Source organism: Pelophylax lessonae (genome assembly GCF_965119305.1).
Source record: "Pelophylax lessonae genome assembly, chromosome: 1".
NCBI classification, from domain to species: domain Eukaryota; kingdom Metazoa; phylum Chordata; class Amphibia; order Anura; family Ranidae; genus Pelophylax; species Pelophylax lessonae.
The window spans coordinates 541,546,459-541,618,547 of NC_138768.1; the positions used below are offsets into that span (position 1 = coordinate 541,546,459).

General features: G+C 45.4%; 2 protein-coding genes across 2 annotated transcripts in view; both read left to right on the forward strand.

The window, feature by feature from the left end:
* Positions 1 to 3,734: 3,734 nt before the first annotated feature.
* FNTA (farnesyltransferase, CAAX box, subunit alpha) lies at positions 3,735 to 38,650 on the forward strand. The gene is made up of 9 exons (XM_082262047.1): positions 3,735 to 3,930; positions 7,653 to 7,738; positions 21,799 to 21,913; positions 22,510 to 22,614; positions 25,771 to 25,897; positions 28,121 to 28,269; positions 32,454 to 32,516; positions 35,445 to 35,616; positions 38,433 to 38,650. Exons 1-9 carry the CDS (start codon positions 3,773 to 3,775, stop codon positions 38,571 to 38,573), a joined length of 1,116 nt encoding a protein of 371 aa, XP_082118173.1. The 5' UTR covers positions 3,735 to 3,772; the 3' UTR covers positions 38,574 to 38,650.
* A 27,338-nt stretch (positions 38,651 to 65,988) lies between these two features.
* The window catches only part of POMK (protein O-mannose kinase), a 9,857-nt gene continuing 3,756 nt past the window's right edge, over positions 65,989 to 72,089 (forward strand). Inside the window, exon 1 of the mRNA XM_082252968.1 lies at positions 65,989 to 66,302. Within this exon, the coding sequence (XP_082109094.1) occupies positions 66,015 to 66,302 (288 nt within the window). The 5' untranslated portion in view covers positions 65,989 to 66,014. The remainder of the gene's footprint in view (positions 66,303 to 72,089) is intronic.

Below are 72,089 nucleotides of genomic sequence, written 5' to 3' on the forward strand. Positions count from 1 at the left end.
CAGTAAAATCCCACCATATTGTAAGATATGGTAGAGGGGGTGTGTATGACACATCTGCATTGTAAATGTATTGGTCCAATGGGAGATTTTATGTCTGATCCATTTTGAAGTATTACGAAAATGTCAGTTTGTAGTCAATGGATTGATATTTGGGTGTCTGTATCTTTAAATTTCCATAGTAAAATCCCCCCATATAGTAAGATATGGTAGAGGGGGATGTGTATGACACATCTGCATTGTAAACGTATTGGTCCAATGGGAGATTTTATTTTTCTCCCATTTAACATTTTTGAAAAAAATGTCAATTTGTAGCCTAAGGGTTGATATTTGGGGCTCTGTATCTTTAAATTTCCATAGTAAAATCCCACCGTATTGTAAGATATGGTAGAGGGGGGTGTGTATGACACATTTGTGTAATAATTATTTTGTAGGTTACAATCTGCTGTGCATTGTGTCAAATAATGTTTCCGTCTACAATTTCCAACACAAAAAAAACTTGTCTGATAGCATGACCACTAATTTGGAACTGTCTGATGGCTTGACTGCAGTCCATATACAGACACCTCCCCCATATACAGACACCTCCCCCCATATACAGACACCTCCCCCCATATACAGACACCTCCCCCATATACAGACATCCCCCCCATATACAGACATCTCCCCCCATATACAGACATCTCCCCCATATAAAGACACCTCCCCCATATAAAGACACCCCCCCCATATACAGACATCTCCCCATATACAGACACCTCCCCCCATATACAGACATCCCCCTCCTTGGCAGAGATTGCAGAGAAAAACCCGGGAACAGACCTTCCCTGTAGAGCAGACACATTGGATGTGATGAGCTATCCACTTCCTGTACTTCTCTGTACCATGTGACCAAACAGTCACATGGTCTGTGACATCACCGTAATAAGAGATGTAAGCAAGTTTTACAGCTCTTACTATTGCATTGGTACGCTAGTGCTGTGGTTAGCTAACTGGGCTCCGATGGCTCAATGGGCTTGCTTCTGGGGGCGCTCCGGGTTCGAATCCTGGCCAATGCAACCCAAAAAATTTTTTTTTTTATCAAGTTCCAGATAGCAGTTTGTAAAATGAAGCTTTAATTGCTATAATGTGCATTTATGAAAAGCGATCTTCATAAATGCGCATTATAGCAATTAAAGCTTCATTTTACAAAGTGCTTCACATCTATGGGGAGATGTCTGTATATGGGGGAGGTGTCTGTATATGGGGGGGAGATGTCTGTATATGGGGGAGGTGTCTGTATATGGGGGGGAGATGTCTGTATATGGGGGGAGGTGTCTGTATATGGGGGAGATGTCTGTATATGGGGGGAGATGTCTGTATATGGGGGGAGGTGTCTGTATATGGGGGGAGATGTCTGTATATGGGGGGAGATGTCTGTATATGGGGGAGATGTCTGTATATGGGGAGATGTCTGTATATGGGGGAGATGTCTGTATATGGGGGAGATGTCTGTATATGGGGGGAGATGTCTGTATATGGGGGAGGTGTCTGTATATGGGGGGAGGTGTCTGTATATGGGGGAGGTGTCTGTATATGGGGTGGGTGTCTGTATATGGGGGGAGGTGTCTGTATATGGGGGGGAGATGTCTGTATATGGGGGGAGATGTCTGTATATGGGGGGATGTCTGTATATGGGGGAGATGTCTGTATATGGGGGAGGTGTCTGTATATGGGGGGAGGTGTCTGTATATGGGGGGAGGTGTCTGTATATGGGGAGATGTCTGTATATGGGGGGAGATGTCTGTATATGGGGGGGGTGTCTGTATATGGGGGAGGTGTCTTTATATGGGGGAGATGTCTGTATAGGGGGGGGAGATGTCTGTATATGGGGGGAGATGTCTGTATATGGGGGAGATGTCTGTATATGGGGGAGATGTCTGTATATGGGGGAGGTGTCTGTATATGGGGGGAGGTGTCTGTATATGGGGGAGGTGTCTGTATATGGGGGGGGTGTCTGTATATGGGGGGAGGTTTCTGTATATGGGGGGAGATGTCTGTATATGGGGGGGAGATGTCTGTATATGGGGGGAGATGTCTGTATATGGGGGGGAGATGTCTGTATATGGGGGGAGATGTCTGTATATGGGGGGGATGTCTGTATATGGGGGAGGTGTCTGTATATGGGGGGAGGTGTCTGTATATGGGGGGAGGTGTCTGTATATGGGGGAGGTGTCTGTATATGGACTGCAGTCAAGCCATCAGACAGTTCCAAATTAGTGGTCATGCTATCAGACAAGTTTTTTTTGTGTTGGAAATTGTAGACGGAAACATTATTTGACACAATGCACAGCAGATTGTAACCTACAAAATAATTATTACACAAATGTGTCATACACACCCCCCTCTACCATATCTTACAATACGGTGGGATTTTACTATGGAAATTTAAAGATACAGAGCCCCAAATATCAACCCTTAGGCTACAAATTGACATTTTTTTCAAAAATGTTAAATGGGAGAAAAATAAAATCTCCCATTGGACCAATACGTTTACAATGCAGATGTGTCATACACATCCCCCTCTACCATATCTTACTATATGGGGGGATTTTACTATGGAAATTTAAAGATACAGACACCCAAATATCAATCCATTGACTACAAACTGACATTTTCGTAATACTTCAAAATGGATCAGACATAAAATCTCCCATTGGACCAATACATTTACAATGCAGATGTGTCATACACACCCCCTCTACCATATCTTACAATATGGTGGGATTTTACTGTGGAAATTTAAAGACACAGAGCCCCAAATATTACCCCTTAGGCTACAAATTGACATTTTCGCAATACTTCAAAATGGATCAGACATGAAATCTTGGGGCTCTGTATCTTTAAATTTCCACAGTAAAATCCCATCATATTGTAAGATATGGTAGAGGGGGGCGTGTATGACACATCTGCATTGTAAACGTATTGGTACAATGGGAGATTTTATTTTTCTCCCATTTAACATTTTTGAAAAAAATTCAATTTGTAGCCTAATGGGTGATATTTGGGTGTCTGTATCTTTAAATTTCCACAGTAAAATCCCACCGTATTGTAAGATATGGTAGAGGGGGGTGTGTATGACACATCTGCATTGTAAACGTATTGGTCCAATGGGAGATTTCATGTCTGATCCATTTTGAAGTATTGCGAAAATGACCATTTGTAGACTAAGGGGTGATATTTGGGGCTCTGTATCTTTAAATTTCCATAGTAAAATCCCACCGTATTGTAAGATATGGTAGAGGGGGGTGTGTATGACACATTTGTGTAATAATTATTTTGTAGGTTACAATCTGCTGTGCATTGTGTCAAATAATGTTTCCGTCTACAATTTCCAACACAAAAAAAACTTGTCTGATAGCATGACCACTAATTTGGAACTGTCTGATGGCTTGACTGCAGTCAGAGACAGACAGTTCCCCCCTCCCCATATACAGAGAGAGACAGATCCCCCCTGCTTATATACAGAGACAGACAGGTCCCCCAGAGACAGTCCGACTCCTTGGCAGAGATTCAAGAAGTTCAAGCAGAAACAAAACCGAGCACACGCCTGTATTGCACAGCAGCCACATTGGTTGTGCCCAGTTCCTATCCACTTCCTGTACTTCTCTGTACCATGTGACCAAACAGTCAGTCACATGGTCTGCTGACATCACTAAGGTCCTTCTACTGGGTAAGAACTAGCCGCTACCCTTCCTCTTCCTGTGTAACTTTCACTCTCTACCCGGCGAAGAGGATGCAGTGCCAGGCGGAGGAGGATGGGGATTTCGCTGGTCAGAATACTGGAGTGGACTCCGTACTGGAGGACCTGGAGTATAAAAACTGTGAGATGGAGGGGATAGGGGACTCCGAGATGGACTATGACAACCTATCTGATCGCTATATTCCTTACAGGTAATGCTGCACTGGAATGAACGATCACATTGTATTGGAGGACATTCAGATTGAATATATACACAGTTCTTAGAAGATGTAAAATCCCGGATGCAAATATTTGCAGAAACATGGGAGGATTAAAGTTCACGATGTATAGAGACATGGAATGGGTGTAGTGTATAGTGTGGGTGTAGATTGCATCTGTTAGTGTGGGTAGCAGGTGCAGGGGGTGTGAGAAGGCCCCATCATTGAGGGCGTTTGGTGTGAGATAAAACCATCATTGGTGGCAGTGGGTGGGAGATGGACCCGTTGTGGGTGGGAGAAGGACCCGTTGTTGGTGGCAGTGGGTGGGAGAAGGACCCGTTGTTGGTGGCAGTGGGTGGGAGATGGACCCCGTTGTGGGTGGGAGAAGGACCCGTTGTTGGTGGCAGTGGGTGGGAGAAGGACCCGTTGTTGGCGGCAGTGGGTGGGAGATGGACCCGTTGTTGGCGGCAGTGGGTGGGAGAAGGAACCGTTGTTGGTGGCAGTGGGTGGGAGAAGGACCCGTTGTTGGCGGCAGTGGGTGGGAGATGGACCCGTTGTTGGCGGCAGTGGGTGGGAGATGGACCCGTTGTTGGCGGCAGTGGGTGGGAGAAGGACCCGTTGTTGGTGGCAGTGGGTGGGAGAAGGACCCGTTGTTGGCGGCAGTGGGTGGGAGAAGGACCCGTTGTTGGCGGCAGTGGGTGGGAGAAGGACCCGTTGTTGGTGGTAGTGGGTGGGAGAAGGACCCGTTGTTGGTGGTAGTGGGTGGGAGAAGGACCCGTTGTTGGCGGCAGTGGGTGGGAGAAGGACCCGTTGTTGGCGGCAGTGGGTGGGAGAAGGACCCGTTGTTGGCGGCAGTGGGTGGGAGAAGGACCCGTTGTTGGTGGCAGTGGGTGGGAGAAGGACCCGTTGTTGGCGGCAGTGGGTGGGAGAAGGACCCGTTGTTGGTGGTAGTGGGTGGGAGAAGGACCCGTTGTTGGCGGCAGTGGGTGGGAGAAGGACCCGTTGTTGGCGGCAGTGGGTGGGAGAAGGACCCGTTGTTGGTGGTAGTGGGTGGGAGAAGGACCCGTTGTTGGCGGCAGTGGGTGGGAGAAGGACCCGTTGTTGGCGGCAGTGGGTGGGAGAAGGACCCGTTGTTGGCGGCAGTGGGTGGGAGAAGGACCCGTTGTTGGCGGCAGTGGGTGGGAGAAGGACCCGTTGTTGGTGGCAGTGGGTGGGAGATGGACCCGTTGTGGGTGGGAGAAGGACCCGTTGTTGGTGGTAGTGGGTGGGAGAAGGACCCGTTGTTGGCGGCAGTGGGTGGGAGATGGACCCGTTGTTGGCGGCAGTGGGTGGGAGATGGACCCGTTGTTGGCGGCAGTGGGTGGGAGAAGGACCCGTTGTTGGTGGTAGTGGGTGGGAGAAGGACCCGTTGTTGGCGGCAGTGGGTGGGAGAAGGACCCGTTGTTGGCGGCAGTGGGTGGGAGAAGGACCCGTTGTTGGTGGCAGTGGGTGGGAGATGGACCCGTTGTTGGCGGCAGTGGGTGGGAGAAGGACCCGTTGTTGGCGGCAGTGGGTGGGAGAAGGACCCGTTGTTGGCGGTAGTGGGTGGGAGAAGGACCCGTTGTTGGAGGCAGTGGGTGGGAGAAGGACCCGTTGTTGGCGGCAGTGGGTGGGAGATGGACCCGTTGTTGGCGGCAGGGGGTGGGAGAAGGACCCGTTGTTGGCGGTAGTGGGTGGGAGAAGGACCCGTTGTTGGCGGCAGTGGGTGGGAGAAGGACCCGTTGTTGGCGGTAGTGGGTGGGAGAAGGACGCGTTGTTGGCGGCAGTGGGTGGGAGAAGGACCCGTTGTTGGCGGCAGTGGGTGGGAGATGGACCCGTTGTTGGGGGTAGTGTGTGGGAGAAGGACCGTTGTTGGTGGCAGTGGGTGGGAGAAGGACCCGTTGTTGGGGGCAGTGGGTGGGAGAAGGACCCGTTGTTGGGGGCAGTGGGTGGGAGAAGGACCCGTTGTTGGCGGCAGTGGGTGGGAGAAGGACCCGTTGTTGGTGGTAGTGGGTGGGAGAAGGACCCGTTGTTGGTGGTAGTGGGTGGGAGATGGACCCGTTGTTGGCGGCAGTGGGTGGGAGAAGGACCCGTTGTTGGCGGCAGTGGGTGGGAGATGGACCCGTTGTTGGCGGCAGTGGGTGGGAGATGGACCCGTTGTTGGCGGCAGTGGGTGGGAGATGGACCCGTTGTTGGCGGCAGTGGGTGGGAGATGGACCCGTTGTTGGCGGCAGTGGGTGGGAGAAGGACCCATTGTTGGCGGCAGTGGGTGGGAGAAGGACCCATTAGTGACGGTAGTGGGTGGGAGAAGGACCTGTTGAGCACATTGGATGCCTGAAGAGCCCGTCTGTTAGGGTTTGTGTATAGTGTAGCTGTATGTATGGAAGATAAAGTTCCAGGAGGAAATCCATCAATCCCCATTGTGACCAATGGCGTCTACATTTAGTCACATGTTTTCTGACATAGAATGTTCCACTCCCATGTCAAATTTTCCTGTACATGTTTGTTCATATTGCAGATACATGTGTTAACAGTGGAGGATACTGAGACCTCCATAGACTGTGAAATTGGAGATTTACTTCAAACATTTGTTAACCACTTCCATATCGGGCCATTTCTGGCATTCCGCTCTTGCATGTAAAAATCTGAATTTTTTGCTAGAAAATTACCCAAAACCCCAAACATTATTATATATATTTTTTAACAGAGACCCTAGGGAATAAAATGGCGGTCATTGCAACTTTACATGTCACACGGTATTTGCACATAAATTTTTCAAACGCAATTTTTTTGGGACAAAAAAACAATTTTATGAATTAAAAAAAAGAAAACACTAAAGTTAGCCCAATTTTTTGTATAATGTGAATGAAGATGTAACGCCGAGTAAATAGATACCTAACATGTCACGCTTTAATATTGCGCACACTCGTGGAATGACGCCAATTTTCGGCACTTAAAAAATCTCCATAGGCAACGCTTTACAGGTTACCAGTTTAGAGTTACAGAGGAGGTCTTGGGCAAGAATTGTTGCTCTCGCTCTAACGTTCGTGGTGATACCTCACATGTATGGATTGAATGCCGTTTACATATGTGGCCGTGAAGTACGCATGCATTCGCTTCTGTGTGCGAGCACACGGGGACGTGGGCACTTTAACATTTTTTTTTTTATTTATTTATTTTTACTTTTACACTTACCCTTTTACGTTTTTTTTTTTTTTTTTTTTATCACTTTTATTCCTATTACAAGGAATGTAAACATCCCTTGTAATAGGAATAGTGAATGACAGGTCCTCTTTATGGAGAGATCTGGGGTCAATAAGACCTTCGATCTCTCCTACAGGCTGGAAAGCTTGAAATAAAAAAACATCTCGGCTATAGAGCTGAGATCTCGGCAGTATTGACAACTGCCAGGTGATGATGTCACACCTGGGCCTCCAAGAGTCATAGAGACTGCCGGGGACCATCTGGTCCTTGGCAGACTCTATGGTGTACTATTCCTTCTCCAGCTCACCGATCGCACTTGTAAGAACGATCAAGCGGCTTAACAGCCTGCAGCTGCAGGCATCATTCAGATATCCCCACTTAAAGCCCTGGATGTCATATGACGTCCAAGCGGTAAGGAAGTGGTTAAATATATTTTATAAATACATTTGTTTATATTGCTCAGATTATGTATGTGTGTTCTTTTGTATTTACAGAGAGAGGAAAGAATGGGCAGATGTGATTCCTGTCCCTCAAGATGATGGGCCAAACCCAATTGTTCAGATTGTTTATAGCGAGAAATGTAAGTAGATACTTTGGTATGTCTGGGTTTAAAATACAGCTTTATTTTATATATAGAAAAGGGAGACCTTGCAGCTTAGTTACAAAAAATGCCTGATCAGAAAGTGCCTGGTGTACAAAGCCCCCATTTAAATTCTAATGTACTTTCAATCATGGAAATAGCTGGATGAGTTAGAAAATAAAAGATTGCAGAGAGAGAAATTTGGGTTTTTTAGAGCAGCTTAAAGTGGAAGTGAACAAGCATGTAGCAGTCGTGTGAAACGCGTCTGCTGTCCTACCCTGCTTTACTTTGTACTACGTATAATAAAATAACTTGTCTTCATTGGATTCCATGGTGGTGTGCGACTATTTTCTTCATTTATGCTTCTCCTGGTGGTGAGCCGAGGTTCAGCACCCACCTTGAATCGTGGACTTTGACTAGCCTGAGCAGTGTTATCTCTCTTCATTGTAAAGCGGAACTTTACCCATAACAACTTCATGCTGGAGGCTGCCATTTTGCTAAAGCTCAGAGCCCCAAAAACAGCAGTAAATCATAAAGCGGAACCAAACACATTGATTTAATGTTTTAAAAAAAAAAAAACGTTAAATTCCTGGAATACCGGGATTTCTAATTGTCACATTTGCTTGTGTCCTCAACCAAACTGTTAATCAAATGACTGGTGTCATAACTGGTCACGTGCAGCACCATGGCAGTTGCTGATTAAACAGAAGCAGCACCCTTGGCTGTAAAGCATAGGAGGGTTATATTTTGCTTTAAGGCTAACTTGGCAGTGCCTAAAAATGCCTAAAATAGGAGAGCAACTGAGCATGTGCAGAGCAGGGTGAGGCTGTGTATTACTGTATACAGTATCTCACAAAAGTGAGTACACATTTTTTGTAAATATTTTTATCTTTTCATGTGACAACACTGAAGAAATGACACTTTGCTACAATGTAAAGGAGTGATTGCAAAGCTTGTATAACAGTGTAAAGTGAGTACACCTCTAAAAGATGATGTCCAAAATGGGCCCAAAGTGTCTTTATTTTGTTTGGCCACCATTATTTTCCAGCACTGCCTTAACCCTCTTGGGCATGGAGTTCACCAGAGCTTCACAGGTTGTCACTGGAGTCCTCTTCCACTCCTCCATGACAACATCACGGTACTGGTGGATGTTGGAGACCTTGCGCTCCTCCACTATCCATTTGAGGATGCCCCACAGATGCTCAATAGGGTTTAGGTCTGGAGAAATGCTTGGCCAGTCCATCACCTTTACCCTCAGCTTCTTTAGCAAGGCAGTGGTTGTCTTGGAAGTGTGTTTGGGGTTGTTATGTTGGAATACTGCCCTGAGGCCTAATCTCTGAAGGGAGGAGACCATGCTCTGCTTCAGTATGTCACAGTACATGTTGGCATTCATGGTTCCCTCAATAAACTGTAGCTCTCCAGTGCCTGCAGCACTCATGCAGCCCCAGACCATGACGCTCCCACACCATGCTTAACTATAGGCAAGACACACTTGTCTTTGTACTCCTCACCTGGTTGCTGCCACACACGCTTGACACCATCTGAACCAAATAGGTTTATCTTTATCTCATCAGACCACAGGACATGGTTCCAGTAATCTATGTCCTTAGTCTGCTTGTCTTCAGCAAACTGCAGGCTTTCTTGTGCATCAGCTTTAGAAGAAGCTTCCTTCTTTCCTTCTGTGACAACAGCCATTCAGACCAATTTGATGCAGTGTGTGATGTATGGTCTGAGCACTGACAGACTGACCCTCTTCTTGGGTCGACCATGGCGAGGCCTGTTCTGAGTGGAACCTGTCCTGTTAAACCACTGTATGGTCTTGGCCACTGTGCTGCAGCTCAGTTTCAGGGCCTTGGCAATCTTCTTATAGCCTAGGCCATCTTTATGTAGAGCAACAATTCTTTTTTTCAGATCCTCAGAGAGTTCTTTTCCATGAGGTGCCATGTTGAACTTCAAGTGACCAGTATGAGAGAGTTATTACACAAAACGACTTATGTACCTCTATGTAAACAAGGCAGACCGCCAATCTGTCACAGATAAACAGAGATCCTGTGTTCCTGCTATTCAGGAACACCGATCTGTGTTCATCTAGTGAGTCTATCCCCCACACAGTTAGAAAACATCCTCATGGCACTCATTTAACCCTTTGATTGCCCCTGGTGTGAACCCGTTCCTTGCCAGTGTCAGTATAGTAACAGGGCTATTTTACTGTAGTAATGTCACTGGTTCCCTCAAGTGTCAACAGTGTCAGTTAGGTGTCCGATTTGTCTGCCGCTATGTCGCAGTCCTGCTAAAAATCGCTGATCGCCGCCATTACTAGTAAAAAAATAAATAAAAAGGACAAATCTTTCCCCTAGTTTGTAGATGCGATAACTTTTGCACAAAACAATATCAATATACATGTAAGGGTAATCCCAAAACTCACGGGTTTCAATAACATTTTGACTGTTGAAGCCAGATTGAAAATTATATTTATTTAGACAAACATGTAGATAGGAAGCCATTTTATTTATCATACACTTATTGGGATTTTTTTTTTTTTACCAAAAATATGAGGCATATTGACCTAAAATGATGAAAGAATTTGATTTTTTTTAAAGTTGTTTTTTTTTTTTTTTCTATTGGCTGTGTTTTATGGCAGAAAGTAAAAAATATTGTTTTTTTTCAGAATTGTCACTTTTTTTGTTTATAGTGCAAAAAATGAAATACCACCAAAAGAAAGCTCTATTTGTGGGGAAAAAAGGACATCAATTTTATAATTTTATTTGGGTACAGCGTCGCACGACCGCGCACTTGTCAGTTAAATAAGGCAGTGCCGTATTGCAAAAAATGGCCTTGTCATTAAGGGGGTAAAATCTTCCGGTCCAGAAGAGGTTAAACTCTAAAAATGTATTCTGTTGCCCCCTTACCATGTGATCAGCTGCTGGATTGCCAAAATCTTCTTTTATTTCAGGCTTTCCAGCCTGTAGAAGAGATCTGGGGTCAATAAGAGATAAAGAGAACCTGTCATGCGCTATTCCTATTACAAGGGATGTTTACATATATATAATGTTCTGGGGATTCTAGAAAACAATACTTATTTCAACTTGTAAGCAACAAGTGTCAGAAAAAGGCTTAGGCATGAAGAGGTTAAATAAGAGTTTACATCCGCTTTACCCATGTATGTTTGGGACCACCTTAGAGATGAGGCTGCAGGGGACCAGTCGTACCTGCTGGAGCGAGGAATAATGTCTTCTCTCTTTATTCCTCCACCCCTAGGCAAAAACCAGCATTTAACCACTTTAGCCCCAGCCCTATTTCGGACACTTTTTGTTCACAAGTTAAAACCAGTATTTTTTCCTAGAAAACTTCTTAGAACCCCCAAACATTATATATATTTTTTTAGCAAAGACTCTGGAGAATAAAATGTCGGTCATTGCAAAATTTTTTGTCACGCGGTATTTGCGCAGCGGTCTTTAAAACGCCATTTTTTTGGAAAAAATTTGAAAAATCACATTTCACTGCATTTAAAAAATACTAAACAGTAAAGTTAGCCCATTTTTTTTGTATATTGTGAAAGATGATGTCACGCCGAGTAAATAGATACCAAACATGTTACGGTTTAAAATTGCGCCCCCCCGTGGGATGGCGACAAACTACGGTCAATAGAGATCTCAATCTGCGACGCTTTAAATTTATTTAACGGTTACCAGTTTAGAGTTAGAGTGTAGCTCTTTTTTTTTAATTATTGCCCACGCTCTGGCGATCGCGGCGATACCTCACATGTGTGGTTTGAACAGCGATTTCATTTGCGGCTCGACTTGCGTATACGTTTTTTTTTGTGCGCGAGCTAACGGTGACGGGGACGGCTAAATTTTTTTTTTTTTTTTTTTCCTATTTATTTTTTCTTTTAAACTTTATTACAGGTTTTTAAAAAAAAAAAAAATCTGATCACTTTTATTGCTGTCACAAGCAATGTAAACATCCCTGGTGACAGCAATATGTCGTGACAGGTACACTTTATGGAGGGATCGAGGGTCTAAAAGACCCTAGACCCCTCCACTACACTTCCCTGTATGCAAAACGCCGAAAACGGCATTTTTGCATACAGCCGTTTTTCAAATCTGCCGCCTTTTGCAGCACAGTAACCCGGACGTGACGTCATGGACGCCGCCTCCGGGTTACGTCATCGGAGACCCGATCGATGCCGTTTCCGGCATTCATCGGGACTCCATCCAGCCGGCGGACGTGCCGGCTGGGTGCTCGGGGCTCCCGGTGGGACGGTAGCCCCGAGCAAAGCCGCGGAAGGCGGCGGGAGGGGGGGGACGTCCCCTCCCGCCCCCCCGGGTAACGATCGAGCGGCTCCCGAGCCGCATCGATCGTTACCGACGGAAAGCCGACCGTCGGCTTCAAACAACGGTACCGGGATGATGCCTCTAGCTAGAGGCATCATCCCGGTATAACCACTCAAAGTCAGCCGACGTAGAGGTTACGTGACTGGTAGTAAAGTGGTTAAGAATTTAACCCTTGCAGTTTCAGGAGTGGACATAGGGGTGAGAACGTAGCAGGTAACAATGTGGGAGAAAGACTGAGCCAAGTCCTACCCACTTGTTAGGCGAACTTTGCTCAGTATTTCTCGTGCAATGCCAGCTGTCAGTACAGCCATATTAGCTGCTACATTCTCATGCAGTATTGGCTTTATCTAAATGTCGCTTGGGATTTCAGCGCCTGTGTCCACACCTGCAATAGCCCTAAATCAGTGGAGGGACAAGGTGCGCTTGCCTTAAATTATTCTTTATTCTTATAAATTATAATTTGGTGCTACAAAAACAAACATGAATTCCATTCAGTAAAAGCGAAAAAATAGCTAAGATAGGAGGAGTTAAAAAAAAAACAAAAATAAGCGTTTAAAAAAAAATTATTACACATTTGTCAAGGCAGTAGAATCGTGTTTCTGGTACAAAGCACTTTATTTATTAGCTGTTACAAACATAGCCAAACACATATTTACCGTATACATATAAATGATTAACAAAAGGGCAAAAAAAAAACAAAGTATTAAGGAAATAAAGGGTTAATAAAAACTAGGTTTCTCTAAAGGTTAATAATCACTACACAGGTTCTCTCTGCACACCAGGGGCCCCTCCATCACTAAATAGGGACCCTCTCTGCACCAGGGGCCCCTCCATCACTAAATAGGGACCCTCTCTGCACCAGGGGCCCCTCCATCACTAAATAGGGACCCTCTCTGCACCAGGGGCCCCTCCATCACTACATAGGACCCTCTCTGCACCAGGGGCCCCTCCATCACTACATAGGACCCTCTCTGCACCAGGGGCCCCTCCATCACTAAATAGGGACCCTCTCTGCACCAGGGGCCCCTCCATCACTAAATAGGGACCCTCTCTGCACCAGGGGCCCCTCCATCACTAAATAGGGACCCTCTCTGCACCAGGGGCCCCTCCATCACTACATAGGACCCTCTCTGCACCAGGGGCCCCTCCATCACTAAATAGGGACCCTCTCTGCACCAGGGGCCCCTCCATCACTAAATAGGGACCCTCTCTGCACCAGGGGCCCCTCCATCACTAAATAGGGACCCTCTCTGCACCAGGGGCCCCTCCATCACTACATAGGATCCTCTCTGCACCAGGGGCCCCTCCATCACTACATAGGATCCTCTCTGCACCAGGGGCCCCTCCATCACTACATAGGATCCTCTCTGCACCAGGGGCCCCTCCATCACTACATAGGATCCTCTCTGCACCAGGGGCCCCTCCATCACTACATAGGATCCTCTCTGCACCAGGGGCCCCTCCATCACTACATAGGATCCTCTCTGCACCAGGGGCCCCTCCATCACTACTTAGGACCCTCTCTGCACCAGGGGCCCCTCCATTACTACATAGGATCCTCTCTGCACCAGGGGCCCCTCCATCACTACATAGGATCCTCTCTGCACCAGGGGCCCCTCCATCACTACATAGGACCCTCTCTGCACCAGGGGCCCCTCCATCACTACATAGGACCCTCTCTGCACCAGGGGCCCCTCCATCACTACATAGGATCCTCTCTGCACCAGGGGCCCCTCCATCACTAAATAGGGACCCTCTCTGCACCAGGGGACCCCCTACATCACTACATAGGACCCTCTCTGCACCAGGGGCCCCTCCATCACTACATAGGACCCTCTCTGCACCAGGGGCTCCTCCATCACTGCATAGGATCCTCTCTGCACCAGGGGCCCCTCCATCACTAAATAGGGACCATCTCTGCACCAGGGGCCCCTCCATCACTACATAGGACCCTCTCTGCACCAGGGGCCCCTCCATCACTACATAGGATCCTCTCTGCACCAGGGGCCCCTCCATCACTAAATAGGGACCCTCTCTGCACCAGGGGACCCCCTACATCACTACATAGGACCCTCTCTGCACCAGGGGCCCCTCCATCACTACATAGGACTCTCTCTGCACCAGGGGCTCCTCCATCACTGCATAGGATCCTCTCTGCACCAGGGGCCCCTCCATCACTAAATAGGGACCATCTCTGCACCAGGGGCCCCTCCATCACTACATAGGACCCTCTCTGCACCAGGGGCCCCTCCATCACTACATAGGATCCTCTCTGCACCAGGGGCCCCTCCATCACTAAATAGGGACCCTCTCTGCACCAGGGGACCCCCTACATCACTACATAGGACCCTCTCTGCACCAGGGGCCCCTCCATCACTACATAGGACCCTCTCTGCACCAGGGGCCCCTCCATCACTACATAGGACCCTCTCTGCACCAGGGGCCCCTCCATCACTACACAGGACCCTCTCTGCACCAGGGGCCCCTCCATCACTAAATAGGATCCTCTCTGCACCAGGGGCCCCTCCATCACTAAATAGGGACCCTCTCTGCACCAGGGGACCCCCTACATCACTACATAGAATCCTCTCTGTACCAGGGGCCCCCCTACATCACTACATAGGACCCTCTCTGCACCAGGGGCCCCTCCATCACTACATAGGACCCTCTCTGCACCAGGGGCCCCTCCATCACTACATAGGACCCTCTCTGCACCAGGGGCCCCTCCATCACTACATAGAATCCTCTCTGCACCAGGGGCCCCTCCATCACTAAATAGGGACCCTCTCTGCACCAGGGGCCCCTCCATCACTACATAGGACCCTCTCTGCACCAGGGGCCCCTCCATCACTACATAGGATCCTCTCTGCACCAGGGGCCCCTCCATCACTACATAGGATCCTCTCTGCACCAGGGGCCCCTCCATCACTACATAGGACCCTCTCTGCACCAGGGGCCCCTCCATCACTACATAGGATCCTCTGCACCAGGGGCCCCTCCATCACTACATAGGACCCTCTCTGCACCAGGGGCCCCTCCATCACTACATAGGACCCTCTCTGCACCAGGGGCCCCTCCATCACTACATAGGATCCTCTCTGCACCAGGGGCCCCTCCATCACTAAATAGGGACCCTCTCTGCACCAGGGGACCCCCTACATCACTACATAGGACCCTCTCTGCACCAGGGGCCCCTCCATCACTACATAGGACCCTCTCTGCACCAGGGGCTCCTCCATCACTGCATAGGACCCTCTCTGCACCAGGGGCCCCTCCATCACTACATAGGATCCTCTCTGCACCAGGGGCCCCTCCATCACTACATAGGATCCTCTCTGCACCAGGGGCCCCTCCATCACTACATAGGACCCTCTCTGCACCAGGGGCCCCGCCATCACTACATAGGATCCTCTCTGCACCAGGGGCCCCTCCATCACTACATAGGACCCTCTCTGCACCAGGGGCCCCTCCATCACTACATAGGACCCTCTCTGCACCAGGGGCCCCTCCATCACTACATAGGACCCTCTCTGCACCAGGGGCCCCTCCATCACTACATAGGACCCTCTCTGCACCAGGGGCCCCTCCATCACTACATATGATCCTCTCTGCACCAGGGGCCCCTCCATCACTAAATGGGAACCCTCTCTGCACCAGGGGCTCCCTTACATCACTACATAGGACCCTCTCTGCACCAGGGGCCCCTCCATCACTACATAGGACCCTCTCTGCACCAGGGGCTCCTCCATCACTGCATAGGATCCTCTCTGCACCAGGGGCCCCTCCATCACTACATAGGACCCTCTCTGCACCAGGGGCCCCTCCATCACTACATAGGATCCTCTCTGCACCAGGGGCCCCTCCATCACTAAATAGGGACCCTCTCTGCACCAGGGGACCCCCTACATCACTACATAGGACCCTCTCTGCACCAGGGGCCCCTCCATCACTACATAGGATCCTCTCTGCACCAGGGGCCCCTCCATCACTACATAGGACCCTCTCTGCACCAGGGGCCCCTCCATCACTACACAGGACCCTCTCTGCACCAGGGGCCCCTCCATCATTACATAGGATCCTCTCTGCACCAGGGGCCCCTCCATCACTACATAGGATCCTCTCTGCACCAGGGGCCCCTCCATCACTAAATAGGGACCCTCTCTGCACCAGGGGCCCCCCTACATCACTACATAGGACCCTCTCTGCACCAGGGGCCCCTCCATCACTACATAGGACCCTCTCTGCACCAGGGGCCCCTCCATCACTACATAGGACCCTCTCTGCACCAGGGGCCCCTCCATCACTACATAGGACCCTCTCTGCACCAGGGGCCCCTCCATCACTACATAGGACCCTCTCTGCACCAGGGGCCCCTCCATCACTACATAGTACCCTCTCTGCACCAGGGGCCCCTCCATCACTACATAGGATCCTATCTGCACCAGGGGCCCCTCCATCACTACATAGGATCCTCTCTGCACCAGGGGCCCCCCTACATCACTACATAGGACCCTCTCTGCACCAGGGGCCCCTCCATCACTACATAGAACCCTCTCTGCACCAGGGACCCCTCCATCACTACATAGGACCCTCTCTGTCCCAGGGGCCCCTCCATCACAACAAGGAACTCCTCTGCATATCAAGAGCCCCTGTGTTATCAGTTAAAAAGTCACTTTTGACTTCTTCATCCCTGTACAGGACCCTTCTGCATACAAGCAGTGAACATTTATGACCCATCTGAATACCAGCAGCCCCTCTGTTACCACACATGTCCTCCCTGCACACCAGAGATCACCCCATCACCAAGTAGGACATCCAAACCCCCCCCCCCCCCTCCTAATTTTATGGGATGCAAATTGTGATATTTAAGATTGGGCTCCCTGGGGGCCATTTGATCATACAACCTACAGGAGGAGCCCAGTGTGATGCTGGTATGAGCAAATAAAATGTGGTTCCTCAGGCTTCCTCCCTCCGCACACAACAGGGGGTGACTGGACAGGATTCTGAGGTATAAGGTTAGGTACCTCTGGGACCCCTCAATCAGCCAGCATACAGGTAACCTACAGTAGTAGTTTTCATTCATAAATTAATGTGAAGCAGGAACTGAGCTGTCATACTGATAGCTCATTCCTGCAGATTACACAGGGATAATGTGGCTCTTTCTGTGTAATCATTGGAGCTCCATGATAGCTGGACAATGTTCTTTTTATACAGAGCATGCTGGTGCCATGTTGACAGCGGAGTTCTGGTTACATGGAGAGAAGTGCACTTTCCAGGACTGCTCAGTCAACAACTTAGTCCCATACGGTGCAGGACATAACTGGGTGATGCATTGGCAAGAGAGGCTCCCACCTCAGCTTCCCCCCACAGTATTGTTTTTTCCATGTTTACTGCCTCTGCCCGGCCCTGCTCTAAATGACCCAGTCAACAGAATATTTTTTATAGTCCCCATGGCTACAGAAAATTGTCCATCCCTGGGTTTATGTACCAGTCTAGCACTTGTTTAAAGCTCTCAGCATCTCAGAGGTAAGACATTTTCTAAATGATCAGCTTTTTTTGCTTGAATTTGGGAATTCTAGTGTGCATTTTCAGTAATGGGGCAGACAAGAGGTAAGAAGTATGCCTGACATAATCCTTATCTGTACCAAAGTAAAACTAGCATTACATTATAATATATGACATTTATACATGTAGTTGATGTACATTTAAAGCCAGCCGCAATTTTTCACAAAAGGTTTTTGTAAATGGTAGGGGAAAGGTTGTCATTGTGACGCTTGTACAAGAAATGAGGGTTTAGTTGTCACTAGGACAGGAAATTACAGAGAGCAGTAAAAACATTGAGGTTGATCTTCTTCTGAAGGCTACTAATATACTACTAATATACTGATTATATTAGACTATATTAGGCTACTAATATACTGTGCACTTGCTCTAGAGCATGGGTGTCCAACCTTTTGGCTTCTCTGGGCCACATTGAGTGTGGAGAAATTTTCTCGGGCCGCATATAAAATATATACTATAGTTAAGGTATATAAGTAATAAAATGCAGCCGCAACCCCCGCACTAATTTAACACAACTAGAGGATGATGAAATTAAATGGAATCAGTATACAGAGGTGTACTTCTTCAGAGAGATAATAAAGGAACACTCTATAACCACCATGACCACTTCAGTGACTTGAAGTGGTAATGGTGGTAGGAGTCAGAAACACTGCACATGCTCGCCTCCCCCCCCTCCAAGGCAGCCTTTGCCTACAGTTGGAAGCTGCTGGGGCCGTGTCCCCGACCCAACTTCCTTCCTCCTCAGCATAAAAAAAAATTGTCAGGGGGCAGTGGGCCGCATTGCCTGCGGTTCTGGGCCGTATTGTAAGAATACCCAATCACATGCGAGGAAAATTTAAAAAACAAAAAAAAACAGCATTTTTGCTTGCACATGATTGGATGATAGAAATCAGGAGAGCTTTCCCTCAGATCTAGAGCAACTGCATTTGCAGTGCACAATATATTTGCCTTTAGTAAATGAACCTCCATCTAAAGTTCTAACACCTCCACACACTGCTGTATATGTGTTTTTGTTTTATACTAGTTTCCCCGTCGGGGAGATTTCCCACCACATCCTGCCCAGAGAGAAAAAGGAAATCTCCCCAACAGAGACACAGACAACAATAAAAAACCTTACAATAATTCTAAACCTTCACAGTTCTATCCAAAACAAAATAAACATTTTGGCTAGAGTTGAGCTTTAGCCCCGGTTCACACTTATGCGATGTGGAAAGGCTGCAAATTCGCAGCCTGTTCCCGCATCGCAAACGCACCCCCGGCAGTTCACACTGCCATATGCGATACGCTGGGGATGTCAATGTAATCTTAACGACACCCCCAGTTTGATCGCATATCGCAGTGTGATCTTGTCTTTGCTGCGGGTGCGGTGCGAATTTAGCCATACAAAGTGTATGGCTAAACTCGCACCGCACAGCCAAACGCATGTAATGAAGGAGCAGTGCGCTCCGACATTACATGCGATCGCCGCAGCCGCATCAGTGTGAACCGGCACTTAAAGCTAAAATTCAACCTAACTGATAAAAAAGACACTTGAAATAATATATAGTTTTACTTAAACTAATCAAATGGCGCTAAATCAATAAATCCTGATCTAAAATCCACAAAAATGAATGTGCATGAAACTAAAATACTCAACTCATAAAGTGAAAGTAGTTACAAATTCATAATTCATATGTAATCTCCAGCATAGTGAAATCATATAATCTCATATCTAATGTAAATAAATAACCATATCATTAAAATTGATATGAAACGCAATAAATAGAAATGAAAAGTGTATAAATCTAGAAAAGTTCTTGTCCAAATATAAATATCATGGGAAGCTCGCTAGGTATAAACAATCCAAAAGAAGGCGCATCCGGTGCTGATCACCACCGTGATATCACTCCATGCAAAAAAAATTGTAGATTGGCTTCTTACCAAACCATAGGGACAACATTAAAATAATCAGTATATCCTGTCACCTGATATCCCTTTGCTACAAGCTCATCCAGCAGCGGAATGTAAATCAAAGAAACAACATCTCATAGTGCAATATGTTTAAAAAAAATTATTATTTTTTTAATAACAAAAGTGCACTTACATAATCTCCATGATAAAATCGCATCAATAGGAATAAAGAGGGAAAAAAGAAAAACTGCGCTATACTAAATATTCAAAAAGCGGCAACTCAAATGTGAGAGAAACGCAAATTAGACCATATATAAAAGTGAAGTTACATATGGGATGAGGTTGAAAAAAGACATCAGTCCATCCAGTTCAACCCATAATATGTGTGTGTGTGTGTGTGTTCGCTGTTAACCGACCATTGTATACCCCTGAATGTTGCGGTCTTTAAGGTGCCCATCTAATATGCTCCTTGCTGATACCACTGCTTGTGGAAGAGAATCCCACATCCTTAACCGCTCTGACAGCAACGAACCCCTTACGCAGTTTAAGGTTAAACCGTTTTTCTTCTAGTTTGTGAGTGCCCCCATGTTTTATTGTATTCCCTTTCTCTGAAAAGTTTGTTCCCTATGCTATGGTCACAAGTACGGTATTTGTACATTGATATCAAATCCCCTCTCAAGTGTCTCTTCTCCAGAGAGAATAAGGTTCAATGCTTGCAGTCTTTCCTCATAGCCGATGTGCTCCATTCCCCTAATTATCTTTGTTGAATTTCTCTGGACTCTCTCCAATTCCAGCACATCCTTCCTGAGTACCGGTGCGGTAAGATGTGGCCGGACCAGAGTCTTGTAGAGTGGGTGGCCGGACCAGAGTCTTGTAGAGTGGGTGGCCGGACCAGAGTCTTGTAGAGTGGGTGGCCGGACCAGAGTCTTGTAGAATGGGTGGCCGGACCAGAGTCTTGTAGAGTGGGTGGCCGGACCAGAGTCTTGTAGAGTGGGTGGCCGGACCAGAGTCTTGTAGAGTGGGTGGCCGGGCCAGAGTCTTGTAGAGTGGGTGGCCGGGCCAGAGTCTTGTAGAGTGGGTGGCCGGACCAGAGTCTTGTAGGGTGGCTGGCCGGACCAGAGTCTTGTAGGGTGGCTGGCCGGACCAGAGTCTTGTAGGGTGGCTGGCCGGACCAGAGTCTTGTAGGGTGGCTGGCCGGACCAGAGTCTTGTAGGGTGGCTGGCCGGACCAGAGTCTTGTAGGGTGGCTGGCCGGACCAGAGTCTTGTAGGGTGGCTGGCCGGACCAGAGTCTTGTAGGGTGGCTGGCCGGACCAGAGTCTTGTAGAGTGGGTGGCCGGACCAGAGTCTTGTAGAGTGGGTGGCCGGACCAGAGTCTTGTAGAGTGGGTGGCCGGACCAGAGTCTTGTAGAGTTGTAGAATTGCGCTGTGCGTATACATTAAATCACATAGACTTACCATGTGTAATATTAACATTGACCAATATAGAAAATCTCAAAACAAAAGGAAATTTGTAATATTATAAAAGTCCCGAAATGAAGTCCATTCACACCGATAATTCAACACCAGTGCAAAAACAGATAAGAATAAATAAAATAGTGTCCAACACAATATTCAAAATAAATCCTCTCTGTGACGGTAAATTCTTCCACCACCAAGTGTGATATCCTCCACCAAAACTGAGAGGTTTTGAAGTTGCTGGATATTTGCAAAGGAGATCCAACCAGTCTGTTATCCCCTCTGTAGACACAAGGCCCTGGCTGGGTTTAAGCCATATACCAGGGGTCTTCAAACTATAGCCCTCCAGTTGTTCAGGAACTACAATTCCCATCATGCCTAGTCATGTCTGTGAATGTCAGAGTTTTACAATGCCTCATGGGATGTGTAGTTCCACAACAGCTGGAGGGCCGTATTTTCTGGATCACTGCCATAAGCTCTGCTGACTTGTGTCAATCCTGCTGGTAAGCAGGCATACAGAGCGTTTTTCAAAGCAGGCGGTCTCCCAACACCAATGTTTCGGCAAGCCGATAGCATAATGGTGTCCTGTGCAGGCAATGTACGATATCAGCTAGCGGCACACTGATTGGTTTATGTATAAATTCGGTATTACAGATTTGGGTGTAGGCTGCTTTCTTGTGCTATCATTTTTCCCCAGTGCAGAATTCTTTTCGTTTATAAAGTTTTACCTGCCAAAGACTTTTTCTGCAATCTGCTTTGAAAGTATTCAGTGGTGAGAGTTAGTACATTGCTAATTCTAATGTACAATTGCTTTTCAGTTCGGGATGTTTACGATTATTTCCGTGCTGTACTTCAGCAGGATGAGAGAAGTGAAAGAGCTTTTAAGCTGACGGGAGATGCCATTGAGCTGAATGCTGCAAATTACACTGTTTGGTGAGTAACACATCAAAGCATTATTTGGCCAGCTTTTCAGTGTCCCTATCCTATATAGAATAATATTATACGAGACTGGGACTGTGTTCTATAATAGTTGAATAAATATTCCCATTTTTTTATATCGGCAAATTTGTTCTGTCATAACATAATTCAGAAGACCTAATGGGAGAAATCCTCTGCACCTATGAGAAACCGTGTTATAAGCTGCTGTACACCTCCTATTTCCTCTAGTGGAAAATAGTAAATCAGTCCAAAAAAAGCTAAAAATTGATGCAGCGCTATAAACCGAGAACATAAATGAAATAAAAGTAAGCAAAAATAAATTGAATATCGGTGCATGCTTAATTTGATTTCATTTATGTTCTCGGTTTAGAGCGCTGCTTAATTTGATTTAATTTATGTTCTCGGTTTAGAGCGCTGCTTAATTTGATTTAATTTATGTTCTCGGTTTAGAGCGCTGCGCCAGTTTTTAGTTTTTTTTTTTAAATAATTGAGATGTCAATGCAAAACTTTACATGAACTAATAAAAACACATCACATGTGATGTCTGGTTTGCCTATCCTGTATTCTAAACAGTCTTACGTCTGTTTTAGGCATTACAGAAGAGTTCTATTACAGTCTTTGAAGAAGGACCTACGTGAGGAAATGAACTATATATCAGCAATTATTGAAGACCAGCCAAAAAATTACCAAGTCTGGTAAGAATAAAAGCTTATAGCTATGGCCTTCTTCAGTGTGCAGTACACAGATGGTTTTAAAAACCTTGATGACCACGTATAAAAAACCTATTCGGTACATCTGTAAGAAATTTGCACGTTTTACCCTGTGTGCTCCTAACTTTCTGTTTGAGTTGATGACAACGTGACAAGTAGCTCTTGCTGGACTGAAAACTCAGGTAATGTTGTCAGCCCTGCTTGGTTTCTTTCTTAATGCAAAAAGTAGTCACTGCCTCCACCTATAACTGGTCTTAATGGTAAGGAGATTGGTGAGATTGGTTTCCTCCTGCTGGACTTTAGAACACCTTCTTCCCTTTCCATATGATAGGGGAACGAAGAAAGGTGAGTGTGTTCTGTAGTCCAGCACGGGAGAACTAAGGCAGGGTTGAAAACTGTGCTTGAAACTTTAGGGCAGCAGAGGCATTGTGGTTGATTTACTAAAACTGGAGAGTGCAAAATCTGGCGCGGCTCTGCATAGAAAACCAATCCGCTTACATGTTTTATTGTCAAAGCTTAATTTAATAAGATGAATTAAAAGCTGATTGTCTACTTTGCACAGCTGCACCAGATTTTTCACTCTCCAGTTTTAGTAAATCAACCTCATTGTGTTATCAGCTTAAGGCCTCATGCACTTGGGACGTTATCAGGACGTCAGTAGAAAGCTGTAGCTGTAGAAGGAGTTTTTCAGCTTTTTTGCAGTAGCGTTTTTCAGCTGTAGCGTTTTTTAGTTTTTTGTTTTTTTTTTAAACAGAAGTTTATGGCTCAAAAACGCATAGCCGCGTCTTCTGGAGATTATCAAAGTTTTTAAGCTTTTATCAGAGTTAGAGCGTTTTTACAGCTGAAAGACTCCTCCCAAAACCCACTAGTTCTGGGTTTTTCCAGCCTGAAAACGCCCCTGCTAAAAACTGCTGATAACAGCCTATGTGTGCATGGACACATAGGATAACATGCTGGGGAGATTATTGGCTGCAGAAAAAAACATCTGATGCCAAAAACAGCCGCTGTAAAAACGTCCAGTGTGCATGAGGCCTAAACAACAAGTTAGAAACTCACTGGATTTCTGGCCAATCAATAAGTATTTTTCTGTGCTTGCAGTGTTTTTGAAGAGACAAAGCATGGGAAGATAGGAATGTATTGCAGGGGTGTTTAGATTACAGGACTGCCAAACAAAAATGCAAATCAGTTCGCAGTTAAAGTGATTGTGTGTGTGTATATGAGGATGGCGAGTAAGGGCTGTGCTGTATGGGGAATGTAGTGCCTACCGCCGCCGCCGTTCACAGCGCTGCCTGCATTGTAGTGAGTGCATTGTTCTTCAGAAAAGGGTGGACCCGGGGATAGAATAGAATGCATGAAGGTAAAAATTCTTCAGCCTTTGAAACCACTTTAAGACCGTGAATATATTTCAACGATGTTTTTAGCGGTTTGCTTGGAATTTAGCCTAAAGATGTTTAAATATTCGTATCATTTTTATTTTTTTGGATAGTGTAGGGAAGTGTTAGAGCTCCTGTTGGGTTTTTATTGTGGTCTGTTTGCCCTGAGATTTTTCCCTACACTTCCTGTCCAGACAGGTACATGATTTCAATAGAAACCTATTTAAAAATGAGGGGAAATGCCACCATTTGGTAGCTGCTGTCACTGAAAGATTCCCCCATTACTTTCTGTTCCAATGACAACTGTAAAATCTTCCTCTCATTTTCTCTCCTGGTGACAAAGGTCCTCATGACATATACTGCAATTGGATCTCTCTTTTGGAGACGCAGACCACTAAAATCTGACATTGTATTTTTCCACAGTTACATAGTTTGGCTGCATTCACACATGGGCATTTTGAATCGCGGGCAGAATAGCGGTGATTCTGCCCACTATTTCAAAGCACCCAGGTGTGAATGACAAATCACACATTTCAAATGCCATTCATGTTGCCCAAAAGAAACTCCTGAACTTTTTTTGGGTGACCAGCTTCACACGATGCCATTTGATTACAGTGCAATTTATCACGGCAGAACAGCACCTCAATTTTAGATGCCATTCAAATGAATGGCATCTGAAATGTGCGTTGTGCGATTTGTCAATCACACCTGGGCATTTTGAAATCGCAGGCAGAATCACGGCTATTCTGTGTGAATGCAGCTTTACGTTTAGTACATAGGCCGAATGTTGGGCGACCTCAGTCGGTTCCATAAAAACCTTTTTGCCGCGTGTATGGCTGCCTGCAGTTTAGCTGGCTTCTGTCGGATGAGCATGCTAGAAAAGCAGTAGCTGACCGGCTCCCAATCAGAGCTCTCAAACAATGGCTGAGAGTGCTGACCGGAGTGTTCTGGCAGGGTGGGCCGCCCCCTGTCATAACACAATAGAACAGCAGGGGAGATCACTGAACTAAACTAACATGGGATTATTAGTACAGCAACTCCGACTGGAGTTTTTTGTTTTTGTTTTTTCGTTCAACCTGGAAAAAAAAATTGTGTTGTGTACTAGACTTCAGTCTGGCTGAAAAAAAAACACAAGTTCCTCTAGATCAGGGGTGTCCAAACTATGGCCCTCCAGCTGTTCAGGAACTACAATTCCCATCATGCCTGTGACTGTCAGAGATTTACAATGTCTCATGGGACGTGTAGTTCCACAACAGCTGGAGGATCGTAGTTTAAACACCCCTGCTCTAGATCATGGGTGCTCAACCTGTGGCCCTCCAGCTGTTGCAGAACTACAAGTCCCATTATGCTTGTAACTCTCAGCGGCTTGCAATGCTTCTTGGGACTTGTAGTTCTTCAAAAGCTGGAGGGCCACAGGTTGAGCAACCATGATCTAGTCTAGATCAACCAATAGAAAAAAAAACCCACACACACATAGAAAATCTCCATTTATACAATCCTATACCCACAGTTGATCCACGGGGAAGGCAAGTCTCTCCAGAACTTCCAGGTTTGGATTGGATTTCTGCTTTTTAGTAATAACTGGTATCATTTTGACTTAATTTTTTGTGCTTGATGACACAGGTCAAAGAAAACAAACCTCAGTGAACCATTGCAATGAAATGGATTTTGTTTTTCTCAGGGACCTCTGTTCACTGTGGTTACTGCACATCACAACTTTGCACTGTGTTGCCATAGGAACTCTAATGCTAAATATTTTACTCGTTAGGCACCACAGGAGAGTACTGGTTGAGTTGCTCAAGGATCCATCAGAAGAGCTTGAGTTTATTGCAGACATCTTAAACCAAGATGCTAAAAACTACCATGCATGGCAGCACAGGCAATGGGTTATTCAGGTATTTCCATTCTTATGAGTACAACTCTTTACTTGTAGAGCTCTGTGTAAAGTTTTTTTTTAAAGCTATAGCAAAGATATGTAAACCGATAAATTAAAGTGATTATGTATAGGTTTACCTATTCATTTCTTGAACTTTATGGTGAAAGTGCTATATAAAATAGAATACACTTTATGCTTGGGTGTTATGTGAGCTGTTCAGGAATGAATTAATGATCGATAATCTAGGAATTACTAGTCCTTGTGGCAAACTTTCTTTGCTATAGCTTTACAGTGCCTTGAAAAAGTATTCATACCCCTTAAAATTTTCCACATTTTGTCACAAAACAGAAATGTATTTTATTGGGATTTTATGTGATAGACCAACACAAAGTGGCACATAATTGTGAAGTGGAAGGAAAATGATTAAGGCCCCTTTTCACACTTGTGCGACTTCAAAGTCTCGCCATTTTACCGCAATTTTGACGTGACTTTTTGCTGCGTTATGATGCGAGTTTGACTGGGCTTAGAATGTCTTTTACTCAAAACGCATCAAAATCATGCCAAAAGTAGTGCAGGGACTACTTTGAAGTCGGTGCAACTTCAGGTCGCAGAGATATGAATGGGGCTTATTGGAAATAATGGAGAACGACTTGTCATGCGATTTTGCAGTCCCAAATCGCATTACAAGTCGCACGAGTATGAAAGGGCCTAATGTTTCAAACTTGTTTACAAATAAATATCTGAAAAGTGTGGCGTGCATTTGTATTCACCCCAGATTTAAAACTTTGAAGAACCACCTTTCACTGCAATTACAGCTGCAAGTCTTTTTGGGGATGTCTCTATCAGCTTTGCACATATAGAGAGTAACCTTTTTGCCCATTCTTCTTTGCAAAATAGCTCAAGCTCTGTCAGATTGGATGGAGAGCGTCTGTGAACAGCAATTTTCAAGTCTTGCCACAGATTCTCAATTGGATTTAGGTCTGGACTTTTACTGGGCCATTCTAACACCTGAATATGCTTTGATCTATTCCTTTCCATTGTAGCCCTGGCTGTATATTTAGGATTGCTGTCCTGCTGGCAGGTGAATGTCCACCCCAATCTCAAGTCTTTTGCAGACTCTTAACAGGTTTTCTTCTAATGCCTCGTACACATGATCAGATAATCGCACGAAAAAAGTCGCTTTCTAATTGATCGCACGATAATCTGATAATTAGTACGCAGCTTTCGACAGCCTATCACGACATTTCGTCCAACAAAATCCAAAGTGACAAACACGAAAACTTTTGTCGTACGATAGCCTAGCGAACGACAATCGTTTAATCAGTACAGTATGCGTTCGCTAAAAATCGATAGACAAAGACCACGCATGATCAGAAACACAAAAATAACCTGGAAAAAGCCTGGCTGCCATTGTTTTTGTTTTGCACTATTCGATACGTAGCTATGCAACCAGGAAGCTTTTCCAGAATCGTACGGAAAAAAAAAAATCATATGTTTAGTACACGTTGTATTCGATAATAGTATCATGCAACAAAATGCGAACGATAAGTCGTCTGATTATCTGATAGTGTGTATGAGGCATAAGATTGCCCTGCTTTTGGCTCCATCCATCTTCCCATCAACTCTGACCAGCTTTTCTGTCCCTAATGTATACACAGGTGGACTCTATTTAGGTGACTTCTGAAGGCAATTGGTTCCACTAGATTTTAGTTAGGGGTATCAGAGTAAAGGGGACTGAATACAAATGCATGCCACACTTTTCAGATATTTATTTGTAAAAAAAATGTGAAAACCATTTTATCATTTGTCCTTCCACTTCACAATTATGTGCCACTTTGTGTTGGTCTATCACATGAAATCCCAATAAAATACATTTTAGTTTTCAGTTTTTTTTTTAATAAATTATTTTCATCAAATGTTAAACATATTACAAATATGCCACTTACAAGTGACTGTAATTCTGTTTAATAAAGGCAAAGAGCAGTGTACTGTAACCCAAGATAACACAAATCATCTGTTTACTGATTGTAGGTATTTGCTGAAATCTTTGGTTTCTGTGTGTAAAAAAATATACATTGAGTTTATGTGTTTCTTCATTAACTGTTGGTCGTATACTGTATATACATATGCATACAGATCTGACCTTTTTGTGCTGTTTTATGATTGGTTTCATTGTAAAAAACATTATAATTTACATTTTTGCTTTATCTTGTTTGGTTTACTCATGTTAATATCTTTCCAGGAGTTTAATTTGTGGGATGGCGAGTTACAGTATGTTGATCTGCTGTTGGCAAGAGACTTGCGAAACAATTCTGCTTGGAACCAAAGATACTTTATTATTTCTAACACATCAGGATACAGCAATCCCCAAATTCTAGAGAGGGAGGTCCAGTAAGTGTCGCTTGCGTAATTGCACCTTGCGTTATGTTATTAATTAACAATAATTCTTATCCTAATACTTGGTGCGATAATAAAAAATAATAGCAACCCAGTTATACAGCTTAGTAGGGATTTATTTAAAATTTATATAAACCCAAACATTTCGTTTTCAGGATGTTTGGCACCATGCCACGCTGTATATATTTTTCGTAAAGTATAACTATAGGCAAACGTTGTGTTTTTTTTCTTTTTCTTTTTCTTTTTCTTTCCCCATTTTGGATAGATTAGGGGAGGGTTATAACACCTGTCAGATTTTTTTTTTTTTTTTGCCATTTGTGTCCCAAATTGGGGTTTGTCTTTGCTTCCTTCCCATAGCCAAAACCAGAAATGAGAGGAAAGCCCTGCAAATGTAAGTGATAGTTTTTTTTTTTTTTTGTTAAAGCGGTAGTATACCGCTTTTTGCGACTTTTAACTACAGGTAAGCCTATAATAAGGCTTGCCTGTAGGTACAATTAACATCTCCTAAACCGGCACGGTTTAGGAGATATTTGCACTGCATGCAGCCGCTCACGCGAGCGGCGCATGCGCTCTGAAGGTCCGGCGGACCTTCATCGTTCCTTGCCGGGAACGTGCTGAAAAATGACGCGGGAGTGACGTCATCGTGGCTCCGGCCAATCACAGCGCCGGAGCCGCCGAACCCGGAAGAGACGCCGAGGGATCATGTCGGCTCCCACAGCGGTGTCCGGGGGTCCGTGTCGGGGCTACGTTCTAAGGTAAGTATTTCATAATGAGCTAGTATGCGATGCATACTAGCTCATTATGCCTTTGTCTTGCAGGGTTTTTTTTTATTTATTTATTTTTTTAAGTATACAACCGCTTTAAAAAATAACAACAAATGTTCTACTTCTTACCTGCTCTGTGCAGTGGTTTTTGCACAGATCCTCCTCTTCTCGGGTCCCTCACCGGAAATCCTGGCCCCTCCCTCCTGCCATGTGCCCCACAGCCAGCAGCTTGCTATGGGGGCACTCGAGCCGAGCCGCTACTCTGTGTGTCCATTCAGACACAGAGCCGTGGTTAAGACCCGCCCCCTCTCTCTCTCTCATTGGCTAACTGACTTTGACAGCAGCTTTAGCAAATGGCGCCCGCAGCTGTGTCTCAGTCAATTAGGAGGGAGACAGCCGGGGCTCTTGTGCAACATTGCTGGACCGAGATGATGGGGGCTTCTGCACACAGAAGTTTGTTTATCCTAATGCGTAGAATGCATTAAGATAAAAACCTCCTCCCTTTTAGAACCACTTTAAGGGAATAGATTTGGGTCCCCAGGTCACCAGAACAAGTGGCCCCATCAGGAGAAAAAAAACAGGTGTTCTAATCCCTCTCCACTCTGTTCAAAACTTAAAAAAGACAAAAGTTTTGCTTTTAGTTATTTACCCAAATCATTTTTGTGAATCTATTGCAAAGTTTCTTTCAGGGGATCCTGCCAGTAAATGCACTTCTGTTATAGGCTGACAAAGCTAAGCCACTGCCTCAGTTAGCAGTAGCATTATCAGCCTGTTGTGTGCACTTCTTTAGTTGGCCTAAATGTCCTCTGCTTACCTGGGCAGTTCTGAACAGGCAAAGCTCCAACACTTTTGGGTTGTGTCAGAACTTTACACTAAGCTCTCTCCCCATGCATTCCTGTGGGCTCATCACTATGATGGTCTATTTCACCAGCCAAAAGGAATGCCTGGAAAATGGAGGTTGGTGGGCAAGTTTCAGCACTATGGGATCATGCTGAAGCTTTGCCTGATGGCACTGCATTCTGGCAAAGCAGAGGATGCTGAAGGCTGTTGCAGGTATGTGCAGGCAACTACATTTCATACCTTTTTAAGCTGCTTTCATTATTATTATTTTTCATTTTATTAAAAATGAACACAATCTTGTTAAATCACCTTTGTAAAATGGTAGTGTTGAACACGGTTTTCAATCCAAAAGGTTTCTTATTAGTATTAAAATGGGCATAAAGTAACAGCATCCATGCTGACAAAGGCATGCACCTATGTTGTACATCAGGGTTGTCCAACCTTTTGACCTTCCTGTGCCACATTGGAAGAAGAGGAATAGTATTGAGCCACACATGAAATCCACGATCAATAAAGAGAGCTGATGAGCAGAAAACGTCAGGCAGATCACAAGTTACCGATCACGGATATAGACAATGTACCTATCTGAGTAATAAAACTTCATTTTTGTTATTTTTTTTTAAAAAAAATCTAAACGTAACGAAAACGTAAAAGAGAGCAACATAAAACGAGTGTGATATTTGACACGGTTTTTGATATACACATCAATATCTGGTTCCATGGATGTAGTAGCAATTCTCAATCAATTCTCAGGGTGCTCATCAGATATTTTGATTCTTAAGTTTGCCATTTGTGTGCTTCATGCTCACAAATATAGGTGCTGTCAAAAACTGATGATGTGAAAAAAGAGTGATTGTGAAGAGTGGGGTAATTTATAGATGAAACTTCTAAAGATCCAGTAAAGAGACACACTCAAAATATTTCCTTTGGCCGCATGTGTTCGCTAAGTGTAAACACGTTTCCAAAAATTAAGAAAAATAAACATTTTTAAAGTAGGTTTACAGTTTTGCGTTGGGCCACATTCATAGTCCTTTTGGGTCGTCTGCAACCCATGGGCCACAGGTCGGATATCCCTGGTCTAGGGAAAAGTGTCGAACTATTAAAATGTGTCATTATTAAAAAAATGAAGCAAATATCCAAATTAGCAATGTTGTTGGAGGACGAGGTGTAAAAGGTGGTTGCATGTATTTGCGTAGTGGAAATTCGCATTACTGCTCGCAGTATTTTCCTTTGTTTTTTTTTTTTTTCGTGCAATTTTCACCAATTTCTGCTGGTCAAATATAAGGCAGCCTATTCACTTGCATAGGCTGCCCTAAAATAAGCCTCAGAACCTTTGCAGGCATGGAGTCACGCATTTTTTCAGCGCATGTTTTATAATACAGCAAAATCACACCACATTTGGGGTGCCTTTAAGGAATAGTGGTAGTGCAAACGCGTTGTGCATTTTGCGTTTTCAGAGCAGATCAAGTGTGAATGAGGTCTTACAGGTCCTCCCAGTTGGTTTTGAGTGATCTAGGTTTACAAAGACCTTGACGTTTCTAAATTGAATCTAAAGCCCCGTACACACGAGTAGAAATTCGGCCGGGAAATTTCGTCCGTTGACCTATCTGCCGATTTTCGGCTTGCTAGTATGGTGCTTCCGACAACCGACTCCAGGATTTTTTCAGCCGAAAAGTCGGTGTGCAGGCTATATAATTTTTGTCGACCGTCAAAACATGTCTGATTTTCGTCTCATTAGTACAGATTTCGATATGAGCAAGACTAGGCATGCTCCGAGATGAAAGAACACATACAAAGCAATCCAGCACATGACATCACTTCTAAAGTAGAATTCTGTCGTACGGGAAAATTCGTGTGCAGTCTAGAGCACATTCCAACCAACAGACACCACTCTGGACAAAAGACGGATGACCAGTCGGCGGAAATTCGTTGCGTGTGTACGAGGCTTAAATCTCACCCCTGCTAGAAGCATTGTGGCCAATTTATGCTCTGCCACTAAGCTACTGAATACGGGGGGTGGAGAAACATAGCTCTAAATCACAGAACTGAGGCTGGGTTCACATGTGCTGCGGCCGCGACTCACAGCAGTGGTCCAGTGCATCCCTGTTCACTGAATCGGGTCTGAATTTCTGCCTGAATTCGCACCTGATTCTGAGCCAAAGATGCACATGACCCTTTCTAAATGTGGACTGCAGCCGCCCCAGGGGTGTGTGAACAGACTCCATTGAGAGCTTTTCATACTCTCCTTTCATGCCAATTGGATGCTGGGCCACCCACATCCAGTTTGCATAAGTGTGAACACAGCCTGAGACTTGGGTACACAGTGTATTGGGGATCCATGAGACTCAACAGTTTGAAGGTGTTTGCAGACATTAATAGTTTGAACAATTATTTGTTACAGATAGACTAACTTTTTAATGTGAAATTAATAGATAAACTCTAACTTGTCAATACATGTTTGTAACTCATTTAGTTTGTTTTTTGTATTATAGCTATTTTTTGATTTCGTTAATCCTGTTGTAAAGCATGCCTTATGCTACAACTTCCCAGTCACATTTTTTTTTTTTTTTTCAGATATGCTATAGAGATGATCAAGGTTGCTCCACACAATGAAAGTGCATGGAACTATCTTCGAGGGTAAGATCAATTCATTTTTAAATATAAAACTAGTAAAGCTGCGCTAAGTGATAAATGTGATAAACACATATAAAAAGACACTGATGACTCCTGACCAAGTTTTCCCAAATACTTTTCTACTGCTTTGACAAAATCTGATATACTCTATAATGAAGTGTGGAGTACAGATTGCCTCAACAGTATAAGGCAGAAGGGCCGAAAACCACAATAGTCTTAGTGGAGAGGATTCTTTTCCAGTGATAGTTTGCACATAGCCACTGTGATCATGGTGTTTCTAAAGTACCTCAGGTGAGGACCCTTTGAGGCTAAAGCAGGCAAGTGTCTATAACCAGGATCTTCAGGAGATTATTTGAGGCCGCGGCTGTGTGTTTTCTTTTGAATCCTGCCGTTAAGCGCTGTTTTAACATACACATGTGAGTTTTCTACCTTTTTAATAAATTGTTTACCTATACGTACTTCACGATGGTGGTTATCCTTCCTTTATGATCATTGCTGGACCGTGGAATGTCCGGATTTTCGGGGTCTATTATCTGGCTGATCTGAGCGGAACCTCCTTGTCAGTCTAAGGCTCCATGTACACGGGACGTTGTTAAAAGTCCCTTTGAATGCTGGAATTTTTAGGACGTTTGAAACGTCCGTTCGGTCGCGTTTGTACCCGCGTTTAGCTGCGTTTGCGGGCGTTTGCGTTTAGAAGCGTTCCTAGAGGTCAAAAAAATTATTCCTCTTTAAAATGGAAAAACGCGAACACTAAACGCAGGTCATCGCGTTTGGACGCGTTCGGACGCGTTCAGACGCGTTCGGACGCGTTTGTGCGTTTGAAACGCTGGGAAACACACGTTCGAACGCAAATAATTGCGTTCTAAAAACAGTCCCTGAACGCAACTGCCTGCAAATGACTGTAAACGACCTGGTGTACATGGACAGATAAGATAAAATGTAGATGGGTTCAGGGGCTTCTGAAAAAAACGCCCAACTGCTCCTAAACGGCCATTTCCAGCGTCCCATGTACATGGAGCCTAAGTGGAGTTGTCTAGGTCCTGGTTGAGCTGGTTGATTCACCCTCTGAGTTCTATATGCCTAAATTTATGGCGTTCTGGTAAGCGCAATAGCGTGATTCACTTCAGCACGGTGATAGCATTACTGAACGGTGGAGGCTTGCTTTTGAGCACTGTTACACTCATCTTTGGACTTTATTTTCTCAATTCATTGGACACTGTGATTCATGTTTTTGTTACTATTGGATGTCACTTTATTTAATTGCAAGAGCACATAATTATTTGATATCACATTGTATCATCATTTACATTTACATTTATTTTTATTTGGATATCTTTAGGGATATCCTCTTTTTATATGTGTTTATCACATTTATCACTTAGCGCAGCTTTACTTGTTTATATATTATTTTTGGTGTGTCCCACTGCAGCTGCAGCTTTGTTTTATTCAACTCCTCACAGATTGAATTTTTTGTGTTTTAGCGCGGTTATTTACTTTATTAAATATAAAACTACCTATATATCAGCTGAGTTTTTTGATCTGCTTTTTCTGCTTTGTGCAGTGACAAAAAAAAAAAAAAACGGTTTACAGCAGTTGTAAAAGCAAGACATTTTCCCCACATATTAAGGTAAAAAATGTCCCAGTATTTGTATGGACCCCCCCCCAAAAAAAAATACCCGAGTCCTCACTCACTGGTGGGGGAGGCCATGTTGTGCAATACCATTGTACAGAGCAGGTAAGTATACCATGTTTTTTATTTAAAAAGAAGAAAAAAGTTACAACTGCTTTCATTTCATAAATCTAACCTACAAAAAATCCTAATGCACTTGCAATATAAAAATTTTGTTCAGAGAGAAGTTCTCTACCCAACATTATGGGTCATTTCACACTACAACCTGCTAGAGCCATTCACTCATTTGGCAGCTCTTTGTTCACGGCTGCAGTAGGGGCAGCGAGGTGCGCGACTCAGTACATCACACTGTTTCTTTTTTTTTTTTTTTTTTCATACAAGCTATGTGAAGTGTACAAAACATTAACTTCATTCATGACAATATATGGCAGTAGAATACGCTGCTTTGCCATACATTGCTATGCAGTTTGGCACAGTGCACTGCGATAAAACATGCATGTCTGCATTTAAGTGCAGTCATATGCTGCGTTGCATTGTGAATGGGACACATAGGAAACAATGTTTTTCTTGTGTGTCCCTTACATTGCTGTAAAACCTTTTGTTACTGCACATAGTGTGAACTAGCCCTATAATAATTGGATGGGGATAATTGTTGGCAGGTTGGATGGAAAAGATTATTCACCTGAGCAGTCGTCGTCGTCCCCCCCCCCCCCCCCTCCCCAGGAGAAATAGGAGGGAAAAAAAAATAACTAACTTCAGTGTAAGGATAAAATGAAAAGAGGTTTTTCTCCGAAATAGTTATTAGTTGCTCTTCACGGATCCGACTATTCTAAATTGTTAAGTTAAGGGTAAAATCTGATTTGTTGCAATGGGCAGTCACTAAGTTATGAAGTTAGGTCGGCCATACACTGTGTATTTCTTTCCTGCAGCCACAGGTTGCAGGAAAGAAATTCGCACAATTCCCCTATCAGCACAGACGGTTCTGAAAGGGAAATCGTCCATTATCTTCTCCCGGCGGAGGCATGCGGGGCAAGCATCGCTGCCGGGAGAAGACCGTGATTATCGCTAGCGGGCATAGCAGCCACTTGCGATAATCGGAAGCGCATCCAGGAGGCTAGTTGTACCCAAGTTGATCGATCAATCAACTTACTACATTCAGCCTGCCCATTAACAGTTTGAATCTGGCCAAGATTCGAACTGTGTATGGTTGGCCAAAGTCTGTGCGTATTCAATTTGTTTACCAATTCTAAAATCTTTTGAGACAAATATCTGTTTTATGTTTTTTGTTGTTTTCCCACTAGGATATTACAAGACCGTGGCATGTCTGACTACCCAAACCTTCTTGAGCAAATCCAGAGTATACAGCAAACACACAGCTCCCCATATCTCATTGCCTTTTTAGTGGACTTGTTCGATGACATGTTGGAAAAGAAGTGTAAAGATCCTGAGGATACAATGAAGAAAGCGCTAGAGGTTGGTTATTGTATTGTAATGAGGTACATTTAGAGTACATAGAGCCTGATTATGTTAGCACATGCTGTCACTCTAGCTGCCTAAAACTGTCATAATGAAGAAGAACCTGTTTTCTGACTAGAATAGAACTCTGAAGATCAGTTGGTATGATTTGGCAATCCCCCAACAATGTAATTTTCTGCTTATGTGATCAGCTCATCCCCCCCAGCAATGTCATGTAATCATGTATCCCTCCTATTGCTTGTAAATGAAGACACTGCAACTGAACAAAACCTTTCTATGTAGCATTAAGTAAAGTACTGTACCTGGTTGGCCATGGGTAGTAGTAGGAAAGTAAACATTTTGTGAATACCTTTTAATATGGCTATATTTTGAGGTGTGGTGTAAGCTTGCAAAAGTAAAATATTTTCAGTAGAAAATGTGTATTTTAGCTTATTGTAGGTGTTGGATGTTCCTCTGGAAATCTATTGGTGAGATTCCTGTGCTTGGGACCCTGGGTCTGTATGCCTGCAGTGACCATTATTGGAGAGGGGGGCTGGAATCTCCCTGTTGGAACTTTATTTATGTGCAGGTGTGAATTATAGAATTATTATGGAGCTTAAAGAGGAGCTCCAGCCCCCCCCCCCCAAAAAAAAAAAAAAAGAAAAGTCAGCAGCTACAAATACTTTTAATATAAGGACATTTACATGCCTCTGTATCTAGCGGTGTCCTTCAATTGGCTTTGGGTGCAGGGGCCAGCATCTTCACTAAGGGAAATGGGCTTTGGGACTTCACAGCTGGCTTCCATCTGTCCTGTGCTTTCTGATAGGTCCCCCAGTCACCTGGGATCTGTAAAGTGTCCCAGAAGGCTGTGGGGGAAGGAGAGGGGGGGGGGGGCAAACTTTCCCTCAGATCACTGTGGCCATCTGACCAGAAGTGGGAGGAGGTACTTGTCAAAATCAAAAAAAAAAAAAGTATGCAAAATGTAAAGGAGGGGGAAAGAAGGAGAAAGAGAGTGAAACGTTCCCTTTTGGGCAAAGTTCTGCTTTAAATTTATTTGTGTAGGCTACACTGAAATAAAGCTAAAGTTGTAAATACACTTTGGTTATCTGTTCTTTGTCTATGCTCTTTTGGTTGTATGCCAGTGTATTATACGTTGAGGGGAATTTACTAAGACTGAGGCAAACATAATCTGGAGCAGTTGTACATGATAACCAATCAGGTTCTAGCTTTAATTTTAAAACCTTAACTGAACAAGCTACAGTTAAAAGCTGGTTACTATGTACAGCTTAAAGTGCTCCAAATTCTCTCTACTCTAATATTAGTAAATTCCCCCATTGTGTTTAGCACTGGTTAGTATGAGTGGTCAGTAAGTTATTGTCTGCAACAACAGCCAAATTGTTTGGTGTTTCAAGAGCAACAGTCTCCACAGTTATGACTGCGTTAGAAAATCATGGCACAATTTCCCTAGCAAAGAAAAATAGTGGCCAAAAACGAAACTGGAATGGAATGGAACCATTGAACACTAATAAGAGATGTTGCCAAATGGCACCAAACTAATAGTACGGCAAAAAAGGGAAAGTAGAACTCAGTATCCATCAAGGCCCTGTTTTTATAAAATCAGTTTTCAGAAAACTTCACAAACCTATCATCCATGGAAGAGCTGGAATTCCTACATTAAACAAAGGAACCAATGGTTACATTTAATAAAGGATAAGTCCAGTCAAAAACGAACGCTAAACCTTCTTTTTGCCACATTCTAAGACTATTCTATCTAACCCTCTAAAGCAAAAATCACTGTACTTACCTTTTCTATACCTGATCTGATCTGGTCCGGTCCCACGCTGATCTGTCAGCAGCGGCTTCAGTGTGGAGGCAGGTGCAGAAGAGGCACGTGACAACGGAAGCCCCATAGTAAGTCTTTGGGTGATGTCACTTCCCATTCATTTCACAGCCGTTGTCGGTCCTCTCCTGCACACAGCTTCTGTCGCTGGAGACTGGACCGGGTGCAGAAAAGGTAAGTACAGCGATTTTTTTTGTTTTACAGGTAGGTTTAGTTTTTGACTGGACTTATCCTTTAAGTCTTGCCATGCTTTGTGTATGAAGTCATTACCATAGTGACTGTTGCTCTTAAAATGCCAAACAATTTGGCTGTTATGGTTACAGACACTCCAACTTAGTGGGCCAGAAACTTTTAAAAATGCCAGTAGTTTTTTGTCTGGAGTCAATGGATCCTATCCGGTTTTGTTTTTGATTTATTCATTCATCTGATTGAGGGAATGCACTTTTAATATAAACATGCCATACTTACCTGCTCTGTGCAATGGTTTTGCACAGATCAGCTCTGATCCTCCCCTTCTGGGGTCCCCGCTGGCACTCCCTCTCATCTGAGTGCAGTGCGCCCCCCCCCCCCCCACCCATAGCAAGAGGATCACTCATACAGGCTTGATCCTGAGCCACACTGTGTGCATATATTGACACACGGAGGGAGTTACTAAAACTGGTGCACCAGCGGTGCATAGTAGCCAATCGGCTTCTAGGTTGTATTGTCAAAGCCTTATTGAACATGCTGAAGTTAGAAAACGGATTGGTTAATATGCACAGCGGCACCAGTTTTAGTAGTTCTCCCCCACAGTGGGCCTCAGCTCCTCCCCCCCTCTCTCTTCACACAAGATTTGATTAAAAGTGGATCTAATGGCTGCTGAACCCCCTGAGAGAAGAGGGGAGAGAAGAGCAGCGCTTCAGTATTGCTGGGGGGAGCTGACATGCAAAGGTTTATTTTACCTTAATGCAGAGAATGCATTACAACCACTAAATTGCTTTTGTCTCTTTTTCAGCTTTGTGAACTTCTTGCAACAAAAAAAGATACTATTAGAAAAGAATACTGGCGCTATCTTGGACGCTCACTACAGATGAAGTATGGTTCCAAAAATTCTGAAAAGGAAGAAATTAGTCAACAAGATAATAATGGACAATAACTATAACATACTGTAGCTCCACATTCAATGATGTATTTAACAATTTTCATTTTTTACTTGGAGAATAAATTATGTCATTATTAATCCTACACCATCTAACCCATAACTGTGTATGATACACTGACTTTAATTTATGGATAACCAACTTATGTGTACCCTTTCTGTTGCCAGTACCAGTCACCTAAAAAACTCAGAATATTGGTAAAGGTATTTAAAGCTCTTTCAAGTGAAAAAAAAAAAGTCATAACATTATAGTAGAAGACTGTAAAGCTTTGCAAAGTGCATGTTTTATAGCTCCCCATTAGGGCTAATCTACACAGGTTTACTGAAAAACCAAGCCGTGTCTTTACAACACAATCAAGCTATCTCAATAAAGGTGTATTTATCAAATGTCATCCTCCTTTTTGCAAGGTAGTAATGAGTTTCAGTGGCATGAGAAGAAATTGTATAAGTGAAGGGCAGGCAGACTAAACATGTCACATATTCGTATTAATTAAGCATGATGCCACTTGTAACATTGTCAGCTGGAGAAAGACCACAACGGTTCTAATGTTCCAGCTTTCCTGGCTGAAGTTAATCTTCACTAGTATGCCTGCCATTGGTTGGGTTTCTAAAATATAGAATAATTTCACCATGTAAGGAGTCTTTTCAGAAGTGACTGGTTCTTTTCAGCTTGTGATGATATTCTAAACCTTAATTGTTGCTGCATTGGCTTTTGGAGAAACAAACCTTAATCACTTATTGTATGTTCATGTTATGTTTCTTCCTACATGAACTCCTACCACTTGTACTTGACAGATGCTAAATATTTTATTAAGACGCTGCATTGATTTGTTAAAGAAGATGTAGCCATTTTCTTGCAATAAACTAAATTATAAAATTGGGTCTTGTGATAAACGTATTTGCATCCATCAGTTGTCTATCTGTGCTGCTTTCTCTCAAATGTTTGCTATCCCAGTAGCAGCTTTAGGGCCCTTTTGACACTGATCAGTTTAAAGCCTGGTACAAATGGTAAATGAAAAAAAAAAAAACAGAGCAGCTCCCAAGGAGGTCTGTGTACTAACTATGCGATGTTAGTACAGCAATTTCCCTGCTGTGCTGTTGTGTTCTAACAGGACTGCCCCCCTCTATTAAACGAGAACCTGTACACACGGGCCAAATTCCTGCCGGTATCTACTGTATCGTCTGATTTCGACTGATATTTAGCCTGTGTGTATGAGGCTTTTGATGTGCCTTTGGTGCTTAAAAAGCAGAGCAAATGCTTTAAAAATGTATCCCTTTTAATCCTATGGAACTCTTCACACCAATGCGCTGTGGGTGCGGTGCATTTTAAAAGTCCTGCATGCTGCATTTTGATGCATGTTTAAAAAACGCTCTGCATTGAAATGAATGGAAAAATGTACACAGGCTGTAAATAGCTGGTTGTCAAAGAGCGGGGGGGCCGCCACGTCCTTATCAACTGATGAGTCATCAGCTGTCAGTGGAATTCCCTGCAATGAAAAATTAAGTTAAATTAAATTTCTCTTTTGTTCACTGACAGACACAGCTCCTCTCCCAGTTTTGGGTCCCCGTATGCCTTGTGGTGCCGCGCGGGGCCACCATTTTGTTGTCGCCTGGTTATTCCCATACGGAATGCCAGCGGCCATGTTTGTGTAGTCTGGCGGCCATTTTCTTGTGGTTTGCCATTGCAAATAGCGGCGGCCATGACAATGGAGCCCTATGGGCGGCGATTTCAGCGGTGGGAGCCCCTCCTTATTCCCTTGTGCTGACACCTGGATAATTTAGCTTCCTGATCGCCGCACATGTAGTGCAGATTCTCCTGGTGGTTGCAGGTGTCTGTGTCGGCAAGTGGGGAGTCTGGTGGGGTCCTCTCCCTCCTGAGGATCGCTTTGTGCTTAGCTACTGAGTGGTGCTGCCAGTGCGGTGGGGGTTGTCCCTTAGCAGTGTGTTACACTTTTTTGTGTGATCCCCCTGGTGACTCGAGTCTTTGGAGCACGTCTCCTCACCTTATGTCCACTCTGAGATAACGGGGCCCTCCGGGTCCCAACCATCCATCCATTCACTAACGGCGGTCTTGGAGTCCCTTGTGTCCAGGGCGGAGGCGGCTTGCGGGCAACAGACTAGCAAAAGCACCATGCCCTACCTCATCTGTCTCATCTGATCCTGAATCTGATTAGGCCGCCGCGGATGTGGGTCACCCTTCTGGATCTGCGACCACGCACCTGGAAACCTCTGATATTGAGGATGATTCCTCCATGTCTGCGACCGCGCACGAAAAGGCACTGGTGGATGCACTGGTTGTATCTATGCGTGAGACCCTGAAGATGGAGGACGCAGCTGAAGCTGCGACGGAGGAGCAGGTACCCTTTGGCACTTGAAAACCATCCAAAGCGGCAAAGGTGTTTCCTTTCCGCACCTATTTCGACAGAATTGTTGCAAAAGAGTGGGGACGACCAAAGTGTCCCCGTGGGGTTCCTAAGCGCTTTACTAGGCGTTACCCCTATGAGGAGTCCCTTCTTAAGAAATGGACTGCGCTAACGGTGGTGGACCCTCTGGTTTTCAGATTAACAAGGCAACCATGATTCTGGTTGAAGAGTTTCTGGCCTTTAAGGACCCGGCTGACCAGAAGGCGGAGGCTGTTGCCCGCACTATGTACACTCTGGCTGGTTCGGCAATGAGGCTGGTATTTACCATTGCCCTGGTGTTGCAAACTCTGACCGAGTGGGCTAAGCTCCTACGCCGTGGAGAACTGCTCCTCCCTGCCTTGCTGAGCTGGTGGAGCAGCTGGTCCAGGGGCTGCAGTTTATCTGTTATACCATTTTGGATGTGGCTCCCCTGATGGTTCACCTCTCTGTTTTGGCGGTGGTCCTTCGGCATGTCTTTTGGCTCAAATGCTGGTCTGCGGACTAGACTTTTAAAAAGGCCTTGACTGATCTTCTCTTTCACCTGTTTGGAGCTACTCTGGATGACATCATTAGAGGTCTCACTGGGGGAAAGAGTACCTTTTTTTCCGCAGGCTACTAAGGACAAGTAACCTCATATTAGACGTGTACTTTCCTTCTTGGCTCATAAGACGTTTGTTCGACCCTCAGGGTTGACTGACAAGGGCTCAAAGCCTTTCAGAGCCTCCTTTGGCCGATCCAAAGGAACCTGGTCTGGCAAGCCAAGAGCGGGCTTCTCCAGATCTACCGACAATGCTCCTTCTGCATGAGGGTGCGCCCTCAACCATATCGGGGGTGGGGGGGATGTCTTTGCTGGTTTCTGGACCCGTGGATTTCCCTGGTGCAAGACAAGTGGGTCCACAAAGTCATTCGGTCCGGATACAAGATTAAGTTTCTCAAGGTTTTTTCCTTTCAATCTGCGCCTGTCCCCAGACCGGTTACAGGGTCTGTTTGGGGCGGTACAAGACCTGTTCCTTCAAGGGGTGATTGTCCCGGTTCCGATTTCAGAATGCTTTCTGGGTTTTTACTCAAACTTGTTCACAGTCCCCAGGAAGGAAGGCGAAGCGTGTCCAATCCTGGACCTCTAGGCACTAAACAGCTTTGTGCGGGTACAGAAGTTCAGAATGCAGTCCATTCGAACAGTAGTGGCATCCCTGTTTCAGGGGGTTTTCTTTGCCTCTATAGATAAAGGATGCCTATCGTCCCATTCCTAAATGTGGCAGTCACCAGCGTTTTCTTCGCTTTGCTGTGGGAGAGGAGCATTATCAGTTTGTGGCGTTACCCTTTGGTCTCTCCTCTGCTCCTCAGGTCTTCACAAAAGTGTTAGCTCCGGTCCTAGCCTTGCTACGCCATCGGGGGAATCGCGGTATTGGGTTACATGGACGAACTCTTTCTGCGAGCCGAATCTCCCTCTGCTTTGGTGGAGAACCTGGAGATCACAATACGAAGTCTGCGAGAGTTTGGCTGTATTCTGAATTTTCAGAAGTCTTCCCTGGTTCTGTGCACAAAGCTGGACTATTTCGGCCTGACTGTATTTGGCCGTAGCCAGAGTGCTTCTTCCTCTGGACAAACTCCAGAAATTGCAGACTGCAATTTTGCCTCCTGCTGTCCAACAAATGGTCATTCCTCCGGATTTGCATGCGGGTGCTGGGCCTGATGGTATCTACCTTCGAGGCAGTTCCGTTTGCACAGTTCCAAAGGAGGTCCCTGCAAAGGGAGATTCTTATCAAGTGGGACAAGACTCTGCAGTCTCTGGACAATCAGATCCGGCTGAGTCGGGGAATGAAGGAGTCCCTGATATGGTGGCTTCGCTCTCCGGCGCTTCTGCTGGGAAAATCCTTCCTCCCCTTGCATTGGACAATGATCACCATGGATGCCAGCCTGTCCGGCTGGGGAGGCGTCCTCGGCAAGCATTCTGCTCAGGGGATCTGGACACTGGCAGAGTCCAGACTACCGATCAATGTCTTGGAACTCTGGGCGATCAGACTGTGTCTGGCTCATTGAATGGATCATCTTCAGGGGTGCCCAGTGCGCATTCAGTCGGACAATGACACGGCCGTGGCGTATGTTAATCACCAAGGAGGCACAAGAAGCATTTTAAGGTGGGCAGAACAGTTCGTTTCAGCCCTCTTCGCTGTACTCATTCCCATTGTGGATAATTGGCAGGTGGATTACCTCAGTCAGCAGGCGTTGGACCAAGGGGAGTGGTCCCTTCATCTGTAGGTGTTTCATCAGCTTTGTCTCCGGTAGGGCACTCCCATGGTGGATCTCGGCTCAACAGAAAGGTGCAGAAGTTTGTTGCTCAGTCGAAGGGATCCACTGGCAGACGCCACAGACACGCTGGTGGCCCCCTTGGGGTCAGTATCGTCTGATTTACGCTTTCCCACCTCTCAAGCTTTTGCCCAGACTCCTGCACAGGATCGAGGCAGAAGCGATTGCGGTCATCTTAGTGGTTCAGGACTGGCCTCGCCGGGCTTGGTACGCCGATCTAGTGCGGCTGGTCGCCCAAGTTCCTTGGAAGCTTCCTCCCAGGGAGGATCTGCTGTCCCAAGGACCAATCTTTCATCCTGCTTTACAGTCGCTGGCTTTGACGGCTTGGTTGTTGAACGGCAGGTGCTAAAGGATATAGGTTTGTTTGAGTTGATGATTCCTACATTGTTAAAAGCAACGAAATCTACTTCTAGGAAGATCTACCATCGTACGTGGAAGACCGTACATTGCGTGGTGTGAGTCTCTTGGGGTTCATCCTCGTGGTTAAACAGAAATTGGCCTCGAGTACCATCAAGGGCCAGGTTTCGGCCTTGGTGATCTTTCTCTTACGTCCTCCGACAGTCGCCGCCTCTTCATATTCGTCACATATAGGGTATTAGACTTTGCTCCGAAGGAGTAGCTAGGCAACAGAATATGTTAACAATAAAGCTTTTAACATATCCCACCCTCAAGGGGTGGTCCCCTCAGTCAATACCCTCCTACTTCCTGCAACCATATCTCAGTTTTAATGTCTAGCTTGTCAGGAGTGGCTGGCTTTTTCTGTGCTGGGGCTTTCTGCCCCAGACTCTTTCTTCTTTTTAAAATTTTGTTTGAGTTTTCTCTCTACCTTTACTTAGCTGTTATTTTGGTCAGCATTAGTTAGTTCTTCGGACGAAGAGGATCATGCAGACTGGGTCTCGGGCTGATCCCCCTGATCGCAGGTCGTGGGTCAGTGGCTTCCCAGTCTGCCTTCGAGCGTTCAGCCAGGTAACGCTCCTGGCACAGTGAACGACCCATCCCTGTTCGGTGCAGGGATGATTGGTGAGGTGGCTACCTCACTGGACGCTGTGCGGTTTCTTAACCCCCATTTTGTGCATCTTGAATGCGACTCTCCCTGCCTCATGTGCAGCAGCTTGTTCGCCTGTGCGGGTTCCCCACGCCATGTGAGGTAAGTGTATTTATGTGGGGACCTGTCTGTCTGGGGGGGTGTCAGTCTGGGACTGTGTAACCTGCCTTTAATCACACTGCTTGTCTCCCTATCTCTCGGCTGCATGCTGTGGGCTGCAAGGGGGGGGGGGGGGAGATGTGTGACACTGTCTGTGTCAGGCTGATCAGTGTGTGAAGCTGTGTGCTGTGGGGCATGTTTTTTGGCATGTTTGGGCACTGTACAGCGATCGCTGCGGCGTTCTGACATGTATTCTGATACTGGAATGTAATGTGTGTTTTTTACTGCACTGTGGAGCGGCGGTTTCGGCGCCAAACGGCGCCATTTTGCCTACTCCCGCTCCGGCCACATGTTTTACATGCATGGCGGCCATTTTCTTGTAGCCTCCATAGGCTTACATAGAGCGCCCTGGCAGCATCACTTCCTCTTTCCTGGAACACCGATCGAGGCAGCAGCAGCGGCGAGGGTCTCCTCAGGTTTTACCCTTCTGTTCTTGCTATCCATTGCCTGTGTTCAGTTTGCATATTCCCTGTGGGGGTCTTATTGTGCTGAGTGTGGTGCGGTGGGCTGCGCTTGCCGCGCTTGCTTAAAAGGGGCAGTTAACCCTTTGTTGTCTGGCATTACAGGGGCAATGGACTCTCAGGAGGGAAAATTTCCTTCAGCCTTGGTGGAAAGCCAGGGGACCGCTGTCTCCCCCCCAGGGGGGGATTTGGCCACTATTGTGGCTGGCCTTGCTGCTCAGGTGCAGATGCTGGTGGCTGCTCAATCCACTAAAAGGCCCAGAGTTGCTCTTTCCTCTGATTCTGAGGGTGAGGGTGATAGGGCTGTTATGGCAGGGGCCTCCTTATCGGGGTCCCGCTCCTCTCTTGATCTAATAGGGTCTGAGGTGGAGGCTGAAGTTGAGGGGGTTGATAATTCTCCCCCTGGCTCGCCTGAAGAGCTTGCAATCATGGATGAGTTGATTGCTTCCATAAAGCAAACGCTGCGTTTGCAGGATGAGGTGTGTCCCCCCGCCGCCTTGGCGGCTTATGGGACGCAGAGAAAACGCAGGACGCCGCAGGTTTTTCCCTGCAATGATGATTTTCAGCGCGCTGTTAAGGAACAATGGCGCAATCTACGCAAACCTTTTGCTGTACCAAGTAGATTCAAGCTGCGTTATCCTTTTTCACCTTCCACTGATGAAAGGTGGTGTGTGCCACCCCCAGTGGATCACACAATTGCGGTTTTAAACAAAGCCACTGCGATTCCTGCAGAGGATTCCCCGGTGTTCCGTGACGCCACGGATAGGAGACTGGAGTCTCTTACCCGTCATACTTATTCTGTTACGGGTTCTATGCTTAAGGCTCTGTTTGCTTCTCTCATGGCGGCCCAGGCGATCGCAAGTTGGACGCAGATGCTTAGGCACGTCCTAGTGGCCGATTCGGCCTCACCGGCGACCCTGGATATGGTGGATCAAATCCACCAGGGTGTCATGTATCTGTGTGATGCGGACCTGGACCTGGTTCCGTTGGCTGCACGTGTGCACAGTGTGGCGGTGTTGTCTCGCCGCCTGATTTGGTTAAAATGTTGGTCGGTGGACCAGTCTTCACGTAAGACCTTAGCCAATCTACCTTATGATGGGTCTCGCCTTTTTGGGGAGTCCCTGGATGTGTTGATTAAGGGGATCACCGGGGGTAAGAGCACTCTCTTGCCCCATTTCCCCAAAGCTAAGGGGGCTTCTGGGAAGAAGCATGCTAATTTTCGGCCCCCTCAGGGGTCCTTTCGTGCCTTTCGGCCGCACTACAAGGGCAAGCCGTTCAAAGGTCAAGGCTCTCAGAAGAAGCCCTGGTCTGGTAAACAGAAGTCCGGCCAATCCGGATCTGCAGCCCATAACAGTGCGGCCTGAAGGGGCGCCCTCACCCAGTTTTGGGGTGGGGGGACGCTTGCTCGGTTTTCTTCAGCCCTGGTTGGCCCGTGTGCGGGACAGATGGGTTCAGGAAATCGTTCGATCTGGTTACAAGATCGAGTTTCTCTCTCGGCCGGAGAGCAGATTTTTTCCCTCAAATCTTCAACTGTCTCCAGAGCGTTTGCGGGACCTGCACCTGGCGGTGCGGGACCTGAGGGCTCAGGGAGTGGTGGTTCCGGTGCCTCATCGGGACAGATTTCGGGGGTTTTATTCCAATCTGTTCACCGTGCCCAGGAAGGAGGGCAAGGTTCGTCCAATTCTGGACTTGAAGGCTCTGAACCGCTCTGTGCGGGTTCGCAAGTTCCGCATGGAATCCCTGCGGTCGGTGGTGGCTGCCCTGGTTCCGGGGGAATTCATGGCCTCCATCGATTTGAAGGATGCGTACCTTCACATCCCCATTTTCGAAGGTCACCAGAGGTACCTTCGATTCGCCATTGCGGAGGATCACTACCAGTTCGTGGCGTTACCTTTTGGTCTCGCCTCGGCTCCGCGGGTCTTCACCAAGGTGCTTGCACCGGTTCTTGCATTGTTGAGGGCCCAGGGCATTTCTGTCCTGGGGTATCTAGACGACATCCTGGTTCGGTCTGCGACCAGCCAGGGTCTGGAGGAGGACCTGTCTGTCACGATGCAAACTCTACAGGAGTTTGGTTGGACGATAAATTTTCCAAAGTCGACGCTGAGTCCGTCGGTTCGTCTTCCCTACCTGGGAATGATTCTGGACTCGGTACAAGCGAAGGTCTTCCTGCCGGAAGACAAACTCAGAACTCTTCAGGAGGAAGTCAGGTCCCTCAGGGACGTTCCGCACTCGTCTTTAAGGACGTGCATGAGATGTCTGGGATTGATGGTCTCGGCCTTCGAGGCGATTCCCTTCGCCCAGTTCCACACGCGGGGTCTCCAAGCGGAGATCCTGTCCAAGTGGGATGGGCGACCTCAATCTCTGGATCTTCAGATCTCGTTGAGTCATCGCACCAGAAGAAACCTTCTGTGGTGGCTCCAGTCCCCGATGGTGTCCGGGGGCAAGTCGTTTCGTCCTATCTCGTGGACGGTGATCACCACGGATGCCAGCCTGTCGGGCTGGGGTGGTGTTCTGGGCGTTCTGTCTGCCCAGGGAACTTGGTCGGAGGGAGAGTCTTCCCTTCCGATCAACATTCTGGAATTACGTGCGATAAATCTCTGTCTTCATCGCTGGACGGACCGGCTGCAGGGCTGCCCGGTTCGGGTGCAGACGGACAATGCCACGGCGGTGGCCTACATCAACCACCAAGGGGGCACCAGGAGTGCCCGGGCGGCTCGAGAAGTGGCCGACATTCTGTCTTGGGCCGAGACTCATGTCCCGGCGATAACGGCAGTTCACATTCCGGGGGTGGAGAACTGGCAGGCGGACTATCTGAGTCGCCAGACCCTGGATCAGGGGGAATGGTCTCTTCACCCGGCTGTCTTCCAGATGTTGTGCGCGAAGTGGGGTCTTCCAGATGTGGACCTGTTCGCGTCTCGTCTCAACAACAAGGTGAGAAGGTTCGTGGCAAGGACGCGCGACCCTCGGGCAGACGCGTCAGACGCGTTAGTGGCCCCGTGGCATCAGTACAGGCTGATGTACGCGTTCCCACCGCTTCAGTTGCTGTCCAGGTTCCTTCGCAGGTTACTCTCGGAACGCAGCACGGTGATTCTTGTGGCACCGGACTGGCCTCGCCGGTCCTGGTACGCAGACCTCGTGAATCTGGCGGTCGACGCCCCTTGGCGTCTACCTCTTCGAGACGATCTACTGTCTCAGGGACCGATTTACCATCCTGCTTTACAGTCGCTGGCTTTGACGGCCTGGCTGTTGAGACAGAGGTCCTGAAGGAGAAGGGTCTCTCTCCAGAGGTCGTTCATACTTTGATCAACGCTAGGAAGTCTTCCTCAGGGAAGGTTTATTACCGTACTTGGAAGGCCTATTTTGCCTGGTGTGAGTCCAGGGGGTTTTCACCCCGCACGTACTCGGTTTCCCGTGTGCTGTCTTTTCTTCAGACGGGTGTTGATCAGCGTTTGGCGCTGGCTACGATGAAGGGTCAGGTGTCTGCGCTGGCCGTTCTGTTTCAACGTCCCGTGGCTTCCAACTCCTTGGTTGGCACTTTTATTCAGGGTGTGAGGCATCTGGTTCCTCCTAGGAGGGATCCTTTGCCCCCTTGGGACTTGAATCTCGTTCTATCTGTGTTACAACGTGCTCCTTTTGAACAGATCAGGGAGATCTCGTTGTCTATGTTGTCCAAAAAGGTCGCCTTTTTGGTGGCGATCACTTCGGCTCGCAGAGTGTCGGAGCTGGCAGCTTTGTCCTGCAAGTCTCCGTACCTGGTTATTCATTTGGATAAGGTGGTCTTGCGACCTAATCCTTCTTTTCTTCCGAAACGAGTTTCGGAATTCCATCTTAATGAGGATATTGTCTTGCCTTCGCTGTGCGCGAAGCCTAAACATCCAAAGGAGGTGAGATTGCATTCTCTGGATGTTGTTCGGGCGATAAGGGTTTACCTTAAATCGACTGAGTCTTTTCGTAAGACTGACTCCTTGTTTGTTCTTCCAGAGGGTCCTCGGAAGGGCATGGCGGCTTCGGCCTCTACCATCGCCAAATGGATCAGGCAGACCATTGAACAGGCCTATGCTTTGCAGGGTAAGGCTCCTCCTGTCCCTGTGAAGGCGCACTCTACTAGATCTTTGAGTACGTCTTGGGCCTGTCGTCATGGGGCTTCTGTAGCCCAGGTGTGTAAGGCGGCGACCTGGTCGACCGTGCACACTTTCACAAAATTCTACAAAGAAGATGTTCAGGCATCGGCGGATGCTTCCTTTGGCCGCAAGGTTCTTAGTGCGGCTGTTCCATAGGGTCCCTTGTTGGGGACTCCTGGCTGTTGGGATAGTTTTTTGTATCCCCTGGTTTTTTGTCTTTTCCTGGGTTGTTGCTCCTGTTGAGCACTTGTTTTTTTTACTGTTGCCCAGCTGGTTTCCTTCCTTTGGTAAGGTTCCTTTCTTTGATGCGGAGACTGCGTTGCCTTTTCGGCGCGGATGCGTTTCCCACCCCTCATGTTTGCACTGCTTTGGGACGTCCCCATATGTGACGAATATGAAGAGGCGGCGACTGTCGGAGGACGTAAGAGAAAACGGAATTTTTGTAAAATCTTACCTGTAAAATTCCTTTCTCTGAGTCCTCCGACAGTCGCCGCCCCCGCCCCTCTTTTGGGGTTTGGTTGTAAACTCTACTGCTATTCCACTAAAACTGAGATATGGTTGCAGGAAGTAGGAGGGTATTGACTGAGGGGACCACCCCTTGAGGGTGGGATATGTTAAAAGCTTTATTGTTAACATATTCTGTTGCCTAGCTACTCCTTCGGAGCAAAGTCTAATACCCTATATGTGACGAATATGAAGAGGCGGCGACTGTCGGAGGACTCAGAGAAAGGAATTTTACAGGTAAGATTTTACAAAAATTCCTTTTTTTCCAACGACCTTTAGCCACACAATCCCTGGTGCATACTTTTCTTCAGGGTGTCCAACATTTTGGTTCCTCCAGTGCGGGCTCCGTTTCCGACTTGGGATCTTAATTTGGTGCTTTTAGCTCTAAAGAAGCCTCCCTTTAAAAATATTCAGGAGATTCCCCTGCTTACGCTGTCCCAGAAGGTGGAATTTTTGGTGGCTATCACCTTTGCGGGCAGGGTGTTGGAACTGGCTGCTATATCCAGTCCACCCTATCTGATGATTCACAAGGATAAGGTGGTACTTCGCCCCTGTCTGTCATTCCTTCCTAAGGTGGTCTCTGACTTCCATTTTTGAATGAAGACATTGTGTTGCCTTCCCTGTGTCCCAGGCCTGAATTTCCAAAGGAAATCGCCTTGCATGCCTTGAATGTGGGCTGGGCTATTAGGAGGGTGTACCTGGCAGCTACGGAGTCTTTCAGGAAGTCAGATTCAGCGAGGTCCATCCGTGAGCACAACTACAAAGGGTTTTCCATTTCCTCTGCGACCATTTCCAGATGGTTCAGACAGACAGTGGTTCCAGGGCTATTCCATCAGGGGTCAGGTTCCGCTTTCCCTGTCAAGGCGCACTCTACTAGGGAGCTTAGTCTCTCCTTGGCTTTCCGTCATCGGGCGTCAGTGACCCAGGTTTGCAAGGCAGCCACCTGGTCGTCTTTGCACACTTTTACAAAGTTTTATAAAGTGGATGTGTTGGCATGTGCGGATGCTTCCTTTGGCCGCAAGGTTTTGCAGGCTGCTGCTTAAGAGAACCTGATCCTCTTTAAAGGTTTATTGTTTTTTTTCAAGTGGGCTCCAGTTGTTTTGGTTAAGCCCCTGTTGCCTGGCTGGCTACTGTTTAGCCTTGGGAATTTTTAGCTTTTTCCCACCCCTCATGTTTTGGGATGTCCCAATGGTCAAGAATGACAGGAGCTGTGTCCGTCAATGAATAAAAGAGAAAATGGGATTTTTGACTTACCGTAAAATCCATTTCTCTGATGTTCATTGACGAATACAGCTCCCACCCCCCTGTGGAGTTATAATTCTCCTGACACTGCTTGTAACAAAACTGAGTGACTATAGCAGAAAGAGGGAGTATACCCCGAGACTGCCCATGGGTGTAGCCAGAAGTTTTTTCTGCCTAGTGTCCTACTCCTGTAGGGGCAGCATAACCCAATGGTCAAGAATGACAGGATCTGTGTCCGTCAATGAACATCAGAGAAATGGATTTTATGGAAAGTCAAAAATCCCATTTTTATTTATTTTTTCTAAATGGTGTAGGGTCCCCCCCCCCCCCAAAATCCATACCAGACCCTTATCTGAGCATGCAGCCCGGCAGGTCAGGAAAGGGGGGGCAGGGACAAGGGTGCTTTGGGGCAGCCTTGTTCCCATGTTAAAGAGCCTGGCTGGTGGTTGTGGGGGTCTGGCGGTAGGGGGCTTATTGGTATCTGGAAGCCACCTTTAACAAGGGACCCTTAGATCCCCCCCCCCCCCCCATGTGCCCAAGGTAGCTCTGTTTGCGTCTAAGATGAACACGAAATTCCCTATGTTTTTCTCCCTGGAGCCCACAGATGGCGTTCAACCAAAGCTGGACATACTAGCTGTGCTACGCATTTCCGCCAACTTACCTAATTCCAAAAGTACCGTAGTACAAAAGATCAAGGAAGAAAGGGCAAAAGTGATACTTATTGCACCCCGTTGGCCCCAGAGGACATGGTTGTCACTTGAAAAACCTCAGTGTTCAACCATTCGGTGCACCATGGGCCTCTGGTTTGTATTTTCCCCCGGGCCAAAAATTGCCAGTCTGCCCCTGCTAACTGGATCTCGGAAGCAGGCAGGTTCCATGTTAGCTGTGGGCATCTGAAACCCTCCGGTCTTCATTTCTGGGATTTCCATGCAGCTGGCTACCCAGCATGCACCTCCCGATCTCGTGCCTGCGCAGTGTTGTCACTGCGCGGCTTTCCCTCTTCCTGACAGGTTGCTATAGCAATGTCGGCGGAAGTTCCCGCCCCATTGCTATAGCAACCTGTCAATCAGAGGACAGGAGAGGAAGGTAATGGAAGTCTGTTAATGCGAGATTTCGTCAGTAGGCGATTCGCAAGGACTCCTGGGATACATGACGCCGCTATACCAGGAGTCCTTGTGAATCGCCTAGTTATGTAATCGCCTAGGCGGCCGCTGTCTGGACTCTGGCTGAAATAAGAAGAAAAAAGGTATTTGCATACCAAAAAAAAAAAAAAAAAAAAAATGAATTTACATTGGGAAAAGCATGCTTAAAGGGGAGAAGATAGATAGTGACTACATAAAATGGGGGGAACTCCGCTTTAAGTCAGTGTGCAAGGACCCTCATAGTCTGGGGAACTTCCATCAGAACTTTTCACTATACTCACATTCTATAGACTGAGTTTATTCTTGCTGCACCAGAAAGAGTCTTTGTTCCTCTGCAGCATACAACGACAATGTGAAACAAATCTAAAGTATACATTTAACCAGTTGTTTACCTCTTATGGCATATATACTGCGGCAGTGTGGCTCTCCCAGGCAAACCAAAGTAGGGCTATGTCGGTCGCGCGCCTGCAGCTAGGGGATGAGCGCGCGCGCTCCCGCCCCTGCTCGTCATCCGGGAAGCCGATGCAGCGGGCAGACAGCTCCGATTGCCGCCTGACACCCGCGATCGTTCCCCGCTGAGAGAGAACGGTCAGCTATTGTAAACACAGCTGACCGTTCTTCTCCCTGGAATGATCATAGAGCTCCTGTGATCCTTCTATAAAGGATCACAGGTCTCTATGGTCATTCCACAAGCCACGCCCCCCACAGTTAGAAACACGCTCCTAGGTACACATTTAACCCCTTGATCACCCACATTGTTAAACCCTTCCCTGCCAGTGTCATTATTACAGTAACAGTACATATTTATAGCACTGATTACTGTAGTAATGTCACTGGTCCCTCCAAAAGTGTCAAAAATGTCAGTCAGGGGTCCGATCTGTATGCCGCAATGTCACAGTCCTGCAAAAAATGGCACATCACCGCCATTACTAGTAAAAAAAATAAATAAAAATGACATAAATCTTTCCCGTAGTTAGTAGACGCGATACCTTTTGCGCAAACCAATCAAAATACGCTTATTGTGATTTTTTTCACCAAAAATATGTAGCAGAAAACAAATTGGACTAAAATGTTAAAAAAAATTGGGAATGTCATATAGCAGAATGTTAAAAAATATTGTTTTTTTTTTTCAGAATTGTCGCTCTTTTTTTGTTTATAGCGCAAAAAATAAAAATCGCACTGGTGATCAAATATCCCCAAAAGAATGCTCTATTTGTGGGAAAAAACGGACATCAATTTTATTTAGGTACAGCGTGCACAATTGTCCGTTAAAATGAAGCAGTACCGAATCGCAAAATATGGTCTGGTCATTAAGGGGGAAGATCTTCCGGTCCAGAAGTGGTTAACCACTAGACGACCGCCCGCCGCAGATTTACTGCAGCAGGGCGGCCCTGGCAAACTGACGTAGCTCTACGTTGGTCGGGCGCCTGCAAAGCCCCCCTCCCCCCCGTAGTCAACACTCCTGACAAGTGCTGTGATTAGTCCACATGATTGTATTACCACAGGGGTATGGGGGAGCTGAGGACTTCAGATTTCAACTATGGGCCCTATTCACACCTCTGAGTCACATTTGTTGAATGGTTTATCACTTTTTTTTTTGTGCAACCACATAGGGCAGTCTAATTCATTTGAATGGGCTGTCCTGTGCGGGACAAACATACTAAAAGAAGCTCAAGGACCTTTTCCAGTGTTGAGCTTCATACGTTTGCTAGCCATGTTTGGGGAACCGTTCAGAATTAATGGCGCGACTCGCAGTTTTCATGCATATCTGTGGAACACACAGGTGTAAATGCAGCCACCAGAACAAGGGACACTTCTCAATGAATGTAAGTGTCATCCTTCAAAATGACAGTTGGATGTACCTGGGAAATAGTTTAGAAAAATTCTAAAGTTTGAAAGTTTGGCCCCAGAATCTTCTGCAGATATTGGAAGGTTGTGGATGATTCAGTGTGTCAGTGTCTATTGAAAACTAATTCTAAAATGTAAAGTAAAGCAATATAGTTAGACAGCATTTTGCTAGTTATTTAACCCAACTAAAAAAAGGTTTGTTTGTGCTGCTGCATGCTGTGACACCACCAATTGTGGAAGAGAGTTCCACCTCTTTATCGCCCTGACAGTGAAAAAAAACCCTACACAGCCTAAGGTTTAACTGCTTCTCCAATCTCATTCTGTTGCCCCCTGTCCTCTTACATTCCCTTTTTTTTAATTTTCCAAGAAGTCTGCCTAAGATACAAGTCAGATTTCTGACATCCCCTGCAATAAAAATGTAATTTTTGGTAAGATACTCCCAATAGGAACACATCTAAAGGGACGAAGGCCCAGCAGATTTCCTCATAATTATGAAACCACTCCCTTTTGACCCACTCAGCACAGAAGCACAGAGGAACAAACAGGGATTTCTTCAGAAAAATAAAAGGTAGGAATCTGCAACAAAGTTTGTTACAATCCTTGCAATGTACAGAGATCACCCAGACTTCTGGGAAAACAGGAGAAGCCAATCACACAAGCAGGAAATTATGTTTCTGGAGTGTGGTCAGTATACATATTTTGTGTACAGAACAGCTCCAGGTAGCCATATTGCATTGCATTTTAAGAAAATTACAACAGCTGCAGATTGAAAAGGAAAGGTCATTTTTCATAACATTTAATTACAATATGATTTGTGTCGCAATTGTATACGCTATATTGTTTTTTTCTTTATTTGCTATTTTTTTTTCCCCACAAAAGTGGAGTTACCCTTTGAGCTAATGGAGCATGATCAGTCATATTTTCAATATCAATGCCAAAATGTCACCATTTCTGCCAGGGCATGCAAAATTTTGAGCACAACTGTATAAAGGCTATCCCCCTTTGAGTCCATCATGAACGCTGCTGCCTGGCTCATCCACCTTGCAAACCACTCTGTGTCTGCTACCCTTCTTTGCCAACCCCTCCATTGGCTGCCACACAACCAATGAATTAAATTCAAGTTACTAACCATTACTTACAAAGCCATCCATAACTTGGTGCCCAGCTACATCACTAACCTGGTCTCAAAATACCAACCAATTCTTTCTCTTCGTTCCTCCCAGGACCTCCTGCTCGTTAGCTCCCTTGTCACCTCTTCCAATCCAGGATTTTTACCGAGCCTCTCTCATCCTCTAGAATGCTCTACCCCAATCTGTCCAACTATCTCCTACTTTGTTCACATTCGGACGATCCCTGAAAACACACCTCTTCAGAGAAGCCTATCTTACAAACACCTACCAACTGTACTTTTATTTTCTCCATCAGCTCATCCCCCACAGTTATTAACTCTTGTATCTCTTGACCCTCCCTCTTAGATTGTAAGCTCTAATGAGCAGGGCCCTCTGATTCCTACTGTACTAAAGTGTATTGTATTTGTACTGTCTACCCTCAAGTTGTAAAGCGCTGCATAAGCTGTCGGCACTATATATATCCTACATGATAATAATAATAATAAAAATGTGTATATATATATACAGTAAAACCTTGGTTTGAGAGTAACTTGGTTTAAGAGCGCTTTGCAAGACAAGCATAATTATATACAAGTAGCCTCAAGTATAAAAAAAGAGAAGTAGCCTGAGTATAAAAGAGAAGAGTGGCACCTCCAAGTGTAGCAATATGGTTAAATTTAATGAAGGTACAACTTTTAGCAGCTCACATGGTTGATAATTGGAACAGGCACATCAAAGGATGCAGGCATCAGGGGTAAAGCTGTCCACATAGGACCATCCTCCGCACCGTCATCTACGTCATCCTTTCCATGCTGCCCCTCGCTTTCAGATTGCTTTACTGCAGGGTGGTCTTCCCGGTCAGGATTACAGACTATTATGGAATGGTGTCGCGCTAGTCCATGTCACACAAGAAGTACTGATAAAAGGCTGATAAAAAAGCAAGTCCCAAGTGTGCTGGCAGAGTCCACATCAACTGTGAATATGGAGGGGTGCAAAGCAGGAAAGACCACCACCAAGCGATATAACAGGGTACTCTTACCAACTAGACAGACCCCACGGGGTCAAAACAAGCCCAGAGTATGTTGTAGACAGTGGCAGGAAGGGACCGATCAAATCCAGATGCTTCCTCTTAATAGCAGCAAGATTGGGTTCCCCCAAAGTCTCCTTTAGGCACTCGGGAAATACAAGCAAAGAATCCCCTCATGGTGTAGCATATCGAAAACATTTTATTATAGTAAGAATAGAAAGCAGCTTACATTTCCATGGACAAACAATAGTGGTTCGGTAGCGTGGGTATCCCACCGACAAAATGGCCGCTGCGTCCCTCGTCTGCGCATGCGTCTCGGTGCCAGCCAATCCCGACGCGTTTCGTCATAGAGTGACGTCGTCAGGGGTGTGGCTTGGCCCGAGACGCAAGCCAATGAATAACGGTTAGGATTACAGACTAGCAGCCGGTGGTTCAGAAGATGGTCTATGTGGACAGCTTTACCCCAGATGCCAGCATACTTAGATGTGCCTGTTTTATTCATCAACCATGTGAGTTGCTAAATGTTGAACCTTCATTAGATGTAACCATATTGCTACACTTAGAGGCGCCTCTCTTCTCTTTGATACTCTGTAGCTCCTGCAGGATTTTGCTTCCAATCCCCTTGTGGAAGCGGCTATTTGTGGATGGACATTTTATGGTTACACAACCTATCACAATGCTATAATCTTTTTATATGGACTATAAACTGAAGGACTTATGAATAAATGGTTGTGGAACGAATCATCTGCGTTTCCATTATTTCTTATGGGGAAATTTGCTTTGATATAAGAGTGCTTTGGATTACAAGCATGTTTCCGGAACGAATTATGCTCGCAATCCAAGGTTTTACTGTATATATATATATATATATATATATATATATATATATATATATATATGTAAACGCATTCATTGGAAGTGGCTACATAAGAAAACAATTGCACTACACATGTTACATATCACCCTACACGCCATTGTGAACCTAACAACTCATTCACAGTTCACTCTAAACCTATGACCTGTAAAGCCTTTTATAACATTGCCTTTGGATAATTTTTTGAAGTTTGTTGCCTTTTTAGTGTGAACAAGCTTGTGTTAGTGGCAGCGCGCTGGTGTGGAGACAGTCTTAAAGATTTTTGCCAAAGCTGTTCTAGAAATTCAGGAAATCTGTAATTTTTGATGGTTAACAATGAATATAATCAGAACAAAAAAGACAGTTATAAGGTGAATAAACTTGCATGCTGCAACATGAGTTGTTCTCTCTTTGTAGACATTGCTTTAGTCACCAGTAGGTGGCGCTGAACATTTGTGTCTACCTTATAGAAAAGGAGGATGTTATGATGACAGCAGGAAGAGGTCGAAGGAACTACACGAATGTATGATCGATCCATATGGAACAGAGGAGTGCAATACATGTGATCAGACCAGGCTGGCCTTCTCATGTGATATAACATAACTGCTGACAATAGACAGATCACAGTCAGGAGATACTGGAGGTACAGTAAGTAATGATTCTCCAATGTCTGAAATCATGGATCACCCACAGTTTTATGGAGACAAATTCCCCTGTGGTTTCATTTCACAAATGCCTTTCATGCTGATCATAAAAAGTTCAGGTGATCATAACAGAGAAAAGATTTCATGTGTCAGAGTGTATTTGATTTCCTGCAAGGATAGATTGTTCCTATTTACTAACAGCAATTGTTTACACACTGAAACCTTCATTTATTGCATTTGGTTTTAAAAGGATACGCGCTATTCAATCAAAACGTGTGTGGAATGATCATAGTGTTATGTAATTTGCCAGCATTCCATCTTTTGTGTGAATTGACAGGTAGACCCAAAGACAAAGGCACCGTAAACAAAACATTATATTTATTCCGGCCACAGAAAGATTGAAATTTGCTCGGTTTGGTAAGAACTGGCCGATAGCTATAGCTGGCAGCATTAATCATTGTATTCTGATGGGGGGGGGGGGGCATCTGCCACTGTCAGAATACAATAGCGCAGCGGGAGGGATTCCCCATTAACACTGAATGTATTGATGGGGAACTCCAGCGATATTTGTTAATTCAACCTATGGTTTTAAGTACATGGAACATAGGAGGCTTCTGTTGGGAAAATCAATCCTCAATGGTGCAGGAAAGGGGGATGGATGGGCTTCTGTAGTCATACAGGGGGTATCACACTGACACTGGGGCAGCTCTACTGAATTAGTAGAAGCGACTCCAACTAATAAAGCAAGAAAAGAAGAAGGCGCCTCTAAGTGCAGCTTGTAATACCTTTATTTGCACGCGGAGAATAAAAAACGTACAAGATGGGCAAATGTAACGTCATCACTCAGGGTCCATTCTTGACCCTGTGGCTCTATCTTCCTTGGCTGTCCAGCAGGAAGGAGAGATGGTGGAGTAGAAGAGCCCAGCCAGGGGTAGTTCCTCCACCCGGGGCTGCGATGGTACGCACGCCTCGCCCGTGGACCGCACAGGATGTAATGATGTCAGGGGGCGGTAACGCGTTCTGGAGCATGCGTAGTAGTGCTTATTCGTCAGACCAAGGAGCACTACTGTGCCTGCTCCGAAACGCATTACCGCCCCCTGACGTCACTACTTACTGCTGGAAGATAGAGCCACAGGGTCAGGAATGGACCCCGAGTGATGATGTTAAATTCACCCATCTTGTACGTTTTTTATTCTCTGCATGCAAATAAAGGTATTACAAGCTGCACTTAGAGGCGCCGTCTTTTTTTCTTGCTCAACTTATAGTTTTGGCCAGCCTTATGCTAGCCATACTCAGGTCGAAAAATCGTTCAAGCGCGTATTGGAAAAACAAACACGTGGTCGTGAGAGCAAACAATATTGCCATCGTGCAATGACCGAATTTCCAACAATAAGAGCCCATTCACATTAGCGCGACTTGTCAGCCTGACAAGTCGCGCTCCCTCGCGGTCCATTGACCGCTACAGGACTCGCTCCGACTTAGAAAAAGGGTCCTGTATTATTTCGGGGCGACCTCAGAGCGACTTGCATAGACTTCCATTATGTGAAGTCCCTGCAAATCACTCCGAAGCCGTGGTGCAATGTAATGCACAAGTCGCCCCCGAAGTAGTAAGGAGTCGTGTCGCGCTAATGTGAACCGGCTCTTAATCATTCAATGGACATAAATTAATCTGTTTCTCATTTTTATGAGCAGTACCAAGAGTTACATTTTTGGCAGGCAAGAAACACATTACATTAACCTTTCAATTTATCGTCTGTTAGGCAGAATTTTCCAACCTGTTCCTTAAGCCCCGGTTCACACTTATGCGAGTGCGGGAAGGCTGCGAATCCGCAGCCTGTTCCCGCATCGCACACGCACCCTCGGCAGTTCACACTGCCATATGAGATACGCTGGGGGTGTCAATGTAATCTTAACGACACCCCCAGTTTGATCGCATATCGCAGTGCAATCGTGCAGTTCGCACAGGATCGGATCGCACAAGTGTGAACCGCTGTGCGATCCGATCCTGATGCGGCTTCCAAAAAGGGTCCCTGTGCGTGTTTGCTGCGGCTGCGGTGCGAATTTAGCCATACAAAGTGTATGGCTAAACTCGCATCGCACAGCCGATCGCATGTAATGAAGGAGCAGTGCTTTACATTACATGCGAACGCCGGAGCCGCACAAATGTGAACCGGCTCTAAGTAATGGCGGCAATCAGCGACTTATAGCAGGACTACAATATTGCAGCAGACATTCTGACACTTTTTTGGAACCAGTGACACTAATACAGTGATCAGTGCTAAAAATATGCACGGTCACTGTACTAATGACACTGGCTGGGAAGGGGTTAAACACCTAGGGTGCTTTTACTAGGGGAATTAATCAATTTCATTCCCTGCTTTGGGCCTCTTGCACACTGCATCTTAAAAAGCTCAGTACAGCTTTTTTTTTTTTTTTTTTGTTAACTGAGCTAAAGCAGCCCGTTCATTGTAAGGTGCTTATACACACAGGTGCATAAACAAGTGCCGTACATTCTTCAGTAAAAAAAAAAAAATAGAAAAACCTGTATTTTTGGTCAGTAATTTAAGCCTCGTGCGTGCAAATGCGCACAAATCCCCATTTACATACTGTGCAGAACAAAAGCGCGATAAGTTTTCACGCATTTGCGCAATACAGCCTGCGAAATTTTGAAAACGCATATGCACGAAAATACGCGCAATTACATCCCAAAAAAAAAAGTAGATGCTCAAACAGGAGTATCATGTGCAAGAGGCCTTGCGGGGGAAAGTAAATCCATTACTTCCCCACTGACAAGCCCGAGCTCTGCCTTGTTTACATAGGCAGGGCTCTGTCCTGTGTGTGTTTCGGTGTTCTGCCGAGAACTCCAACTTGCCAAGAACTCCAATCACGTCACTTCTGGTGACTGTACATCATGAATAATTGGAGATTTCGACAACTTGGTGTTTTCACAGAACATTGTGCACGCTATAATGAGTGGACATTTTTAGTCCGCCCAACAAAATGGCCGCCTTCAAGATGGCGACAACTAGTGGGTGGACTAACAATGTCCACTCATTATAGCATGTACCTAAATGTAAAGGCTGCTGGTGTTCTGTGAAAACACCAAGTGGTCGAAATCTTGAATTATTTCTGGTGTACAGTCACTGGAAGTAACGTCCTTGGAGTTCTTGGCGAGTTTGAGTTTTCAGCAGAGCAGGTGTCAGTGGTAATCTATTGACTGGCACCTGCTGATCGGCATCTGCTGTGTAAAATCACACCAGATTCTGGTCGCCATTAAATCCATTACTTCCCCGCTGACAGGACCGAGCTCTGCCTTGTTTAACATAGGCAGGGCTCTGTCCTGTGTGTGTTCCGGTGTTCGGCCAAGAACTTCAACTTGCCAAGAACTCCAATCACATCACTTCCGGTGACTGTACATCATGAATAATTGGAGATTTCAGCAACTTGGTGTTTTCACAGAACACTGTGCACGCTATAATGAGTGGACATTGTTAGTCTGCCTGCTAGTAACCAACAAAATGGCCGCCTTCAAGATGGCGACAACTAGTGTGTGGACTACCAATGTCCACTCATTATAGCATGTACCTAAATGTAAAGGCTGCTGGTGTTCTTTGAAAACACCAAGTGGTCGAAATCTTGAATTATTTCTGGTGTACAGTCACTGGAAGTAACGTCATTGGAGTTCTCGGCAAGTTGGGGTTTTCGGCAGAGCGGGTGTCGGTGGTAATCTATTGGCTGGCACCTGCTGATCGGCATTTGCTGTGTAAAATCACACCAGACTCTGGTCGCCAAGGGTCCTACCCGGAAATGTCAGATCACATAAGGCCCGTATACACGAAAAGAAATTCGGAAGGGAAAATTCGTACGACGACCGATCTGCCGATTTTCGGATTGTTAGTATGGTGCTTTCGACAGCAAACTCCGACTTTTCGGCTGACAAAATCCTGATGTGCACTTTGTGCAGGCTATATAATTTTTGTCGTCCGTCAAAACAACGTCCGATTTTCATCTAACTAGTACAGATTTAGACAGAAAAAAATCTTAAGAGCAAGACTAGGCATGCTCAGAGAGAAAGAACACATACAAAGCAATCCAACACATGACATCACTTCTGAAGTAGAATTCTGTCATACGGGAAAATTCGTGTGCAGTCTAGAGCACATTCCAACCAACGGACACCACTCTGGACAAAAGACGGACAACCGGTCGGCGGAAATTCGTTGCATGTGTACGGGGCTATACTAGGTAAGTTATTTGGCGCAGCAGGGCCGCCTTGCTGCCGCATATCTATGTTATACTGTCGGTAAGCGGATAACATCAGTTGATCAAAGTATTTAATTTGCATATAAGGTTGCTTAGTAAATCAACTAGAATGTATATTTATAGCAGCCAGCTTTGGCTGATGTCTGATAGGCCGCTCTGCCACTAGCAAATGATCAAAATAGCCAGCTGCACAATGGCTAACAAGCTTCTTGATTGTCCCTATAGCTCTGGCGGATTAACCACTTGCCGACCACCCACCGCAGTTTTACTGCGGCAGGCTGGCTCAGCTGTGCGAATCGACATAGGGGTACGTCGGTTTGGGAAAGTGGTGCTGGGGGGCGAGCGCGCACTAGGCATCGGGCATGCCGATTCACGGACCAGTGGCCGGGATTTCTCCCCGCTGAGAGAGAACACAGCTGACCGTTCTTCTCTCTGGAATGATCACAGAGCACCACTGATCCTTCTATATAGGATTACAGGGCTCTATGATCCTTTCACGAGGACCTCCTCCATACAGTTAGAAAACACTCTCCTAGGCTCACAATTAACCCTTTGATCACACCTAGTATAACCCCTTCCCCTCCAGTGTCATTATTACAGTAACAGTGCATATTTTTAGCACTGATTACTGTAGAAATGTCACTGGTCCCCCCAAAAGTGTCAAAAATGTCAGTTAGGTGTCATTTAGGGCAGATCGCCGCCATAACTAGTTAAAAAAAAAATAATAATAAAAATGACAAATCTTTTCCCTAGTTTGTACACGCAATAACTTTTGCGCATACCAATCAAAATAATTATTGCGATTTTTTTTTTTTTTTTTTTTTACCAAAAATATGTAGCAGAATGCAAATTGGCCTAAAAGGAGGAAAAATTATGATTTTTACATTTTTTTTTTCCAGAATTGTCGCTCTTTTTTTTTGTTTATAGCGCAAAAAATAAAACTCACAGAGGTGATCAAATACCAGCAAAAGAAAGCTCTATTTGTGGGGAAAAAAAGGATATCCATTTTATTTCAGTACAGTGTTGCACGACTGTGCAATTTTCCTTTAAATTTAAGCAGTGCCGAATCACAAAAAATGCCTGGTCATTAAGGGGGCAAATGCTTCCGGTCCAGAACTGGTTAAGACTAGTATCCAAACACACCTGAGCTCATCCATGGCCATCAACAGTGCGGGATCTTGCTGCATCTGGCTACAGATGGACAGACCAGCAGCCTTTTTGGTGATCCTGCTGCTGTTGTCTCTAGCGGCAGAATCTGAAATCAGCCTAATGAGGAAAGAGTATGAACACTGCAATTATGGTACCAGTACAATATGCCTAGCAATTTGTGATAAAAAGCAGCCGATATACTGTACAGTATGTTTTATATGTGTAGCACCCTCCTAGGTGTTAAGATAGACAGAAGTAGTTTGAATTTTAATAGGTAAATTTAGTTGCCACATTGTAGTCAGTGTGGTTGTGGTTGTTGTTAGAATAAAGCATAGTTTGCTCTTTGTAGCTGTGATCAATTAGTTAGGTCTGCTCAATGTGCTCAGCTGCTGCCAGTCTGCTCTTCCAGTTCCCCCTGCATCTAGAGAACTTGAGAAGTTTCTGGATGATAGGTGTGGAGCTATGCATATGGCAGCATAAATATTGATACAGCCCTGGCCTATCCCAGATGGGCAGACTCTGATGGCATTCTGGAAGACTGAAGGGGGCTGTTCATAAAAGATCTAGTCTGGTATCTTCGAGTAAGGTGTCGTTTGGAATTTGGAAGGTGGCAACTAGCTGTCCTTAGGCCTTGTGTGAGTACAGACATTCTAAAAGATCTTGGGGACCTTTGTGCTTTTGCCACCCCTCTGGTGCTAGAGAAAGTCAGCTGTGGGTCTATTTAAAGGGGATACTGGCTAGTGTCCTGAAAAGCATTGTCCAGCTAATCTCTACTTAAAGCGACTCTGCTCTTGTGGCTCTAAGGAAGAGATTTACTGTATCTACTACTAATACCACTACCCTAAAGCTAAAGTCTACTGTTTGCTACAAGCACAGACTTTAACATAACTTGTCCTGAAGAATAGAACTAGCATGCATTTTTTTTTTTATCGGTGAATATGAGTGCCAATACTTTCGGTCAAGTACTCGCTGATACAGAGTACCGTTACTTTGTGGTGCGATTTGGTTCCTACAAAATGAATGGGCGCAAATAGCACTGTAAAGAATTGCATGTGATTTGAACAGGAATGCGGTGCGATAGTGGTTTTCAACCTGAGGAGCGAGGGTAACCTCCTTTTATGACAGGTTCCACCAGCTTCGACTCCCATCCGACTGTGGACATCTGCGGCTTGGGCTCCTCCTGCCTCTCCCATTGCTTTCTTCCCCACATTTCCAGCAGCACTCTCTCCCCAGCCTCCAGCAGTTTGAGCCATCCACTGGACCCCATCTCCCCTGCTGTACCAGATTGCTGTGATCCCCTGCTGTCAGATGCTGAAAAACTAATTCACCGGTCCAGGGACTTAAAATCCCAGCGGCTTTCTTTCCTCTCCTGACGGTATGGGCTAGACAGCTTCTGATTGGTCAGCCCCGTGCCATGTTATGGGGCTGACCAATTAGAATCCCTGTAGTCTGTACTGTCAGCACTAGAAGGAGATGGTTTGAACTATTTGAGGCTGGGGGGCAGAGAGCTGCTGGGGGTATCGGAGCCATGGAAGAGGCAGGAGGAGCCGCAGATGTCCACAGTCAGATGGTAGCCAGAGCTGATGGAACCCATCATGCATGGAGGTTTCCTGCACCGCTCCTGTGTAAACTTCTTTATAACAATCATGGGTTAACACAGGAACAGTGTGGGAAAAATGCATGCAATTCAGACAGGAAGCACCGGATTTATGTTAAAATCGAATGCAATCATTTGCAGTGCAATTTGCTCCTTTTCGTTTTTGTATGGATGCAAATTGAAATGCAAAATATCGGTTTTGGTATTAAGAGAGGTTTCACGAGTACAAGCATTTGTGAAATTAGGGCTCTTTCACACAGGCCGGTCCATCAGGCGGACTCCGTTTTTCTCAGCGAGGGGATTGATCCGCCGATCCCCCGCTGAGCAGAAGTATGACAGCTGTGTCTCCGCGCTGTGTGCAGAGACACAGCTGTCAGGTCCCCATGCATCTCTATGGGGAAATCGGATGGGAACGGACCGTCTGTCCGTTCTCATCTGATCCCATCCGATCTGCTGGACGGATGGAAAATAGGGTTTCCATCCGTCCAGATTTGACGGATCCGATGTCAGCGGACATGTCTCCGCTGACATCCGATGCCCCATAGAGATGCATGGGGTGACTGCTCAGATCCGCCCAAAAAACTGACAGGCGGATCTGACCGGTCCGCCTGTGTGAAAGAGCCCTTACTCAGTATCGGTATCTGTGCATCCCTATTTAGATCCACTTTAAAATGTTTCAGTATTTTTTGCTGTTTGCAAATTACGAGACTGAGATGAAGAGCGATTGCATCTTATAGCTAATCTTGAAGAACTGTTCGTGAGAATATCTAGGGATTGAAAAGTTTACGCAGCAGCAGAGGAAAGAAAAGTTAGAAAACAGTTAGCACTAGGCAGTTTGGAGGTGAGAGGTATAGAGGTCAAGGAAAAATGAGAACAAGGAAGGCAGGGAAAAATATATCAGTCACCTGCCTGGGGCATCCAACGCAAAATTAACTCTTAGGCCCCTTTCACACCAGCAGACCAATCGGGTCCCTCTGTCTGTTTTTCAGGCAGACCTGATCGGACCACCCATTGTTCTCTATGGGGAGGTGGATGTAAACGGATGTGTTTATTTACACCTGCCTGCATCCGATCTGATCTGGGCCGCCAAAAACAGATGGATGGGGATCCGAACCCCTTCCGCCTAGCAGATCAAATCGGATGACAGGTGGATGGAAACTGACAGGCGGTCCATTTCGATCCGACCGCCCCATGGAGAAGAGCTGGCTGTGCCTGCGTCAGCTCTGCATAGTGGAGCAGACACAGACCTGTCATCCGCGGGATCAGTGGACAGATTCCCCACGGAGTAGGCGGATCTGCTTGACGGTGTCTGAAAGGGGCTTAAATTAAAAATTGTAAGAGGCTTCTATCAAAGGGGCCCAGATCTATTCAAAGCTGGCCTTCATATCCAAAAAGGCACACATCGAATTGTTATTGAATTGAAGGGTCTGGTGACAGGGTCTCTTTAGATCTCAAATGTTTTTTATTTTTTTTTGCTTTGGTGTATGTAACTACATATGATTGACCTGTAACACTGACCTCCCTCTTATGTATAGGATGCTTCATATCTTCCAAAGTAGAGGAAAATGGAAAGAAAATATCATCAAGTCAGCAGAAAGAATGGCAGCTGGAATTGTCTTCTTCTTCTCCTGATCCTACTTATCTTTACTGTGGTGTGCGTCAACCTAGTGCTCTATGTATACCTAGAGCATGCCTATGTGTCAACCGGATTCACTCATGGGGATCCCAACGTCTGTCCCCAAGGCTACTTCAAGATTGGAGCAATGAAGAACTGCTCTGCCTGGTTGACCTGTGAGGGCCTCGAGAAGGAGGTCCGCAAATTAAAACTTGTCGGAGAAGGGGCAGTAAAAAAGGTATTTTATAGATTAGTAAATACATACATAAATGTAAAAAAAAACACGCAACTGAATGTATTAACCACTTGAATCCTGGGTGTTGTTTATAACCAGCTTTGGGATTGCAGTTGTCTATTTCAGTGCCTATTTAAAACCAATCATGGTGGCTGAGCCAGTGGGTGTTATTATTGGAAGCCAAAGGAAGCATTGGTTCAACATAACAGCTCAACAATTAATACTTGCAAAAGGATTGTGTAGCAATGACAGCATTTACATTCCATCAGTACAGGTTTTCTAGAATTTCTGGTTGCTTAGTCTCATCCCCCTCCCCCTAGTTTATTGCTTCTGCTCCATTCTTCTTTTTTTTTTTTTAAGTCCAACTCCAGCTTTTGTGATACCCCCTCCCCTCCTGATATTTTTTTAAAGTTCACTTATATATATATATAATATATTGTGTGTGTGTGTGTGTGTGTATATATATATATGTGTGTGTGTGTGTGTGTGTGTGTGTGTGTGTGTGTGTGTGTGTGTGTATATATACAGTGGGTACGGAAAGTATTCAGTCCCCCTTAAATTTTTCACTCTTTGTTATATTGCAGCCATTTGCTAAAATCATTTAGGTTCATTCTTCTTCCTCATGAATGTACACATAGCACCCCATACTGACAGAAAAACACAGAATTGTTGACATTGTTGCAGATTTATTAAAAAAGAAAAACTGAAATATCACATGGTCCTAAGTATTCAGACCCTTTGCTGTGACACTCATATATTTAACTCAGGTGCTTTCCATTTCTTCTGATCATCCTTGAGATGGTTCTACACCTTCATTTGAGTCCAGCTGTGTTTGATTATACTGATTGGACTTGATTAGGAAAGCCACACACCTGTCTATATAAGACCTTCCAGATCACAATGCATGTCAGAGCAAATGAGAATCATGAGGTCAAAAGAACTGCCTGAAGAGCTCAGAGACAGAATTGTGGCAAGGCACAGATCTGGCCAAGGTTACAAAAAGATTTCTGCTGCACTTAAGGTTCCTAAGAGCACAGTGGCCTCCATAATCCTCAAATGGAAGACGTTTGGGACGACCAGAACCCTTCCTAGAGCTGGCCGTCCGGCCAAACTGAGCTATCGGGGGAGAAGAGCCTTGGTGAGAGAGGTAAAGAAGAACCCAAAGATCACTGTGGCTGAGCTCCAGAGATGCAGTCAGGAGATGGGAGAAAGTTGTAGAAAGTCAACCATTACTGCAGCCCTCCACCAGTCGGGGCTTTATGGCAGAGTTGCCCGACGGAAGCCTCTCCTCAGTGTAAGACACATGAAAGCCTGCATGGAGTTTGCTAAAAAACACCTGAAGGACTCCAAGATGGTGAGAAATAAGATTCTCTGGTCCAATGAGACCAAAATAGAACTTTTTGGCCTTAATTCTAAGCGGTATGTGTGGAGAAAACCAGGCACTGCTCATCACCTGTCCAATATAGTCCCAACAGTGAAGCATGGTGGTGGCAGCATCATGCTGTGGGGGTGTTTTTCAGCTGCAGGGACAGGACGACTGGTTGCAATCGAGGGAAAGATGAATGGCAACGACATGGCAAATGAGGTTTAACGTGGAGAAGTGTAAGGTTTTGCACTTGGGGACTAAAAACATAAAAACACAATACACGTTAGGGGGGGAACCCTTGGGGGAATCAAAAATGGAGAAAGATCTGGGAGTCTTGGTTGATGATAGATTAGGCAACAGCATGCAATGTCAAGCGGCAGCTTCCAAAGCCAACAGAATATTAGCATGCATAAAGAAAGGGATGTATTCCAGAGATAAGACTATAATCCTTCCACTTTATAAAACTCTGGTCCGACTGCATCTGGAGTATTCCGTCCAGTTCTGGTCGCCAGTCCTCAGGAGGGATGTGTTGGAGCTGGAGAAAGTCCAGAGAAGGGCAACTAAACTGATTAGGGGGTTGGAGGACCTTAACTATGAAGAGCGGCTGCAATCGCTCGATTTATTTTCCCTGGAGAAGAGACGTCTGAGAGGGGACATGATAGCAATTTATAAATATCTTAATGGGGATCTCAGCTTAGAAAAAAAGCTGTTTATTCGAAGGAATTGCATGAGGACTCGAGGACATACAATGCGATTAGAGGAGAAGCGTTTTAACCTCAGGCAACGAGGAGGGTTCTTTACTGTTAGGGCTACAAGATTGTGGAATTGTCTACCACAAGAGGTGGTTTCTGCGGGTAGTATGGTGACTTTCAAAAGACTCTTAGACTTACATCTCAAGGATCAGGAGATTAAGGGCTATGTTAGATGATTACAGTCACACACACCTACACAGGTTGAACTGGATGGACTATTGTCTTTATTCAACCTCACCTACTATGTAACTATGTAAATATGAATGCGGCCAAGTACAGGGATATCCTGGACAAAAACCTTCTCCAGAGTGCTCTGGACCTCAGACTGGGCCGAAGGTTTACCTTCCAACAAGACAATGACCCTAAGCACACAGCTAAAATAACGAAGGAGTGGCTTCACAACAACTCCGTGACTGTTCTTGAATGGCCCAGCCAGAGCCCTGACTTAAACCCAATTGAGCATCTCTGGAGAGACCTAAAAATGGCTGTCCACCAACGTTTACCATCCAACCTGACAGAACTGGAGAGGATCTGCAAGGAGGAATGGCAGAGGATCCCCAAATCCAGGTGTGAAAGACTTGTTGCATCTTTCCCAAAAAGACTCCTGGCTGTATTAGATCAAAAGGGGGCTTCTACTAAATACTGAGCAAAGGGTCTGAATACTTAGGACCATGTGATATTTCAGTTTTTCTTTTTTAATAAATCTGCAACAATGTCAACAATTCTGTGTTTTTCTGTCAGTATGGGGTGCTATGTGTACATTCATGAGGAAGAAGAATGAACTTAAATGATTTTAGCAAATGGCTGCAATATAACAAAGAGTGAAAAATTTAAGGGGGTCTGAATACTTTTCGTACCCACTGTGTATGTATATATATATATATATATATATATATATATATATATATATTAACTACTTAAAGACCAACAGGTTTTACTACCTTAATGACCAGGCCATTTTTTGCGATACAGCACAGCATTACTTTAACTGACAATTGCGCGGTCGAGCGACGCTGTTCCAAAATAAAATTGATGTCCTTTTTGTTCCCCAACAAATAGAGCTTTCTTTTGGTGATATTTAATCACCTCTGCGGTTTTTATTTTTTGACCTATATTCAAAAAAAAGGCAACAATTCTTACAAAAAAAAAATTTTTTTTACTTTCTGCTATAAAACACAACCAGTAAAAGAAAATTTAAAAATCACATTTTTTTCATCAATTTAGGCCAATATGTATTCGGCCACATATTTTGATTGGTTTGCGCAAACGTTATAGCGTCTACAAACTAGGGGATGGATTTATGTCATTTTTATTTTACTTTTTACTAGTATTGGCGGTGATCAGCGATTTTTAGCGGGACTGCGACATTGCGGCGGACAGTTTGGACACCTTACTGACACTTTTTAGGGGACCAGTGACATTACTACAGTAATCAGTGCTAAAAATATGCACTGTTTACTGTACTAATGACACTGGCAGGGAAGGGGTTAACACCAGGGGCAATCAAAGGGTTACGTGTGTCCCTAGGGGATGCTTTCTAACTGCGTGGGGGATGGACTCACTAGATGAACACGGAGATCTGTGTTCCTAAATAGGAAGAACACAGGATCCCTGTGTTCATCTGTGACAGAACGGCGGTCTGCCTTGTTTACATAGGCAGACCACTGTTCTGTCTTTATGGGGAGTGATCGCGGGTGGCCCGGCAGAGATCGCGTCTGCCGGACTCGCTGATTTGCTTCCCCTGTGGCCAATCAGCATGCACACGTGCCCCCCCACTGTCTTTTACACGAAACGTACAGGTATGTCGTATTGCATAATAGAGCTGACCTGCCACAGTAAAAGTGCAGGGGCTGGTCGGCAAGAGGTTAAAGTAGATGTAAACCCTCACATATACCCAGTGAAGTGAATAGCCTCAGATGATACACAGAGATGAAACAAATCCTCCCCACATAAGTTTTCTTTGTATATCCGCTGTCTTCAGCTTTCTACAATGTTTAGAAAGTGTACATCGTGTTACAAATTTTGTTTCTTTATTCAGCAGTGAGGGGAGTCTGGGCATACACTGTGTTAGAGGTGATTGAAGAAAAGGCACACACCCCCCATTCCACGTATGCAAAGGAATGAAGAAACTTGCAGAGCTGTGCTGTGAATAGACCAGCTCTCTGCTAATCTATCTTTACGCACCCAAACCTAAACAAATTTCCAGCTGCTTTTATCTCCCGTGTCAGAGAACTTGTCAAAAGTTATCATTCTGATAACAGAGGAACAGAGCAGCAAAATGACACGAGACTCAGAGCTTTGGAGAGAGATAGGTAAACACTACAGATAGATGTGCCCAGGTCAGATTTCATGAATGGGATTTACATCAACTTTACAGTAGTATTACATTTTAATGTAACACATTATGTACAATAAAATAAACAACAGCCCTTAGTAAACTATTTGTTAGAATTCTTTGAATGTTGACATCACCGTCCTACATCTTCATCTTGTCCAATCAGAGTTTACTTTAGATTCAGTCAGAAAAAAAGTGGTGGCTACTTCAGTGATTTTCAGCTTCCAGGAGCATTGGCTAGGTGTGGAATATACAAAATGCATTGGTTCAAGCATTGGCAGTCTTTACTTTTTTTTAGCTGTCCAAAGTCTTGTGGCTTTGTTCAAATCATTCATCCGATAACAAGCATATATACAGTGCTTTGCAAAAGTATTCACCCCTTTGACTTTTTACCTATTGTGTTACATTACAGCCTTAAGTTCAATGTTTTGTTAATCTGATTTTTATGTGATGGATCAGAACACAATAGTCTAAGTTGGGGAAGTGAAAGGAGAAAACTATATACATAAAACTATTTTTTAGAAACAGAAAATTGGTATGTGCGTATGTATTCACCCCCTTTGTTATGAAGCCCTTAAAAAGCTCTGGTGCAACCAATTACCTTCAGAAGTCACATAATTAGTGAAATGATGTCCACCTGTGTGCAATCTAAGTGTCACATGATCTGTCATTACATATACACACCTTTTTTGAAAGGCCCCAGAGGCTGCAACACCTAAGCAAGAGGCACCACTAACCAAACAATGCCATGAAGACCAAGGAACTCTCCAAACAAGTAAGGGACAATGTTGTTGAGAAGTACAAGTCAGGGTTAGGTTATAAAAAAAAATATCCAAATCTTTGATGATCCCCAGGAGTACCATCAAATCTATCATAACCAAAATGGAAAGAACATGGCACAACAGCAAACCTGCCAAGAGACGGCCACACACCAAAACTCACGGACCGGGCAAGGAGGGCATTCATCAGAGAGGCAGCACAGAGCCCTAAGGTAACCCTGGAGGAGCTGCAGAGTTCCACAGCAAGGACTGGAGTGTCTGTACATAGGACAACAATAAGCTGTATGCTCCATAGAGTTGGGCTTTATGGCAGAGTGGCCGCAAGAAAGCCATTACTTTTAGCAAAAAACAAAATGGCAAGTTTTGAGTTTGTGAAAAAGTCATGTGGGAGACTCCCAAAATGTATGGAGGAATGTACTCTGGTCTGATGAGACTAAAATTTAACTTTTCGGCCATCAAAGAAAACGCTATGTCTGTCGCAAACCCAAAACATTACATCACAGAAAGAACACCATCCGTTTTTCAGCAGCCGGGATTGGAAAACTGGTCAGAGTTGAG

What these genes read in the sequence shown, in the direction of transcription:
- FNTA (XM_082262047.1), top strand. Translation starts at nt 3,773, where the DNA reads ATGCAGTGCCAGGCGGAGGAGGATGGGGATTTCGCTGGTCAGAATACT. An exon ending in CCAAAAAATTACCAAGTCTG is followed by an intron (nt 22,615 to 25,770) that starts GTAAGAATAAAA and finishes TTTACTCGTTAG; the next exon opens with GCACCACAGGAGAGTACTGG. An exon ending in ACAGGCAATGGGTTATTCAG is followed by an intron (nt 25,898 to 28,120) that starts GTATTTCCATTC and finishes ATATCTTTCCAG; the next exon opens with GAGTTTAATTTGTGGGATGG.